The sequence below is a fragment of the Neovison vison genome, chromosome 2 (genome assembly GCF_020171115.1).
Source record: "Neovison vison isolate M4711 chromosome 2, ASM_NN_V1, whole genome shotgun sequence".
In the NCBI taxonomy this organism is placed as follows: domain Eukaryota; kingdom Metazoa; phylum Chordata; class Mammalia; order Carnivora; family Mustelidae; genus Neogale; species Neogale vison.
In genome coordinates, this window is record NC_058092.1 from 177,634,565 (window position 1) to 177,706,653 (window position 72,089).

A 72,089-nucleotide genomic window follows, 5' to 3' on the forward strand; every position below is an offset into this window, starting at 1 on the left:
AGGCCACAGGCAAAGGAGCATCAAAAGCTTAAAGCAGAAGAACTATGAAAATCATAAAATCATTTGACAGAAATAAGGAGATTTGTCTATAAAAAATTGGCTATAATTTTGGGATTTTATTCCTATAAACCAATATATAATATATCTTGTGCCCAAATCATATGGAGAGATGAAAATGCTGTGAACACACAAAAAAATATATCCAGATACAGATAGATATTATAAATTGGAAAATTTGGTTCTATTAAATGGTTTATCATAAATTATCTTTATATAGAAATGATTGTGCTTAAATATCTAAAATATCAACTGATATACACACATTTTCCCCCAGAAACAAAGTTGTAGCGCACAGCTGCATGCTTATTATGTAAGAAAATCTTGCAAAAGAAAAACATGCATTGTTCTTAATACCCAGGATTCCCAGAGTTAAACTATCTTTTCTGATGGTTGGTGACTGCCTTCTCTGACGTCATTTCAAGGTTGCTTTAAAAATGCCCCTCACTTACTCCTTCTTGCATGAGGACAATATCCTAAAAGGACTCTACATAAATACTTTCTACTTTGGAAAGGGGGAAAAGCACACTGCAAATTTTTGTCCCGAGTTTATCATGCCTACAGAGCCTTAGCAAGACTTAGCATCGGAAGGGCTTAGGACAGCACTCCTAAGTAGATGGGGCAAACCACATTATTTATAACTTTATAACATAGTTTCCCATGTACTTCTAAAACTGATGATATCAGATATTTCAATTTCAAATCTAATTTTTAGACCAAAATCTTTTGAAACCAATTGAGATTGTCAAAGGGGCCTAGAATCATGCAGTCTAGGAAGGGACAGGTTCCCAAGGAAGCTAGTTGAGGCTCAATCTGTTCAGTGACACCTTCAAATCCAAATGACTCAGGTCTGAACAAATTAAATCAAAAGCTGAGTGGAAACTTAGACCTAATCCTAGATATTAAAATGGTAACAATCAAGTGCTGTTTTCTAGACCAAGTAAAAGAACAGGCAGTGACTGCAGTCAGGATGCTCTGGGAGACAGAAAGCACCACCAATGGTTTTTAAACAATCATAACAAAACTTTTCAACCTAGAAAGGGTTCTAGGTAGGTAGTTCAGACTAGTGTACATTTATCGTAAGGATGCTGTTATTCCTTAAAACATGGAGAACTCTTTCACCATTTCCTTCAGAGCCTCCAGCAAGTTCTTTAGAATACCCTCAGTAGAGGTGAACCTTTATCAAAAAGTTTCTTTTGTTTGTTGGTGGGCACAGTTTAAGGGAAATGATGAGGAGACTGAAATAGCCAACAATGTTTTGAAGGATAATCCAGCAAATAAGAGTAGTTACCAAATTTTGGTTAGTACTGCTTTACATTCACCTATTCACCGAAAAGAACAATTTTCAAAAGGGAAAATATAAAGCAGTTACTATTAAGAGGGTACTGAATGACCTGAAACCATAAAAATCCTAGAATAGAACATAGCCAGTGTTCTTTTTTATATTATCCGTAGAAACATCTTACTAGAGGCAAGGGGGAAAAAAGCAAAAATAAACTATTGGAACTATATCAAAATAAAAGGCTTCTGCACAGTGAAGGAAACATCAACAAAACTAAAAGGAAGCCGATAGAATGGGAGAAGATACTTTGAAATGGCACATCGAATAAAGGGTTAAGCTAAGAGGTCAGGACATGACTTTGGAATCAGGGTCACTTGGTTTTACACTTGGTGTGTAATCCTGGGCAAACGTGGAGTGTCAGTTTCACCATTTGTAAAATATAGTTGTAAAATATAGTAGTACCTATCTAGTAAGTTTGTTGTTAAGATTAAATGTATTAATAAAGCAGAATGCATGCTGTCTTTGAGGAATGGATTTGAGTATCTGATTTGAGTATCTGATTTGAGTCTGATTTGAGTATCACTATAACCTCAGTGCCCATAATAGCTACCCAGTAAGTGTTTCTTAAGGGAATTAATGGGTAATGTATGCTAAGCATTTAGCAATATATCTAGCATATATTGGTCTCTTAATAAATGATAAGGATGGTAGTGTTAAAAAAAAAAAAAACAGAAGAACAAAAGGCACCTGGATGGCTCAGTGGGTTAGGCCTATGCCTTTGGCTCAGGGCATGATTTTGGATTTCTGGAATCAAGCCCCGCATCAGGCTTTCTGCTCAGCAGGGAGCCTGCTTCCCCCCCCCTCTCTCTGTCTGCCTCTCTACCTACTTTTGATCTATCTTTCTGTTAAATAAATAAATAAATTTTTTTTAAAAAAAGAGTTTATTAAACTCACCACCAATAATAATAATAATAATAATAATAATCCAATTTAAAAATGGGCAGAAGGGATGCCTGGGTGGCTCAGTTGGTTAAGCAGCTGCCTTCGGCTCAGGTCATGATCCCAGTGTCCTGGGATCGAGTCCCACATCGGGCTCCTTGCTCGGCGGGGAACCTGCTTCTCCCTCTGCCTCTGCCTGCCATTCTGTCTGCCTATGCTTGCTCTCTCTCCCTCTCTCTCTGACAAATAAATAAAGTCTTAAAAAAAAAAAATGGGCAGAAGACATGAGTAGGAACTTTCCAAAGACGACAACCAGATGGCCAACAGACACAAAGAAATGCACATCACTGATCATCAGAGAAATACAAATCAAAACTACAATGAGATACTACCTCACCCCTGTCAGAATGGCTAAAGTCAACAACACAAGAAACAACAGGTGTTAGTGGGGATGTGGAGAAAAAGGAATCCTCTTGCACTTTTGGTGGAATGCAAACTGGTGCATCCACTGCAGAAAACAGTATAGAGTTTCCTCAAAAAGGAATTGACCAAGCAATCACACTACTAGGTATTTACCCAAAGAATACAAAAATACTGGGGCATCTGGGTGGTTCAGTCAGTTGGGCATCTGCCTTTGGCTTGGGCATGATCCTGGGTTCCTGGGATCAAGCCGTGTTAGGGGCCCTGCTCAGTGCAGAGCCTGCCTCTCCCTCTCCTCCCCACTGTGCTCTCTCTATCTCTGTCTCTCTCAAACAAATAAATGAATAAAACCTTTAAAAAAAGAATACTAATTCAAAGGGATACAAGCACACCAATGTTTATCGCAGCATTACTTACAGTAGCCAAATTATATAAACAGCCCAAGTGTCCACTGATAGATGAATGGATAAAGATGTGATATAAATAGATATATAGTGGAATATTACTCAGCCATCAAAAAGAATGAAATCTTGTCATTTGCAATGACATGAATGGAGCCAGAGAGTAATATGTTAAGCAAAATAAGTCAGAAAAAGACGAATAGTATACGATTTCACTCATATGTGGAATTTAAGAACAAAACAAATGAGCAAAGGGGAAAAAAAGAGAGAGAAAGGCAAACCAAGATACAGACCCTGAACTAGAGAGAACAAACTGATGGTTATCAGAGGGGAGGTGTATGGGGGGATGGGACACAGAGGTGATACAGATTAAAGAGTGTACTTGGAATGAGCACTGGGTGTTGTTTGTAAGTGTTGAATCACTATATTGTACACCTGAAATTAACACTACACTGTATGTCAACTAACTGGAATTTAAATAAAAACTTTGAAGATCTTTTTAAAAGCAAGTATTGAAAATTTAAGATACCTATTAAAAAATAACTATTAACTTAAGTGAGAAGAATTATAATCCATGTGTCCCCACATACATGCACATAAAATTAAAAGTAACAAACATTTCAAATGTAATCAGAGCACCATAGTCAGTGACATTTAAGAATTCAAGGAGAAAGACTGAGGATAGAACAAAGCCTCTGATTTCAAAGGGAAGGTACACAGTAAGAAAGGAAAAAGTAGAATCTAGAAACCACATATGTTTTAGAAGAATTTTAGAATAGGGTGTTAAAGAGATGACTCTAAATTATAAAATTCTAGAAATAATCAAGATTGTAGTTTTACAGATTTTTAAAAAGGAGGGTAAAAGACAAACTGACTTGCCTAAGGTCATAAAACTAAGCATAACAGGGAAATCTAGACAATAATTTGGGCTATGTCTTGACATGTCTTAGAACACTTAAAAAATAAAGGGATGCCTGGGAGGTTCAGTCAGTTAAGCATCTGCCTTCTGCTCAAGTCCTGATCCCAGGGTCCTGAGATCAAGTCCCACATTGGGCTCCTAGCTCAGCAGGGAGCTTGCTTCTCACTCTACCTTCCACTCCCCCTGCTTATTCCCTCTCTCTCTTTCTCTCTCTGACAAACATTTTTTTTTAAAGTTGTGTTTCTTTAAAAACAAACAAACAAAAAAGAGCACAAAAAATAAAGTAATGGGGGAGTCTCAGTGGCTCAGTGGGTAAGCCTCTGCGTTCAGCTCAGGTCATGATCTCAGAGTCCTGGGATTGAGCCCCGCATCAGGCTCTCTACTCAGCAGGGAGCCTGCTTCCTCCTCTCTCTCTCTCTCTCTCTCTCTCTCTGCCTGCCTCTCTGCCTACTTGTGATCTCTATCTGTCAAATAAATAAATAAAATCTTTAAAAAAAAATAAAGTAATGGTCACCAGGATGAAATTGGATTCAGAAACAGACCAACAGAATCCATAAAGTTGCAACAAATTCATCTTTAATAAACAATAAGACCAGGAAATATCATGGAGTTGATATATCTCCACTCCAGCAAAGCATTTTAACACTAATGGTAATAGCCTTGCACACAAGATGGGAAACTGTAGCAGGGTACTAGGAACAGCCCTGAGGCTATTGAAGCATTGGGTGGTTTAATAGTCAGAGCAAATTAATGTCTGGGTATCTATCACCTGTTGTATGCCTCCCATCAACACATCTGTATTAATGACTTGGGGTATAAATAACAAAAACATGTTTATCAAACCTATACTCCATAATGCTAAAAAGGGAAATTGAAAACACATGCATATACACATAATTTTTGATTTCAGAGATAGTACAAGAGGAAGCTGGCTTATGATGGTTCATATTAAAACACATTAAAAAATAAATAACAACAATAAGTAAGGCTCACTTGACAAATGTAATATAAGTCACCAGGGCAATATTGGTTTCTAAAAACAGGCAAATAAACTTCCTGTTTCTGGTACCACATGTAAGGAACTCAGAAGTCAATACTGCAACCTAACATCAGGTAAGAAGATGGACAGACTGAAAAATCAACAACTCTCCTTGGATCCATAAGTGGTGGGAGGACACAGGGTAAACCACTGCCCCAAGACTGGAGAGGGAGGGAAGAGGAAAAGAACCACTTAGAAATACTCTAGAAAGCACTCTATGCTTTTTTTGTTTTTAAGATTTTATTTATTTGTCAGAAAGAGATAGCATGCACAAGCAGAGAGAGGAGCAGGCAGAGGGAGAAGCAGATTCCCCACTAAGCAAGGAGCCCGATGCAGACTTGGTCCTGGAATCAAGGCCTGAGCCGAAGGCAGAAGCTTACCCAAGCGCCCCCCACTCTGTGTTTCTTGACAAGGTCGGCACTCAGGAGAAACCAGTTAACCAAAGCCTAACCTTATAGGTTATTATCAAAGTTTCATTGACCTGGGAGAAGTACTGGATTCTAGCATACTCTAGTCATCCCATCCTACCTAAGCGGGGAGGAAAAAACTGAGAAAAACTTGTGAAGTTCACAGTCTAGAAGCATGGGTTCACTGAAAGACTGAGACCTAATCACTGCACCTCTACACCTTACCACCGCATTACCAAAGCCTATTTACAGTAGTTTCTTTTATCTAGTTCATCATGTGCAGCTATCAAGAAAAAATTCCAGGGATGCCTGGATGGCTCAGTTGGTTAAGCATCTGCTTTCGGCTCAGGTCACAATGCCAGCGTCCTGGGACTGAGTCCCACGTCGGGCCCCTTGCTCAGTGGGGAGCTGCTCCTCCCTCTGCCTGCTGCTTCCCCTGCTGGTACTCACATGCTCACTCTCTCACTCTGACAAATTAAAAAAAAAAATCTTAAAAAAATTCCAAGGCATACTAAAAGGCAAAAAAAAAAAAAAAAAACCCCACAATTTGAAGAAATAAAGCAAGCATCAGAACGATAAGTACCAGACATGCAGGGATGCTGGAATTATCAGATCAGGAATTTTAAACAACCATGATGAATATGCTAAGGGCTATAATGGATAAAGTAGACAACATGCAAGAACAGATGGGCAATGTAAGCAGAAAGATGGAAATCCTAAGAACCAAAAAGAAATGCTTTAGAGCAAAAACACTGCAAACAGAAGTGAAGAATGCCTTTGATGGGCTTATTAGTGGACTGGTCTTGGCTGAGGAAAGAATCGTTAAGCTTGAGGATGGATAACTTAACAGAAACCACCACAACTAGGAGTTGGGGGCAGGGAGGGATGGAAGAACAGAATTACCAAGGACTGGGCGCCTGGGTGGCTCAGTGATTTAGCCTCTGCCTTCGGCTCAGGTCATGATCCCAGGGTTCTGGGATGGGGCCCCACATTGGGCTCTCTGCTCAGCAGGGAGCCTGCTTTCTCCTCTCTCTGCCTGACTCTCTGCCTGCTTGTGATCTCTATCTGTCAAATAAATAAATAAAATCTTAAAAAAAAAAAAAGAATTACCAAGGACTATGAGACAACTAAACGGGTGTAATAAATGTGTGATAGGAATACCAGAAAGAGAAGAAAGAAACAGAAGAAATATTTAAAACAATAATGACAGAACTGCCCCCAAACTAGTGTCATACACAAATCCACAGAAGCTCAAAGAATATGAAGCAGGATTAATTTCAAACAGGGAAAAAAAAAAAAGGAAAGGAAAAAGAAAAAGAAAAAATAGGCATATAATTTTAAAAATACAGAAAATCAAAGATAAAGAAAAAATTCTGAAAGAAGCCAGAGGGGAAAAGCACCTTACCTATAGAGGAAAAAAGATAAGAATTATACCCAACTTTTCAGAAACCATGCAAGCAATAAGAGAGTGGAGTGACATATTTAAAGTGTTGAGAGAACAATACAACCAACTTTGAATCTCATACCCTGTGAAATTATCTCTTAAGAGTGAAGGAAAAATAAAAACCTTCTTGGACAAACAAAAATGGAGGAAATTTGTTGCTGTAAGTCCTCCCTTGCAAGAAATATTAAATGAAATTCTTTAGAGAGAAGGAAAATATATAGGTCAGACACTCAGATCTGCATAAAGACAGGAAGAGCATCAGAAAAGAAATATGAAGGTAATATAAGAACTTTTATTTTTTAATTCTTCATTAGTCTAACAGATAAGTTTGTTCAAAATAATAATATATTAATAAGTATTATTATTAGCAACAATATACTCAATTATGTATACTTGTGTATGACCTCATGATATAAAGAATGAGAAGAGGGGCACCTGGGTGGCTCAGTCACTAAATGTCTGCCTTCAGATCAGGTCACAATCTCAGGGTCCTGAGATTAAGCCCTGCATTGGGCTCCTGAGCAGGCAGTCTGCTTCTCCCTCTCTCTCTGTCCCTCCCCCTAGCTCCACCCCAGGCACTCCTGGCTGGCTCACTCTCAAATAAATAAATGAATAAATAAAATCTTTTCTTTTTAAATCGAGAGTGAGAAATTGGAATTTTTTTCACTATTACAAGGTACTCACACTACCTGTGAAGTGGTATAGCAACATTTGAAAGTGGGGTTGGGGGCTGTATATGCATATTGTAATCTCTAGGGCAATTACCAAAAAAAAAAAAAAAAAAGATAAATGATATGCTAAGAAAGAACATAAAATGGAGTTCTAGAAAATGCTGAATTTTAACCACAAAAAGCAGAAAAAGAGTGGAAGACAAAAATAAGAACAAAGAATAAGGGAAACAAATAGCAAACAGTAACAAATATGGTAGATATTATTCCAATGACATTGATAATTAGTTTGAACATCAATGGCCTAAATGTACCAATTAAAAGAGAGACTGTCAGAGTGGCTTAAAAGCAAGATCCAACTATATGTTGTCTACAAGAGACCCACCTTAACTATAAAGATTGAAACTATATAGACTGAAAGTAAAGGGATAGAGAAAAATATACCATGCTAACACTAATCAAAAGAAAGCAGAAGTAGCTATGTTAATTTCAGACAGAGCAGACTTCAAAGCAAGTATGTCACATTACATACGACAAAGCGGTCAGCTCTCCCAGAAGACAACAATCTTTACGTATATGTGCCTAACAATGCATCATCAAACTACATGAAGAAAAAACTGACAGAACTCCAAAGAGAAACAGACGAACCCACTCTTGAAGTTAAAGACTTCAACATCCCTCTATGAGGAGAGGACAGATCCAGTGGACAGAAAATCAGTTAAGGACAGAGTCGAACTGAACAACACCATCAATCAATGTAATAGACATCTATAGACTACTTTACCCTACAACAGCAAAACACACATTTTTCTCAAGCTGACATGGTGCATTTACCAAGACAAACCACATCCTGTGCCATAAAAAGCAAAAAGTTCTCAACCTAAGGTGACCCTATCCAGAGGATTCTGCTCAGTTCCCAGCCCTGGGGTTCGTGAAGGACCTCCATAAACTAAATGAGTCTAGAACAGGATGACTAGAACAGTGAGAGCTGTAAACATGAAAAGAGTTGAACCATCTGACGTGAAAACTTAGAAGTTATAAAATGGTTGTCTTCAAATATTTGGAATGAATCATGAGAAAAGGAGAGAAGTCCTGTTGTATGTTAAAGGAAGAACTCTGGCTGAAGATTAGAGGAAGGCAATTTCATCTTGACATGAAGAACTTTCTTACCAAGAGCACTGTCCAGCCAAGGGATAGCTCTCTCACCCATGTTCAACAATGGGCACTCCCAGCCCACAAGGGCCAGATGGAAGTCGGGGGACCATCAGTCAGGCATCCCTGAAAGATGATCCTGCACCTGGAGTTGGAGGATAAACCAGACGTTTTCCAAGGATCCCTTCCATAATTAGAGCTGACTTTTGTTCCTAAGTGGTGTGACCAGGAAGTTTTGAGAATGATTTTCTCTCAGCTCATATACCATCTCTTTGAGTCATTTAAAATAAATGGCCTTATCTTCTCCCAAAGATTGTCGCCCATGATATTCCCATTTACACATGCAGAGCAGTATCTTTTCCCAATATCCACACAGCCTCATTCACCGATCCCCATGCCTCTTTCTAAGACAGCAAGAAATGGTTACTTGGTCAGAGTGCCAGCTTGAGGTACGGTTTCCCTGTATTTGTCTCCTTCCTCTAACGTCTCTCTGTGGCTCCTTAGATTCTGAATCTCCTTAATGAGCTGTTCGTTCTAAAACTGGCCCTTTGCCCAGTGTGGGGTTTCCCCAGCCTAGAGGTGTGAAAAGACACATCACACCCTGTGGCACCGGGGAAGTCCCAAGGCCCCTGGAGAGTTGAACTATTTTATTTTAAATATTAAATAGAAGAGAAGCTTGACTGGTGGGTGTGAAAGAGATGGGGATTTTCAGTTACGAAATAGTGACTAGGTACTATTTGCACAGTAAAAGATCATTTATCCTTATTGACTCATACACACACACCTCCTTGATCGATAGGTTCTCCTACCAACTGTCCGATATTCTGGCAGCACCAGCAGAAGAGTCAGGTCCAGGACTATTAGCATTACAACTATATTATATGGTAGCATCTGAACAGAGCAGAAAAACTTCGAGTGCCTTTCAAAATATTGAAGAAATCTTAGTTGCAGGCACTACTTAAATATCAAAAGTCTTGGGCAAACTTTTGAAGAGCTTTCATCCAGTAACATTTCACTTACAAAAAGGCCAAGTGATTTTTGGAATAAATTTGCTCACTTTCCACGGATTTCAATCTGACACGTCTCAGATCATCAGGTCCTTTAAAACTTTTTTCAACAAACAAACCAGAGGAGAAGAAAAATCCAGGGCAGAATCTACATGTACTCAAGACCCTATCTACTTAGAGTCCAAGTGCATGGTGTAATGAAACAGTGCAGCCTATATGCGTCTAGTCATCTCAACTATTAACCCAGATGGGACAAAGAACCAGAAGTCAGTCACTTTGTCTAAGAACTAACAAAGGAAAGTTCCTGGCTAAAGAAACTGGCATGAGAAGATGGAGAAGATAGGAGGTGAGAAATGTTAACTCCAAACATCTAGACCCATACTTCAGTGCTGAAGTTTAAAATCCAGCCAAGAAGAAATGAATGGATCCATACACTGAGTAAGAAGGGATGGAGTAGTTCTCGAAGGATGACCCACTGAGATGATCAAAAAAGAACACCACCAGGAAAAGAGGGTCTAAAGGATAGGAGGTATGAATTATTAATAAAAAACTACCTTCATGATACACTACAAAAGTCTACCCCAAAGTTTAAACAAGCTACCAAGCTTGTTCCAGCTTTAGAACCTCTGCCAGGAATACTTTCTCCAGATCTTAGGATGGCTGGCTCCTCCTTGTCCTTCAGGTCCCTCTCAAAGGCTACACTCACCAAGAAAGTTTTTCTCAGTTTCCAGACTCAGGCAGTCATCCAGTCACAGTCACTATGTTAGCTTTAACCCAGCACTCAGGGTGCTTTGAAATTATCTTGTTCCTTTGTTTCATCTACTTTCCCCTTCTAGAATATAAGTTCTGTGCAAACAGGAATCTTGCCTGTCCTGCCACATCCTGTCACCCATAGAAGGGTTCCTAACACATGGAGTGGGCGTGAACACACATTTGCTGAATGAATGAATGAATGAATGACCAAATCCACGGTTGATCTCCTTGTTTTCAATGAATTTTCTAACAAATGTTCTTGTGAGGAGAATTTCATTCCTCAGGAATACCTGGCAAACGAAGCATGTAAATGGGAAAGCCTGTTGTCATTGAGATTATCTAAATAATTTAAAGAACAAAATTTCTAAGTACATGCTATTATTAGAGGACAGTACTACCAGACTATGAATCACGACTGTAAAACAAAATTATGACTTACTTTCCTGACCAATACATCATTACCTCACCTTTCTTCTGACGCCTGGGGAGCTGCTGTACCCAAGGACCACCTTCTTATTTCAAAGCAACTTGGTACAAGTAAAATGAGTCACTTTTAAAAGTCTACCAAGGGCTTTACTTTGCACTCTGTGCATCTTCTTCACCACCTACCTTGTATACAATGATTTCTGTTTTATCCCACCCATCCCCCCTTCTCCACACCTTCTGAGAAATCTAAGCAGATTCCCAAATCCTACATCTGGAGGCACTAGAAGTCAGATGCCATATAAATCCATTATCCACCCCCTAACAGCATTTCTTGTATACCAATGTGATTCTAACATGCTAAAACAGTCACCTGCTAAGCTGAAAATTCCACAACCAGTAAGAAATCTCAAGATCTGTCTTTGCAGACAAAATAAACACTGCGGTATGAAGTGTACTTTGTAAATTAAATAATTAGGAGCCAGATGCCAAAGGCCCAAAGTAAAAATACTTGCATCCACCAGGCTTCCTACATTCTTCATGGGGCACTAAGATGTACAGTGAGACTAAGGCTAAATGGAAAATTCATTTTTGCTAATTCTGCTCATTTAGGCAGAAAATTCTCTTTGTTTTAGCTTTAGAGCAGGAAAACAGCACCATTACTGAAAGTCCATTTTGTACACTTAAAAACAAAACGTGAGAAATAGGGCTTTGCTGCCTGTCCCTGGCTGTCAGCTACAGTGCATAGCTGTGGGCTTACCCGAACAAGAGAACAAAAGCCTATGTGGGAGAGAACACACACTGCTGACTGTATTGGGGGAGAAGCCAGGAAAGAGGAGATGCTCTTGTGGGACAGTTCGGGCAGGATTACCAGAATGTTGGAGAGAATTCCATTAAGCCAGTCAGACTTGATGCCTCAGTGGGATACACCATGTTCACAAGACCACACAGGAAAATGTGTGACTCTTCCACAGTCAAATGGGAGAACACGGGCTGAGCATCTGCATCAAGTTTTCTGGAGTCCTCTGCTCTCTCCTTTCCGTCAAGTTGGTCCCCATTCTTTTGTGGAGATCTGGGTCAAGCTGCACATCCTCAGAAAAGCTTTTTCTAATGTATCTTGCCTGGGGTTGACTTGGATGTATCTTGTGAGCCCCTACCTGTCTTTACTAACATGTCACAGATGCTATACAAATCCCCATAACCTGCTGCTGCTCTCATTGTAGCTCCTGCATGTCCTGGCTTAAGGTAGAGTATAATCTCCCCTCCAGGATGGACTTATGTATCCTATTTCTCCACAGAGTTGAGTACAGTACTCTCTTCCACAAATTAGTTATTTGATAAAAGCTGGCAGAATGACCTAGCAAATTATATCCTCACAGGATTCATTCCTGAAAACCAGGGGGCCCCTGCATAAGAAATGGAGTTTGGGGAACACTGAAACATGACCGAAGGAAGACTAAGGATTAAACACTTGAGGCTAAGGAAGAAGAGGTAAGGAAGACTGACATTCCCCAGGAGAGAGCAAGGAAGGCCCTCCGAACCAAACAGCACCATTTAAGGGCCAGGGAGAGGACAGGAAGCACCAAGGGGATCCAGGAGGAATAAAGACTCAAGGTCAGGACAGAATGGTGGCACCAAAACCAAAATGAGAAGCGGGTTTCTAGAAGAATGTGCCACATGTTGAGCTAAGAGGGAGCGACAGCGAGCATTTCTGGGTGTGTGGGTGAGTGGGTGTGGGGTTACTGAGGCAGGAGGAAGGTGAATGGGAGAACAGACCACTGGTGCAATACAACAGAGTTCACCCGCAGGACACGGAAGGAGAACTGTTAAGCTAAGGTGTACCCCAAGCTGCCTTCCAGTCCCAAATGCATGCTAGGGTGCTCTCTCCCAAACCACACTCAGCTCTGATGAGGTGCAGGAACTGAAACCTGAGTTTCCAAGGTCTCCACCATGATTAACGTTATCAATGTGCTCATTTCCACAGTGAGACTTTCTGGCACTTCCCCTCTCTTACTAATTAGATAAAGTCTCTTGGAAAATCCAAGTTGTCACGCCTGGGCTCAGTTCTCCCAGAGTCCACTGCTGGCCATTTGAGCAGCCTTCCTAGACCACAGGGTGAATCAGTACAAGGACCCAGGAGAGTGCCCGGTTTCCCTATGGGACCCAAAGGACTAGCTGAAGATGTGAGGCAGAGGCAGTCTCCTCCTGGGACCCTTTCTCCAGCTTCCGGTAAAGCTGTTCCCTGGCAGCAATACACATGGAGTGAGAGTGCTCTCGTCTTGGTCAGTGTCCGTGTCTGCAGCCAGGGTCAGACATGCTGCCCAAGGTGCGCCCCACACCAGAGAAGGAAGAGGACAATAAGTGACAGTACCATCATTAATCAGAGGTTCTCAGATTGGCCTATTTCTTTGACAGTCCGTCTTGGCACTTCATACCTCATGTTCCCAAACTGAAAATAAAACTGTTTATCCCCATCCCCCTTTTCTAATAGAAAGAGTAAAGAGGAAAACAATTCAGAATCCATTCCTCTATCACTTGGCAAAGAACACATTAAAGCAGCACCTCTGCCCTCACTTCCCCAGAAAATTCCCAATGACCATTCCTTCTGGGAGTGTATTCCAGAATATGCTTTGCTTGAAAGAGTGCAAAAAGAACAAGTCCCACGGTCACTAAGGTGTGTTAAGATAGTCATGGTATCATTCTGATTTCTGCTAAGAATATGTTAATTAGATGTAGTCTCAAGAAATGTACAATCTGATACCTAAATTTCCCCTCCTATCCCTGCCCCCCCCCCCACAGTGAGGAAATGGTCCGGGTAGCACCATTTTGGAGTCCCACCCTCTGGCTGACCTCTGGAGCTTCTACCACTCAACCTCTTATGGGTTTGGTGACCATATTCATCAACCCCAGTAAGATACATAGCCTGAGGCAGAAGTTTTTCAAGGAACTAGATTGTGTAGGTTCAAAATCTTCAAAATATATTTCAGCCTAATTGTCTTATGAAATGTTTATAGGAAGTTTCTTTGGTCAACAGCTTATTAAAGTACCTTCATAATTTAGGGAATTGCTGCAAAATCTATAGAGTGTCAAGAAAGTTACAGACCACTTGTTCTGGTCTATGGTGTTTCATGATTGTTTGCTGACATCACCAGATCATTTCTGTGGCATGTTTCTCTAAACTGTGTGTGTTTAGAGAAATATAATCTAAGGAGAATTGTATGACATGGTAAAGATGGGTTTACTTAGTTTGGGTCAAAAGTTTTCACATTCAGGGGTACCTGGGTGGCTCAGTGGGTTAAGCCTCTGCCTTCGGCTTGAGTCATGGTCTCAGGGTCCTGAGATCGAGCCCACATCGCGCTCTCTGCCCTGCAGGGAGCCTGCTTCCCCCTCTCCCTCTCCTGCCTCTGCCTACTTGTGACCTCTCTCTGTGTGTCAAATAAATAACTAAAATCTTTTAAAAAAAAAAAAAAGTTTTCCTATTCAGTCCCTGGATTTCTATTCACCTTTGTCTGTTGGTAGTAGTTTATAAATGTCTGTCTGAATAAATAGAGCCAGGATAGCTCACAATAAAGAATAAGTAGTAATTTAAGATAACATAAATTCAGAGTCAGTAAGGACTTTTTCCTAGATTTCCTAAAATCCAGTAAGAATTTTATTCCTTCAAAACAATTCAAACTTTTACTCTGTGTTTCATCTTGTCTGTAATTACCACTCTATGAAATCACGCGTATCTATTAGAGTTGGAAACACCATAGTTAAAGTCTGTTAGCTATAAAAAATAAGCAAACCAAACCTTAAGGGGAACAAGGAAACTCAGTATTTGAAAGCAATACTGAGATCATTTTCATAGATCCTTATATTTTAAGAATAAATAGCCTAAAGCAAATTATTCAAAGGTGAACAATCATATGGCCATCAGTACTGAGGTATTTGTTACTATTACCAGTAATAAAACACTATCTCTATGTGAGACCTTGTCAGAAAACCTGAGCTGAGTGAAGAAAGGTAAAAACATAATACGAGATTGGAAAAACTGTCAAAAGGGACAAGTGTGAAACTTGTCAGGTATAATATTAAGACAACTGCTTAATAAATAAATGTGTCAGTCAAAACTTAAAAAGAGGAACCATTTAGTCCAATTTAAGATAAGGAATCTTTAAAAATGGTGAGGTCCATGCAGAATATTAAGCGATACAGCCTAAAAGTAAAAACTTGTGAAACAAACAAGAATATTTTATATTACTTTTATGTTTAGTTGGACTTTTGAAAACATGTTGGATTCACCACTAGAAAGTAGAAGATGAGAAGCCAGCCAAGGAATCCATAATCTTACCTCGTACGCAGCAAAGTATTTACATAAATAAATCAGGCTCCGTGCAAGTTCCTGCCAAGGAGATGCATGTTGTCCAAATCCAGCTGTGATCTGTGATGTATTTTAGCCTCCTCACTTTAGAAAGAGATCAGGAAATGAAGAGGCAAGTGACACTGGATGGGAAAAACCAAAATAAACAGAACCTATACTTAAAAGTTTGGTCATGGTCCAACCGCCATGGCACAGTAATTCCGTAAGAAAAGCCCGTCAGCCAAACATTCTCCACAAATAACTGAAATCCTACAGCTACATGGAAGCTCAGTGTAAGGAGCTACCAAGGCAGGTCGGAAAATATCCTGGAATCAGGCTCAGTGCGCTCGCCTTCAGACGGAGTCCACGTCTTTCCCATGATTTAGAAACTCCTTTTAGTAGAGCATTATTTTAATCACCAGAAAGTGGGTTTAAGTTGAGCATCAGCCTGAACATCTACTTACGAGAGGTTGTAAAGTGTACCCACTGGCCATCCTTTAAGGTGCCCTCTGACTGGTGCTGGAAGGACCAGGCAGCCACCTTCCAGGCCTGAAACTACCAGTCACTGGTGTGTTAGACAGCAATGGAGGAAAAGCAGGCTTGACAGGGTTCAGACCTCCTCCATCAGCAGGAGGGTATGTTTAGAGATCAGGTAATCTAGCCAATCCTCTCTAAAATTTTAGATTTCATCTACCTATAACTTTTCAAAATTACCTTGGGATACCCAACACTAAGTGGCAAAGAAAGTACATTCTTCTAGTCTTGGCTGCTTTAAAAAAGGTGGGAGGAAGGAAAGGGGCTGGGGCGCCTTGGTGACTCAGTTGGTTAAGTATCTGTCTTTGGCTCAGGCCAGGATCCCAGGGTCCTTGCTCAGCAGGGAGTCTGCTTCTCTCTCTCCCTTTGCCTACTATTCACTTCCCCATCCCCCGCTTGTGGCTGTGCTCGCGCTCTCGCTCTCTCTCTCTCTGTCAAATAAATAAATAAATAAATAAATAAATAAATCTTAAAAAAAAAAAAAGGCTGGGAGAGGGGGATTTAAAGATACAGGCAGTAGCAGAAAAAGCAAACACTCATACATGGCAAGACTAACTCAGGCTGACCCATTAAAAATGAGGTCTAAAGATATTTCTAGGATACTTCCCACATCCCTACCATCCTTCTTTTTCCCAGACGTGGTGCTTGACTCCCATTCACCCACCAGATCTCAATTCTCAAGAATATATTCTTCAGTGTCCTCTTCCAGAAGGAACTTTTCATAAGGAAAAAGGGCAGGTAGATACATGTTAATACATGGTATTTTTAGCTAAAAAAAAAACCCAATGTTTCAGTTTTAATGCAAAAGACAATCCTCCTGGGAATATTTACATTTTTAACAGAAGGAACAAATAGGAGTGTGAAGTTCCGATACTAAAGCAGACCATTTGGAAAAGTCAAGTGCAATATGGGAGCAGGAGCCTTCTTTTAGTGCCCCTCAAAGTCATTCCAAATTGGACGTCAGCAAGGCTCTCATTCATTTTCTATTAAGACTTCAGTTACTAAAGATGATCTAGAAATCCAAATTCAACACACTTCATTTTGTTGAAGCTGACATGCTTTTAGAGGAAGAAATTGCCATGGTCTTATTCTATATTACTGATTACCAACTGGGAGTGGTTTTGGCCCCCAGCCTGGGGACTTTTGTCAACATCTGGAGATGTTAATGGTTATCTCAGGGTAGAGTGGGGGACAGTTGATGCTACTGTCATCCTGTGGGTAGAGGCCAGGGATGTTGCGAAGCATCCTACAATGCACAAGACAGCCCCACAACAAAGAATTAGCCAATCCAAAATGTCAATAGTGCTAAAGTTGAGAAAACTTGCTTTCTAAAAGCTGACTGCTATGCAGTGGCTATCTGGAGAATGTAAACACTAATGCCAGTGAAATTACTGTGCCCATGGTACGAATACAAATGACCATAATTTGGAAAGATTCACACTATTTTCTTAACATTTCTGGAACATCATAATTCTGGCTCTGAATTATTTAAATTACTTTTTCAAAACAGCCGATTGAATAAAACGAAGAGGCTTTATATAGTTCATGTAAGTTTTTCTATTTTGGAAATAAGAGTTTTGATTAAAATTGGCATTTCTGAGACTCTAATTGCTAGTTATTGCTGGAGAAAGAAAGGAAAAAAATTATTTCCAAGACCAGCCAGATGGGAAGTCTCAAGATAAGAAATTATAAGCCAATGTTCATATTCCAATCACAAGAAGATTTCTGTTTACACGTTTTTAATTCTGCTTAAAAGTAAGCAATATATTTCTTCAAATAGTTAGTAAGCTGCTATTAACTGGCTAAGTAATTTTTGAACATTAGGTTAAATTTTCCAAATCTTGTTAGATTATTAGTAAGTAGAATAGCAATTTTTATAAGAACACTCTGTATATTAAGGATTCCATAAATTCTAATAGAATCAAAAAAAATTCTAATAGAATCAAAATCTGATACGGCAAAGGATATGTCTTTGTAGACATATAATCTCCCTGTAAAATTTTTAGTGTTCATATTTCAGAACCCATTTCTAACTGAAATACAAAGAATGCTTCCGTTTATGGGCCCAGAACCAGAGCATCCCAAATGTCTTCCTGACACTTACACTTTAGTACCATTCATTCTTAGGACCGGCACACTTTGGTAACTTCTACTCTTCCGTAGCTGAAGGCTCTCTCTCTTAACTTTCTCACTCCCCTCTTCTTCTTTTCTCTCTGCCATTTCCCTCAAGAAATGTCAGATGGATGAAGAAGACTTGCAGTAGAAGGATGTAAGGAAAAACCATAATGGTTCCTTCTGTCATCCATGAGACTGAAAACTGTCCCCAAACAGGAAAAGATGGCCAGGTGAACACTGTCACTTACTAAAATACACCTTAAGCACTTGCAAGAGCTTCCAAATGTGAGAATCTTCAAGCCACCAAAAAAAAAAAAAAAAAAAAAAAAAAAGCTTTTTTCTTTTTGAGGGTCTTGTCTTAGGTAGATTTACGGAACTGTTTCCTTTCCTTTTACTCATGTCTACTAAAGGCCACAGAGAAAGAACTCAAGATTGAAGTACATCTCTTACCAGTTGCTTGGATTTGACAAATAAAGCAATCATCAAAGTCAAGGAGTATGCACGCTTTTAAAAACCCTATTCGTTTGACATAATATAGCAGTAGGATGGCTAGGTAAATAAATGGCATTACTTAACATAATCACTTAATGTTGTGCAACCAACAGTCAGGTCTCATTGCTTTATCGCTTGCAATGAGTCGGATTATAATAAAGTTGATTGCTAGAGTGAAGATATAAATTGTTCGGCAGTTAGAGTTGTTAATGAAAGTAAAGGAAAACAAAGGAGGAAAAATAGGTTTTAGCAGCTCAAATTCATTGTTAATTGCCTGTGCATTCATTATAGGCTGACCAGGGCTAATTATCTAATTAAACTAAAGTTCTGCTGCCTTAGAGGAATTTCTCCTGCTATGATGTTGGTTGTCAATTACCTCAGCAGGTCTGGATGAAATGTGTAGTTAACTCAAGTCATGTTTTGCTTTTCCCAATAGCAATACGTGGTGGCACTCTTGGTGCATGATAATTTATGTTTAGAATTTTTTAAAAAGTTTTCTTTAAAATGTACTGTGGAAACTTAATAATTATGGTAAACATTATTTTAAACAAAAGTCTTGCTCACTTTATTCAATGATTTGTATTCAAGAAATGTCAATATAATCTGCTTTAGGTAGAGACAGCACAGATACAAAAGAGAAATCAAATATCATTGTATGCATGTTACTGAGTGTTCTTTTCACATGTTGCTTTAAAAAATACATTTAAAAGTGTCTTTTGTGATGCTCTGCAGTATTTCACAGTTGGAAATTATATTACTTATTGTCATGTAATTACAATTTTTAAAATTCATAGATTTTTCTAAAAAGCTACAAGTGGTAAACCATCTGAACTAAATTCTTCACTTTTATATTATATTCTTACTTCACATTGCCAATAAGGGAACAGAAGTTCCAAGAAGTGAAATGACTTACCCAAAGTCACACAATGGGTTGTCAGAACCAGAATTGGTATCAGAATTGGTATCCTCCCGGGCGCCTGGGTGGCTCAGTGGGTTAAGCCTCTACCTTCGGCTCAGGTCATGATCTCAGTGGTCCTGGGATCGAGTCCCACATCGGGCTCTCTGCTCAGCAGGGAGCCTGCTTTCCCCCTCTCTCTCTGCCTACTGTGATCTCTGTCTATCAAATAAATAAATAAAATCTTGAAAAAAAAAAAAAAAGAATTGGTATCCTCTCAGCTCTTCTTTCGTCCTGATGCCTGCTGATCCACTTTCAGACTAGACTGTCATCTTTCATGCTTTCTCTAAAATGTTACAATAGAGCATCTACTTGGACAAGGATTTTGGTATTTGATGATTGGTTTTTCAAAAGAAGGCTTTATAGTCTTTCACTCTCCCAAGGAAACATGAACTACTGTCAAGTCAGTCAAATACGCCCCATGAATGTATTTTGTTCTTAGGGAACTTGATCCCCAATTTCTGGGATCATAAACCATCCAGCAATATTGACTAAGTATCCTTTGAGGAAGACATCTCCCAAGAAAATACAATCTTGGAGCACCTGGGTGGCTCAGTCAGTTAAGCAACTGACTCTTGATTTCAGCTGAGGTCATGATCTCAGGGTCATGAAATCAAGCCCCACAGCAGTCTCCATGCTGGGTATGGATCTTGCTTAAGATTCTCTCTCCTGCCCCTGGGTGGCTCAGTCAGTTAAGTGTCTGCCTTCCGCTCCGGTCATGACCTCAGGGTCCTACAATCAAGCTCCAAGTCAGGTTCCCTACTCAGCAGGGAATCTGCTTCTCCCTCTCCCTCTGCTGCTCCCCCTGCTTGTGCACTGTCTCTCTCTCTCTCTTTCTGTCAAATAAATAAATAAAATCTTAAAAAAAAAAAGATTCTCTCTCTTTCTGCCCCTGCCCCCCATGATCCCACCCCATTCGCATGTGCCCACTCTTGCTATTTCTCTAAAAATATGAAAAAAGAAAGTACAATCTCAGTCTAAAGAGCTTTTCCCATCTTCACCTCCCTTGATCCTGAGATGTGGCTTCTGCTCCCTGCAAGGACACAGGACTCTGGAACCTTCCCCTTTCGCAGTCATTTTTCAGGCAGGCAGCAGCAATGAACATACAGGTCTTTTCTGCCAAGTTAGAGAAGATGATTTTCCTTTTTACTGCCTCTTGAAGATGAACATCAACTGTTTCTCCACTTGTGATTCAAATCCATTAATTAAAATAAATATAAAGTAAAAATCTCTCTTTCAGCCAAGAGGAAAAGGACAGATGGGGAAGCGGAGGAGGTGGAGACAGCTGATGTCTTCTTAGAGGGGGAAAAAAGGGAAAGAAAAACAAGAAGCATGAAATTGGGGGGAAAAGTTAATTAAGAGAGGTAAAAGGTGTTCAGATTTAATTTACAGTTCAGAACTATTTTGGTTCTCATAATAATTGTACTACTTAAAAGAGGAGGAGGAAAACCTCTCTAACATGAAAGTGGTAGGGGTGTATTAGCTTAACCCACCTCCAAAAATAGTCATACCTGGACTTTGGCAGTGCTTCAGACTGAGCATGGCAAAAGCTTCTCTTCATTCATTCTCCTTCATTGCAAAAGCCACACATCCCCCCCCAAAACTCCCTCTGTATGCATCTAATTTTTTATTTCTTTCTCCCTTACCTCCCATCACCTAAAACAAGACACTGGCAAGGAAGAGAAAAAAATGAACCAGTTCTAAGTCATTTTCCATCTCAATGCCACGTGCACTGGTCTACAGAAATCACACAGCTCAAAAACAATGTGCTACCGATTACATCACACACCACAACCTCACAGTGTGTTGGTGCAGTGTGCACACCTGAAGTCTAACCTGAACACTAAAAATTCCTGAGCATAGCATATTTAACTGAACAGCCCATATACCCAAGTGATTCTATTTCAGATAAACACACAAATCTAAATCAGAGTAGAGTGGAACAGAGTTACTTTTAAGATGGCAATGGAGGGTGCCTGGGTGGCTCAGTCAGTCAAGCATCTGCCTTTGGCTCAAGTCATGATCTCAGGGTCCTGGGATCAAGTCCCATATTGGGCTCCTTGTCCCACATTGGGCCCCTTGTTCAGCAAGGAATCTGCTTCTCCCTCTGCCCTTCCCCTCTCCAGCTTGCGTGCTCACTTTCTATTTCTCACAAAAATAAGTACAATCTTAATATTTTTTTAAAAATGGTATTGGAGATGTAAGATGGACGGAGCTAAGAGATGGGAGAACTAAAAATAATTTAGATAAGTGAGATGAAAGAAAATACATGGTTTTGTCTGAATTGTCCTCCTAACTGTCTCTATCATCCACATGGAGCTAAAGAGATGCTGGAAGTAATCTCAGAGATCATCTATCCCTGAACCACTAAGAAACTAGGATCTAGTGAAGTCAAATGATTTGCTCAAGAGCACACAGCGGGTTAGAGTGAAAGCCACGCCTAGAATCAGCTCTTCTGCCTTCTAAAGTATTTCTTACGACTTGACATTTACTCATGATAACAAATGAGAAATATGCTAACATTTTCTAAGAGCTGAAAGGAAAGCCACAATATAAACCCAAAATATTTCAAACATAACTAAGTATAATTAAGTTACAAAGTAGGAAAAATCCCTTACCAATTTAGTTACGATGTTCTATAGTAACATAAAAGGCAGATATAGGAGTAAGGTGGCAAGAGCTGCTGGGAAAAAAGAAAGCTTCCTGCCCACCTCCAAAACAAACAACCACAAGAGTATTTGAGAATGTTAACCTTTTTGTACTCTTTTGACAGGGGGCCCCAGTGTGATCAGAAGAGATGGACAAAATGAATTCTGAAGGATTTGAGGAAAAACTCAGAAGGTAATCCATCTCATGAATTAAGAAAAATAAGTCCTCATAAAGAGGAGGGCCAAGGGAAAAAGGAAAAAGACAAAATGTAAGCCTATTCCCCAAGAATGAAGAAATCAGAGAACTGAGATGAAGTTAAGGGGGTCTGGGGGTGTGGAGGGGTGTGTGTCTGTCTGTCTGTCTGTATCTGTGTTTGGGAGCTCTCCCAGTTCTTCTTAGTTCCTGGTTAATTAAGCAACTAAAAAAAAAATTCAACTTTACTCATGTTTCTGTGTGCTAAGCCCATTCCCAAATTTAATAATTAGATATGGGCAAGAGGTGCAATTCAAGTTTTGTAGTCACCTATCACTACATTGCTGTCAACTCATAAAAAAGAAAATGTGGAGAGAACACATTTTAAGTAATAAATTGTCAAAGCAATAGTTCATCAGCAGGTCCTGTCAAATCCACCTACAAAATAGATTCCTAATCTTTACACTAGTTCCCCATCTTTCTCCTGGAGTACTGCCTCTAATCAGGGATTCTTTGCTGTTACACTCCTCCCACCAATCTCCCACCAACGTGAAAGAAATAGGTCATCCTCCTTTCCAAAGCTCTCCAAAAGCTTCTCACTGTACTTGTAATAAAATCCACCTCCCCACCTTGGCCCTCAGCACCCCATAATCCCCTATAAAAATGGTACATAAAGCCTATAAAATATGGTCCTTGCCTACCTCCCCAAATTCATCTCCCTCCAGGAACTCTGAAAGTCACTATGTGACCTGTGTAACCCCACAGGCCTTCATTCTTGTCTCCAGTGATACCAAGCTCCACCCCACTGCATCAAAGTCACGGTATATGATATCCTGTTTAACAACCTTAAGGTTTGGCATGCTCTGATCCCAGATCTTTCTGTAATTGACTCTTGAATATTCAGGAGCAGTTCTAATGTTATCTTCTGGTCACCTCTACTATCCAATTTAAACTAACACACCATATGCACACACAAATATCACACCATCCTATCATCCTGTTTTGCCTTTATAAACATATGTCTATCTGAAATTAAGTTGCTCACTGATTTATACCATCTAACAACCTCCATCAAAATACACACACACAAACACACACACATACGCACACATGCAGGTAAATTTCTTGGGAGAGCAGACATTCCTTGATGAATTCGCCAAAACCTAGAATGATGCCTGGTGCTCAGCAAATACTATTTATAGAATGATAGATTCCAAATGGTTAATTCCATCTATCCCAAACTTTTCCCAAATTTTGTGTCTGCCTCGTATTTCTAGCATGTGTTTACTATTTCTTCTTTGTTCCCTTTTCTGAATTTCTTTTGATCTTCATTCTGCTTACTGCAACACAAAACAAAACAGACTAAGGAGCATCAAAAGGACATTAATGGTGATAGAAACCTACTCAGCTAATGCTATTGGCAGTGGTACAGAAGGGCAAGTCAGGTGCTCCTGAAGGGCAAAAGCCCCCAGGATTGATTTCATCCCTTAGTGCAGCTCTAAGGACAGCATCAAAAGGAATTATGGAGGCAGCCTATCTGTGGCCTAAAAAAAAGTGCCACAAGCCCCATGGACACTCAATAGTTCTTAAAACCTTTAATGTGCAGAAGATTCCGATTCCGTAGGTGTAGACATGATCTAGGAATCCGCACTTTGAACAAATGCCCCCAGGTGATTCAGATTCAAACAGTCTTTGAAAACTTTCAGTTCTTTGACCAAACAATAATAGCAAGGACCTAAAGGACTGTATCACCAGATAGAAGGTTTAACGAATAAAAATGATCTTTTTTTTATCTCTACCTTGAAGCTCATTCTCAAGTCAAATTCTATTTCAGTATTTGCTGAGCATTATTTAAATTCATTGGTGTTTACTAATTTCTAAATGGCTTTTAGCTATTTAAAAACTATAATAATAGCTATTATTATTGGACATCTATTATGTTCCATATGCTATTAACAGTTTTTTTACACATGTATCTTATTATCCCATTTCCGTTAAATAAGTACAGGTAACTATTAAGAAGTGACAGATTAAAAAATGAAACATATCTATATGTTACTTAAGTCTGTGTTCTACACAGTCTACATGTCCCACTAATTATACCTTAATAGAAGAAATAGAAGAAAACCAATAATAATAGAAGAAAACCAATAAATAAAACCAATAAATAAAAACCCAGATTTGTAAATAAAGACAGGGGATTCTTCCTCTTAATTTAACTAGTCCTCACTTTAGAAAAATATTGCATGGTGAAATATTGCATTACATAGTGAACTCTGACAGTATAAACACCTTAACAATGGCATGGCAACTCTGAAGAACAAATAAATAATTAAGAGTCCCTTCTAAAACAAATAATCACCGTCTTAATCAAAATCACCAAATATTAAGAACGGGTTCACTATTTACAGATCCAGCAGTGATTCTCAAACTGGGCTGATAATTAAGAATCACTTGGGTAGCACCTTGGGAAAAAAAATCCTAGGCTTCACACTGGTTCTTCTGAATCAGAATCTCTGGGTTATGACCTCCAAATCTTTATTTTTGTGAAGTTTCCCAGGGGCTTCTGATGAATAACTTGGGTTCAGAAGGACTGTTACCCTAACCCCAGCATTTTACAAGTGAATAAACTGAGGACCTAAAAGGGTAAGATCTGCCTAAAAACATACAACCTGTAAGTAGCACAGTAGGCTGGAAAGACAATATCCTGACTCTACAGTTAGTGCTTTTAACACCAACTCAAACTGCTGTTTTTTGGTGTTTTTCTTTTTTAACTGTATTTTTTTTTTCTTCACTGCTTAGGCTCTGCTCATTCCTTACTATCCTTGTGCAACTTATTCCCTCACCTGTAATCTGAAAATAATAGTGCCCACCTCTTAAAAGAATTGCTATGAGGATCAAATAGTATAATATTCATTAGGTATAGAATGCCTTGCATATACAAAGTGCCCATTAGATACATTACACGACCCATTAAAAAGCCATGCCTTTTTCAGCTGGAGAGGATTTACAGAACCACTCCAATTACAAAATGAACAAGAAGCCCATGTTCCACTTTGGAAGTCCAAAGATACTTTAAACTCAGGGTTAGGTGAAGGTCAAGGGCTTGCCCGTTTCTCGCACACCACTGTTTCTCATACGTTGCCTCAGAATCACCTAGTCAATCAATTTCCAGACCATAATCTGTATTTTCTTTAAAAGTCCCTCCCTACCTCCCCTCCTAACGTGGTGCTTCTTGGGCAAACCAAGGTTTGATAACCCTTAGTATACACAGTCCTTGGCCACTGCAAATGGCCTCTAGAATCCCAGCAAAACTATCGTGCTCTGTAACCGGAAGAGCAGCGTCATCACACCCTGATGCAAACAACAGCTGGGGACGGCTGTGCTGAGGAATCGTGATCACGAGGGATGGCCTCGACCCTCTCATCTCCCAAGAAACTTGGAAAATTACGAAAGTGCCGTCCAGCAATCTACGTGGCAGATAGTGCTGCCTAGGTGGTCAAGAAGACATAAAGTTAACTCAACAGCCTCCTTCCCAAGGGTAGGGCCGGAGAAAAGCGACCCTGCTGGGCGGAACAGGACCGAGCGGCGCCAGAAGGTTAACAACCCTTTTGCCCTGTTCCATGCAGTGGCCAAGACCCCACCACGCCACAGGCCAGCTGCCGGAAGTGCGTCACTCCAGTCTACTGGGGCTGCCGGGAGTTGTAGTCAATCGGCTATTTCTCTTGTGCCCCAATTCACCTTTTTCTAACAAGCAAACAACTTGGAACCGCGAATAAGGGCGCTTCATAAGAAACAAATTCAATCCTTCTTTTTCCAGCTGACAAAGGAAACTCAGAGCTCCTCCGTAATATCGGACTACAAGTCCCAGCATGCTCTGTAAGACGGCCAGAGCGCCGGGCCACCGTCGTAGGTGTGGGCCACTTGAATGGAACGTTGGGCGTAATGCAAAGCCTTCCACGGTCCGCGCGGCTGGTACCTGCTCCTTGGGCGTGAGTGCAGCGTGTGGGTCGTGCGCGTGCGCGCTCTCCAGAGGCGCGGGGCGGGTGCACTGGACCGTTGCGGGCGTGAGGCTGCTGAGGGGTACCGTGCGCCCGAAAGACCGGTAGTTGCGGGGCCTCTAGCTTCGCCCCGGGCTGCGGGCAGCCCTGGCGGCCGCCGGAGACCGCAAAGGGCGGAGGAAAGCAGGGGGCGGCGGGGGCCGGCCTCGGAACGCGGAGGAACAGCCGAGCATGCCCCGAGACAACATGGCCTCCTTGATCCAACGGATCGCCCGCCAGGCGTGCCTCACCTTCCGGGGCAGCGGGGGCGGCCGCAGCGCTTCCGACCTCGGCGCTGCACCGGGCCCCGAGGCCCCGATGCCGCAGGGCTTTCCGGAGAACCTGAGCAAGCTGAAGAACCTGCTGACCCAAGTCCGCGCCGAGGACCTGAATATCGCCCCGCGTAAGGCCACGCTGCAGCCATTACCTCCCAACCTGCCGCCGGTCACCTACATGCACATCTACGAAACCGACGGCTTCAGCCTCGGCGTGTTCCTGCTCAAGAGCGGCACGTCCATCCCATTGCACGACCACCCGGGCATGCATGGCATGCTCAAGGTGCTCTATGGCACCGTTCGCATCAGCTGCATGGACAAACTGGAGGCGGGCGGCGGGCAACAGCCGCGGGCCCCGCCGCCGGAGCAGCAGTTCGAGCCGCCGCTGCAGGCCCGGGAGCGGGACGCCGTGCGGCCGGGCGTGCTGCGCTCGCGGGCCGAGTACACTGAGGCCAGCGGCCCCTGTGTCCTCACTCCGCACCAGGACAACCTGCACCAGATCGACGCTGTGGACGGACCCGCCGCCTTCCTGGACATTCTGGCCCCGCCCTATGACCCCGACGATGGCCGGGACTGCCATTATTACCGGGTGCTGGAGCCCGTCAGGGACAAGGAGGCCTCCGGCTCGGCCTGTGACCTGCCCCGAGAGGTGTGGCTCCTGGAGACCCCGCAAGCCGATGACTTCTGGTGCGAGGGGGAGCCCTATCCAGGTCCCAAAGTCTTCCCTTGAAGCCGCTCGCGCCTGGCTCTGTGGGCCGAAGACGTGCCCTGTTCACATCTGGGCCTCGCTGCCCGCGACCCACCATAAGGGCTTTGACCGTACCCCCAGGCCTGGGCGTTGGATCTGCTGGAATGGGCTGTAGCCGCTTCCTCCGGAGCCGTGGGAAGCGCTGACGTCTGGAGTGCAGCCACGGGGCCGGGTTAGGGGGTGGGGAAGGCGGGTAGACTAGGTTGTTTCCTGGCTCTGTCACTGCCACCGGGGTTTTGATTTGGGGGAAAGGGGGGTAGGGGACTATCTGAAGCGCTTCCGTCCTAAAGCCATAATGAAAATATTCTCTTCTCTGTTCCCTATCCTATACAAAATACACTAAATGCCCCCACCCCCTTTACCCGGGTAAATAGGGATTGTTTTCCACTTATGTCCTATGCCCTTTTACTTATTGTTATAGTTTTAACTTATTGACTGCATGACCCAGTGGTTTGAATTGTTTCTAGTTCAAGTCATTGGTAAAAACTAGGCTTAAAAAGATGAGCTACTACTTAAAATGAGCTATCCTGCCTAATTCATTTGTTGTGGAATAGATCTTTTTTCCAGAGTTGGGGCATCACCCCAATAACATAACTATGCATGTAGAGGACAAGATTCAATTTCTTTCCTCCTCTTGCCCAGTAGCCACATCTGGTTTACTCTGGCAGCATCTACTAAGAAATTCAGCACCTGCATATCTCAGTGACAAATTGTCACTTAGAGCTTCTCTTCCCCATGAGTCTCCAGATCTGTGAGTTGAACAGATTGCTTGTTGCAGATTGACCTTTAATGCAAAAACTATATTATCCTCAAATGACTTTTTTTTTTTTTTTTTTTTTTGGTCTTCGTGTGCTTTATGAAGTGATAGGGTAATTCCAGTTTTTCTAAGGAGAAGATTCAGAGGAGCTAAATCAGCATGCTTCCAAACAACCGAATGTAAAACACTCCTAGCCAGCTGTTGAAGTCCATGCCCCTATTTACTTCCAGTATTTTCCTGCAAAAATAGAGAAAGATGTTGATGACTGTTTGAGATTCTCTCAGGAGCTCTAGTGTTCCAGAAGGCTGGTGGTTCCAGCTGTACTGTTTTGGTGGCAGTGTTCTCAAAACCCCTCAGAACAGTAGAGAGCCAGTTGTTGCTTCTTCCAGTGTAGTTTTCTATAGAAAGAGAGAAGGCACAGATGATCAAGGCTACAGGATAGAGAATTACCTATACTGCTGGCCATTTTAGAGCACCAAAACTTGGGACAAAGTACTTCCTAACCTCTTAAACAATTGTGCTATCTGTAACTAGTTTTATTTTTGTCCTTTTAGGAAGCTCAGCAACTTTACCTTGTTTACAAATGTATTTACACCTTTGCTTCATGCTATGGAGCACTATTGTTTCCCTCTTTTTACTATTTATAGGATTCCTTTTTCACAACACTTTTAATAAAAACAAACTGTAGAAATAAACACGTTAAAATCTGCCCAGCTGTTGTCTAAGCCCTCTTGATTGACTTGCCCAAATGGCAATCCAGTTCTAAGGTCTGTAATAAAGGGAGATTTGCTATTGGTGGAAAGTGTTGTCCCTGTAAAAAACAGTATGTGCCCTTGCCTCTTTGTGCACACTGGGTTACTAATGGCCCAGAGTGAAGGAATATTTGTTCCCAGTTTTTTAGCTAGAAAAACAAATTCTTGATTTTTTTTTTTTTAACAAAAAAGATGCTTATTCAATGCAAAATGCCACTCTGTTGTAAAACCTGAGACAGGCATAATGCCAAGCATTTCTTCCAGGATTGCTAACATTGTTGGTAGCTTCACATTCTGGTGTAGTTTAATCTGCCTTGGAGGCAGTTTAAAGCACTTTTTAATGCCTTTCAGTTTAAAAATAATCCTAGATATGCAAATGATGATCTTCTTAAAAAAATGTTCACAAAATGGGTTTTTAATAGCACAGTAATGAAAGTGTATGGTTACCAATCACATAACCTCCTGGTCCTGAATTATAGCCAAAATTTGATTAACTTATAAAGATTGTTGATAGTGATATATATGCTATATAATACAACCTGGTGTATATTAAACCAACAAGAACTCATTCTTCCAGTAGGACAGTAATAAAGGAGGAATTGTTTTTCCAAACTTTAAAGTTCTCAAATACAAGTTGAATTAAAAAAAAAATAAAAAGAAAAAAAAAACTAAGGTGCTTTTCAAAAGAATAACTGAAATTCTTCAGGCCAGAATAGCAATATGATATCTAATTTATTTCGCTAACAGTGAAACTTTTAGTTCATTAATAAATTCTGAGGAAATTAGTGGTGAAAACTGAACCTGTTTCAGTGAGCCACTAAGGAAAGAATATTCTTAATACAAAGAGAAAATGTGGTGCAGCAAAGCTGGTACCTCTGCATAAAAACTGTTGGTCATGACTGACTTGATGTGCTGCTGTTGTATTTCCATATATTCCTGCAATATATAGACTCTATTTTAGTAACAGCTGTGAGAAAAATTTGTCTTCCTCTACACAGACTAATGAGCACAATGATACTAATCACTTTTCTGTTGAATAACAAATGCAATAATTGCCTCTCATGAATGAGATGTCTGTCTCAATAATTCTAAAGCTTTTGTATTCTCTGGTTATATCAAAAGCCAGTTACATTAATGGAGACTATTGTGTACCTACCTATTTTACGAGAATTGATTTTTTACAAAGTTTGATTTGATTTGCATGGGTTGAGTTTACACTAACTGCTGTTTATTAATGAAAATCAGGGGCCCGTTTTAAAGAAATACTTGTCAACAGGAGTGGGTTCTCTGAACTTTTAAGACTAATAGTCTTAAATTCTTCCAAAATCCACACCTTTTATTCCCCCTTTTGCATTGTCCCCTCGTAGGTGCCTCAGCCTTGGCATCTGAAGAAGGCTGTTACTGCTCCTCTAATCCCAATGACTGTATCTTGTGCCCTAGCTGCACTGCTCAGCAAAAAAGCAGTATGTCTGTAATTCAGGATTCAGACCACTACCATTCAATTCTAAACTGAGGGCAGTGCCACTTCTGTAACCCTCCTAGTCTGAATTCTGAACTCCAAGTTAGAAACAAGTCAACCACTGAACACTTCAGTATAATGAAGCACTTACTGTCAAGGAAATCGTTTGTTAAGCCCTATATACAACATACTGAATTTTCAGATCCAGAGATGTTTATATTTCTGGATTAAAATCAGTGTACTTATGGAAAATAAAGGCATGTTTGAAATTGTTTAGATTATTTGATTATTGCAAAATGGAGAAGAAAAATATTATGATGTCTACATTTTAATTGTTAAAGATTTAGTCTATACAGTAGGATTATATTATACTGAAAACAGGTGGCTTTCTGCAGATTCTAAAACCCAAGTAATAATATAAACTTAGTCTATTTCCTTGAGAGTGAGCTTTGAAACAATCTGATTGAAAACGTATCTGAAGCTGTCTAATCATGTTATTTTGCTACGACAGAAAATAGTTCCTTTTATATTTAAGCTAAAGGAAATAAACTAGTGCCAGAAAACAAAAATACTTTTATCCATGAAGGAAAGAATCTTTGGACTTAAATTTATTTCTTACCTTTACTTATTCTGTGAAGTTAACTGCCGTTTGGATTGGCAGCATCTTAAGTAATTGATGCTGACCATTCATTCCCACCATATATATATATACATAGACGTGTGTGTGTGTGTGTGTGTGTGTGTGCGCGCGTAGAACAGTTAAAATATCACTACAGCCACTTTTAATATGTATCAAGCAGTTTGGCTTAATTTCATTAGTGGTTGGTACTTAAATACACTGATTTATGAATAACTGAAGACCTGATTTAGGTTTAATAGACCTATTTTTGATATGCAGTGAACCAGAGCAAATGCATTATGATCTTTAAGCATTTATTCTCCAGAAGTTTGTTTGTGTGTTTTTTTTAAGATTTTATTAATTTGAGAGAGAGCATGAGCAGGTAAGAAGCAGCCACCCAGGCACCCCAAGAAGTTTATTTTTAATAAGGATGCCCAGTAACAGCTGTACTATCAGAAATATTCAATAAAGCATATTGAATGTAAGAAGGAGCAGGCTGAGCTCTATATGCTTTATTTCTTGAGCAAAGTAAAAAATGAGACACCTGTATGACAATACCCTCAATGTTAACAACATTGTTTTTAGATTAAAAATTGATCTGACATGTTAAAATCAAGTAAAAGTGACCAAGTTGTCTGAAAAAACATCAAAATGTGTTCTTATGGTATGTTATACCACTTCAAGCCCACATCAAGGTGAAAATGATTAACGAATTTGACAATCTTACTCTTTTAAAAATGACTTCTGGGACACCTGGGTGGCTCAGTCAGTTAAGTGTCTGCCTTCAGCTCAGGTCATGATCCCTGGGCTAGGTTCTGGGTCCCGGAATTGAGCCCTGCATCAGGCTCCCTGCTCATTGGGAAGCCTGCTTCTCCCTCTCCCTCTGCCTGACACTCTGCCTACATGTGATCTCTTCTCTCTCAAAAATAAATAGATAAAATTTAAAAAACAAACCAAAAAAAACCTTTTTTTGTCCTGCTTTGTAAAAAGTTGAAGTTTTGGTAGTTACCAAAACTACCAAAGTATTCATTAAAAATATAATTATCAAAATGTGGCATTGTTTTATACATATTTTAACAAAATTAGCCAAACAAGGATGATAATATGCTGATAAACTAGGAAATATAAATCTAATGGAGTAACACAAGCTACCAGAATAATCTGGCACTGCAGTTTAGAAATTTCTATTTCATAGTTACAGAAAGAGGTACTCTGCATCTTGGAAATACAGAAGGAGAGGAAATAAAAGGATTAATTACTTCCACGAGTTAGATCTCAAAATTCCAGTGTTCTGTAGGGCAAAAAGTAGGTGTCACTGTCTGTTCTAAAATAAAGGCCTTCAATTATCAACCACGTATGAAGGGGGCTGACAGGGGCAAAGAACAAACAGATGGCAGTTTTCAGATGATCTAGCTGAACAGTGGGTATTCCAACAGGTTACACGTGTGAGGATCCAGAAGCTGCGGGTGAACTTAAATGATATTGAGGCCCAATTTTAGAGTAGATAACTTCACAGAGACCCAACCCACTTACTTCATATGACTTTTAGATTTTAAAATCACTGCTAAAGGCTTGCAATAAAATGAACCCTATAGTGTATTCTTTTGCAAACCATTAGCCAGTACCCATGGAGGCCCATAAATGCCTATTTAATTTTAAATATACCTATTTAAAAAAGTGTCTTTCTTTGAGATTTTCTTAGGCTGCTGTACACCTATCTTATCTAATGAGCTGGGTATTTTGATAGTCTCTAGACCCGCCAAACCTATAGCAGATTAGTGATCCTTCCAAATAGGGGTAATCAGGGAGAGAAGACTAGAGAGAAATGAGTCCTGGGGTAATTCCTTTGGCAACCCATTAATGCTGCCTTCAGCAGTATCTGGGTGCATTTCTGATCTGAAGAGGCGATAGCATTTTTCAAAAAGTTTTCTGTGGTCATGAGACTAATCCTGGAACCTAAAAAAGTCATTTCCAGCTTGACCACGCCACCACACTTTCCACAAAGCCACATCTCGTCGGAGTTCCTGGCCTTGGTCAGGGTTCTGAAAGGAGCCACAAATGTGTAGTCTCCGAGTGGACACTTGTTTGTAAGTATTTATTTTCCGGAGCCCACTCAGGAGCCAAGAGAAGCTATAGGCTGTTACAGAGGACGGAACAATGAGTCAAAACAACGCCTCCCCACTTTTACACTAATGCATGGGGGAAATCCCCGGAACACTAGTGTTTGATTATGAATAGAGATTGCTTTGGGGGTGAGCGGGCTGGTGTTGAAAGGCCAGAAAAGAAAATTTGGAGATCCTGGCTTGGTCAAAGTACTAAAACCCACTGGATAACCATGGAATTCCTGCCCAGGAAATCTTTCATAAATGATTTCTGCAGCAAAGATATTGTTGAAAAGTATTTATTTACACTATAGTCATAAACCATCCATTATCTGAACTTCAGTTAGTGGTTTTTGCATTAGAATAAATCATTTATAGTTCCACAACTATTAAGAGCTAATAACCAAACAAGTCAGCTCCAGTAATATTATTTACATTCTTATATGCAATTCGACTACAAAGGTAACACTTTTAAGTCACAAAACAGAGCATACAAAAATATACTTTCTAAAAAAAAAATCCAAATATTAATAGGCAGAAATATACAGCCATACTAAACCCAGGGAGTGATTTTTTTTTCATAGTAAGGCAACCCATTTACATGCAGACCCTGTAACATTGTCCACATCACACAAGGCACCGAGGACACTTCCAACACGACTGCATGCATCCTAGTTTCAAAGAATATATGTACATCCCCCTTTAAATAAGTTAACCTCTGACTCATTGCAAGAGATCATAAATGCTTTACTTTTCTTCCCAAAGGTTCAGAACTTGGAGAACAGTGCACATCAAAAATACACAAAATCTGAGTGGATATACACTGAAAAAATAGTCTCTCTGTTTCTCAACTCAAAAAGGAGCAGATACTGCTATGTCCCTCCCATCACATTGCACTTCCGTTCTCTGAGTTTATAATACATACTGCTTAAAGGGGTGGAACAACTAGATAAGCTTTGATTCACTGTTCTAGGGCCACAGAATGCAGCATAAAGGCCATGCTTCATTCACTGTACAGAATCCCCAAATCAGTCCCAAGCCATAAAGTGCACATCAGCTTTCCTTCTTTCTGCTGCCCCCACCTGAAGGGAGCAGCATCTCCCAACCTACTGTAGAAAAGTCTCCAATTGGGACGTCCAGAGTAAAAAAATCTGTAATGGGACAAAATATGAGAGAGCAGGGGAAGCAAAACCTAGTCAAACAACCCTTTAAAGCAGGGTCAGGCCTCAGCCCTCTAGGCCAGGGGCCCCCACCTGACCCCCTTCGGAGCCTCCCCACTCATTAACTTGAGGTGAGAGTCAACTCACCTAAGAGAGACTAAAGTGGACTAAGTTTCAGGAAGGACCTGCTTCTAGGTGGAAAGGGGGCAGTGCTGGGCTCCACCAAGGCCCTTGGCCCAGGGAGGGGACAGAGGGGCAGGACAGGGTTGGTAGTGTTTGTTGTGCAGCTCGAGTGGACCAGGGGACGAAGGGCCTCCGGGGCCTCAGGGAGCTGGTGTGTCAGCCTGAGTCTCATCTCAAGGTGTTCGGGTCCGAGAGGAGCAAGGGGCCAGAGATCCTCCACCCAGCGTGCCGCTGGTGCTGCCGCACAGGGGCCCCCCAGCCTGTGCACTCCCGGGGCACGAGGCCGTGGACGCAGCTGGCACGGCTGAGGAGGGGGCACTGCTTTTGCGCTCCTTCTGTCTCAGGTGGATCTTGGTGTGACGCTTCCTCTCGTCACTCCGGGCAAACTTGCGGCCGCAGTAGTCACAGGCGAAAGGCTTCTCGCCCGTGTGGGTGCGGATGTGGGTAGTGAGGTGGTCGCTGCGGCTGAAGTTGCGCATGCAAATCCGACACTGGAAGGGCTTGTGTCCCGTGTGGATTCGGATGTGTCGGGTCAGCTCGTCAGAGCGGGAGAAGCGGCGGTCACAGCCTTCTGCTGGGCACGGGTAGGGCCTCTCGTGCACTGGGGTCTTGCTAGGCCTGTTGGGGTACTTGCGAGGCCTCAGAATGGGCCGCAGCGGCAGGTGGTGCGGGTTATAAGCGGCGGCCGCAGCGGCGGCTGAGCTGCTGCCAGGCAGCCGGGGTCCCTCACTGCCTCCACTGGCCCCTGGCCCTGTGGCCCCAGAACTGGGGCCCCCCAGGGTAAAGTTGCGAATGGTGGAGAGTGGAGTGAGTGGAGGAGGGACTCGCAAGGAGTCCAGAGGGCAGGGAAAGGGTTTGCGGTCTGGGCCAGCTGTACCATGTAGGTCTCTTGGACACTGTGGTTGGAAGAATCCAGGATAGTCTGGGATCATGGGAAAGAGACCGGGGTCCGTGGCTGGCTTAGGGGAGGGGTAGGAAGGAGGTGGTGGGTAGGCCAGAGAGGAGGAGCTGGAGGTGGTGGCTGCTGACAGGAATGCCGAGGGGTCCTGGTAGATGTCTCCTGCACAGCCAGAATAAGGAGGAGGTGGCGGTGGAGAGTACAGTTGGTCCAGGTCAGGCTGGGTCTGAGACATGGTGCACACACCCAGGGGTCCTGTGGCCAGTGGGTTGGGGGAAGCAGACGTGACGCTGGACGAGGCTGTGGTCGAAGCAGGGGAGGTAACCCCTTGCAGGATGCCTGCACTCACAATATTGATGATGCCTTCTGGGTAGCAGCTGGCACCAGGGTACTGGGGGTCAATGGAGAACTTGCCCATGTACGTGAAGGTCTGGTTTCTAGGTGCAGAGACGGGAGCAAAGCTGCTGGGATATGGGAGATCCAAGGACCTCTTCTCTCCGGTCATGTCAATGTTGATCATGCCATCTGGGGAGGGAATAGAAACAATGGAGGTGGAGCAATGGCAATGCAGCCAAGAATCCCTTGTTATCCCCTCTAATTAGAGGCCCGTAGGACCTCTAATAGGTCCATTCCCAAATCCCAAGATCCTGGCACAGTAGATTTGGGGCAGAGTCCAACAGGTGGGAAAACCGCAGACCAAAGACAGTAAGAAGAGGGTAGCCCAGGATCCCACGGGCAGCCAGTGACAGTCTGGGGCTCAAACTACCTCCAGGAAAGCCAGGATGAGCTACTCCCAACCCCCACACACAGCCATCTGTGGCTCTCATCCCCAATAAAAACACGCAATAATAGCAACAACAATATCAAAAATCCCCATCTGCCTGGAAATTCTCTCCCTCTTCTTTGTCTGGGGGTCCCACGGCTGCGGCTCCAGAGCAGACACTAACCAGGAGACTGATCCCAGCCAGTGCCGCTGGAGAGAGGGGAGCCTGAGAAAGAGATCAGTGATTTCTGGCTGCTACCCCTCCGCGGTGCTTACCCTCCCTCCCTCTCCCGCTGCGCTACAGCTGACGGCTGCTGGAGGGTATGGGGCGCTGCAGTGGAAGGAATCGATAGGTTTCCTTCCTTTCCCAACCTTCTCAGCCTTGTCCAACACCCGCACGCCCCAGCCCAAAGCCAGTAGCGGAGCTTCGAGGAAGGAGCGGGGACAGCGGCGGACCACTTTCCACTGCATCGCCAAGGAAACCAGCGGCGCCGGTGCCCCCGCGGGCCTCCTTCGGCAGCCAGGGGGCCGCTTCCCGCCGTTGCCCGCCCTCCTCCTCCTCCTTCTTCCCGCCTCGCCAACCCCCTCAACTTCGCGGGCGGCGCGCAGGTGGGGGCGCTCCTTCTGGCCGCTCCCGGAACGCGCTCGGAGATTTTTCCCGGGGTCGGTTCTGCCCGGGAGGGAGCGGCGGAAGCTTTCTTCTGGCGCTTCTCCGCCGCTCGGCTTTCCAGCTCTCCGGAGCTCCGAACTTTCTCGTCACTTTGTCCCTTCCCCGGGAGAGGGGAGGCCTGGGTACCGGCGGCCCACGAGCCGGCACAAGCCCGACGACTGGTCGGGCACCTCTTCTACTCTCATCCCCGCGCCCGCCGGGGGCTGGGCGCGCCGCGGCGCACGCACGCCCGCTCCCTGACGACTGGGTGCTTTTGCCCGCGCGCCAGCTCCAACGATCCGGTCCTTGCTCCCGCGGGCTTCTCCTGCACCCGGCTGGGTCAACACCATCCACCTCGCGCCCCAACCCTCTCCTCCAAGTCCTGCACACGCACCGCACCCCACCCACCACCTTCGAGCCGCGTGGGTCCCAGCCCGCGAAGGAGGCATGCGGCTTACCTCCGGCTACTCCGTTCATCTGGTCAAAGGGGCCTCCCAGTTCGGCATTGGGGAAGATGGTCACCGACGTGGCGGCGAGGTCCTCCACCGGGTAGATGTTGTCAGACAGCTGGTGCACAAAACCACTGAGAGTTACTGGGATTTTGTCTACGGCCTTGGCGGTCATCATTTGCTCCTCGCACAACCTGGAGACCCAACTCCCTCTCTACCTGGAGCGTCAGAGAAGCCGTTTTGGAGAGGGATTGGACTGAGTCTAAGTTGGTATCTCCTTTTGCCCTCCACGCTTAAAAGCAACCACAAAAAAAAAAAAAATCCAACAAATAAAACTAGCAAACAAGTTGCTATTTTTTCTAAGAAAGAAGAAAATGACTATTTGCCACTGACTCTCTCCTGTGTTCCGGCTGGGAAGCCAGGAGTTGCTGGTGTAGTGTTATTATAACAGTCAGTGTGTCCCCTCGCCGAGCTATTAATCAATTGCTGCTCTCTCGGTTAGACGGAAAGTGTTGCTGTAAGTATTTATGGGCAGGTCCTCAATGCCCGTGACGTCGCTGCCCATATATGGACTGAGGAACAGGGCTGGGCCAGGCGGCTTCTTGCCGTCACATGGCCGATTTGCATACGGGCTCGGCAGCGCGGGCTCCGCCGGGCTCGCGACTCCCGGCTCTCAGCGGGGAATCGCTGGGGTCTAGGGCGCGCAGCCCGAGGCCCAGTCCCCATCCTGGGCGCAGGGCCCTGCTGGGAGCGAGCGCGCCGCGAGTCTGGCTCAGGCCACCCGGGAAGAGCTTGCGGGTCCTAGCTGCGGCGAGGTCTCCCCGGGCGGGGAGGAATTCCGGTTCTCCGGGACTTTCCAAAAAAGGCGAAGATCCGGTGCCGGCGGCTCCGCCTCCCCAGCCCTTGTTTGGGAGCCATTCCGGAAAATTAAACTTCGGAAAGAAACCGAGCGGAGCCGAGACACTACAGTCAAACCCCTACTCACTTTCTTGGCAGCTCAAAACCGCAAGCAAAAGGAGGCACCGAAGAAAAAAAAAAAAAAAGCTGCATGCATTCACGGAAGCTGACTGTTTTTTTCTGAATTACTTGGTGGAAAGAAGTGGCTGGTGATAAGAGTGAATGCGGTATTGCTTTTTTGGAAAGTCTGTTCTATTTATACAGGAGCGAAAACGGAACAGGTTTGGGGTTGTTTGTTTGTTTAAGTATTTCGGGCATCTTGGGGCTGGGGGGGGTAGACCCTAGGAGGAGCAGAATAACTGCGGCGAGCTTCGAGAGAAATCCTCAGCCGGAGACACCCCCCCCTCCTCTGCCCGCGCGCTCCCCGCCCCCCTTCAGCTGCTGCGCGGAGCGGGCGCCCTTCCCGGCGCGTCTGGGCGGTCGGCTGTGTGGGGGCGTCCAGATGGAGGCTTGGACACTCACCCTGCCCCGCCGCGCACACGCACACACACTCTTACACTCACACACGCTCCACTTCCGCTACACACTCCCGCCCCCGCTGCCTTCTTCACACACCCACTCGCACACCTTACGCTACACACCTCCCTGTTGACAGCGCGCCGGGGCGCCTGCCTCGCCAACAGAGCGCCCGGCCCGCCCAGCGCGCGCCGGGGGTTGCTACACTGGGTGCCTTGCCAAGACGCCCCTCCTCACCTTTCGCCGAACCGGCAGCCCCCGACCCCCGAATGGCTACACTCGGCGGGTACGCCCTGCCCACCCCGGAGCCCTACAGGCACATTTGGCAGAATCTTGTTGCTTTGCCTCGCCAAGAGCCACCTCGGTGAGCCCAGCGAGGTCCCGAGTGACAGCCAACTGCGTCGCTAAGGCCAATTTCGAGCCGCCATCACCCCCACACGCGTTTCCCTTTTCGAGTAAAAAATAACGACAACAACAACAAAACTGTCCCGGATGGAAACCTTCCTGTTTAGTTCCCAAAGCAATTTTTAAAAAAACTTTCTAGAGGTCCATAAAGCGGTGGGTTCTGGCTCGCTGCACGCACCACTCCCGCCTCGCGTCCCACCGCCGCAGCGCTCCCGGCTTGACCCGGGCCCCGCGGGAGGCTGCTCCCAGGTGCCCAAGCCGGCTCGCCGCCGCCTGCCTGGTTTCGTTGCGCCCCAAAGCCGCCAAGACCTGGGATGAAGCGCGGGGGATAGCCTCTAGGGCCTGGCCGAGCCAGGCCCTTTCCCGCCCCCGGCCCGGGACGGCCCCAGCCTCGTGGGGACCCGGGCGGGCGAGAACCACGACGCCACGCCGTGGAGGAAGCTAGGCGCTGCAGGCGGCTCTCCCGCCGCTCACCTGCCGCGGCCGCCGCCGCAGCCAGCCCGCTCCCACCCGGGCGGGCGCGCGGCGGTGAAGGCCCCGGGGGAGGCCGGCAGCGCCTTCTACTCCTCCACCCAAGCGTCGCGTCTCCCCCTGCCCGCCGCGGAATCGTCTTCTTGAGCGGCCGGCCACTTTCCTGACCAAACGCCCAGGAAAAAATTGGGAAAGTTTACCGCTCGCACTGCGCGCTCTTTTTCCAATTGGAGATAAAAATAAAAGGGAAAGGAAGGAAATCATAGCGACGTTAGTGCCCTTGTAGATACCCCACCCTCGGTGTAAACGTGCAAAGTCCCATTTCTTATTAAAAAGAAAAAGAAGAAGAAATAAAGAGAGAAAGAAAGAAAAGAAAGCTGCGCTCTTACCACGTGCGCCAGCCCACTCCGCCTGCGCTCCGGCCGGTCCCGCGGCCCCCGCGCTGACCACCGGCAAGACGACGCCTCGGAGGGGAGCCCGACTCGCATCTCCAGCCTTGAGTCCGAAAGAAGGCGGGGGGGGGGGAGCCAAATTATGCAAATGTGGGTCGTGGCAGCGGGACTCGGGTTACGGCCCCCGCCGGCCTCGTAGGTGAGGCACCCACACGCACCCAGCAGGCGCTGGCGCGGCGACTGCTAGAGCTTCGCTCCTCTCCACGCACATGGGCGGGCGAGTCGCCGGGGCCGCCCCGCGGCGGTGCTGCTGACAACCCCGTCGGTGGCCACCCCGCGCGGCCCGGAGGGGGAGCTCCTGGACGCCCGAGTGCCGGCTGAGAAGGGCGCAAAGGGCCGGACGCAGGCTGGGGGCGGCACTGGCATAGGAGAGACTTGCGGTCCTCGCCTGTTACCCTTCCCGAAGGAGGAGGCTGAGTTTGGGGGTGAGGCCGGCAAGGGGGCCCCACCGAGGAGAGGCGGGCTTGTCTGGCCCGTCTGACAAGCGCATTAGAGTGCGCAAGTGGGAGTGACTGACCCTCTGGAATTATCCGGAGCTTTCCAACAACTCAAACCTCTCTCAAGAGCTACACCCTGTCAAGCCCGCGGTGTGCCTGGGGTGGACTGGGGTAGGGGCGACCAAGAGCAGTCGAGAGGCTCCGCCGGCTCCCGGGAAGGCACCTGGGACCAGTCCTGGGAGGCCCTTCCTTGAACCTCTGCTGGAAACGGGTCAGTAGATACTTCCTGTAACCACCTTCTTCTTTGTCTTCTTTTTTAAAGAATGCTAATGGAACGAAGTCTAGGCACACTCATTTCCAGCGAGCCACTGCGTGGTAAGCAATAGGAAAGTTAAAGTGACTTGCCTAAAATCACGCAGCTGATAAGTGATGGTATTCAAACTTGCAGTCTGCTCTTCGGACTCCAAGTACAGTGTTCTGGTCGCTACATCCTTCTCTGGGGTGGGGTGGGGTGGAGTGGGGTGGGTTGGAGGTGGGGGGGACCCAGCTCCGGAAAGGGAACAGCTATTTGAGTATTGAGAGACTAGCTCGGCCCACTAGAGAAGAAACAGGTCACCTGCGCCAACTTCATCTCTTTTCTTTGGCATTTCTGAGGAGAGGAAAGCCGAGGTCAGGGCTTTCAAATGGCAAGGGCCAGAGGACCGTCATGGACGCACACCGCTCCCCAGGGTGAAGGCAGAATTTGAATTCTTGGGCTCTCTAGACCTATGTTGTGGATGGAGTAAGCAGGCTGGCACAAAGCCAGCATGCTAATAGGCCCTGTAATAGGAGAACTCAAGCGCACAGTATCCTTCCTGGAGGGTGTAAGTGAAGGAAGAAAGAAGTAGAGACAGAAGAAACTCCGCAGGTGTTTACAGAGCCCATACAGTGCTGGGAGGAGAGAAGCAAGGAAGGAGGTGTGTGGCAGTTGGGATGGAGATGTATCCTCTACTTTTAGGCACTTGAACTTACTCTGATCAAAAAACTGAAAGAACCAACTATTACAAATAAATTGATTCCTAAAATCACCCCTCCCCCAAAAAAACTTAAAAAAAAAAAAAACCTAAACAAATAAATACCTTTCTTTAAAATAGAGTTGTCAAAATGCCCAAGTAGATGGGGCACTCCAAGATGTGGCAGGGTTATTAATGCCAGATTCAGATGTGCTTTGTCCTGAATTCCAGACCCAAAAAGTAAAAAGGCAAGAAAAGTAGCAGTTTGTGGGCTTGCCCCTGCAAGTGGGGGATGGGCTGGGAGGGAGGAGCAAGGTTGGCAGCCTGAGGTTTCAGGCTAGCCCTCAGGGTCCCCTCTGTAAGTGGCTTCCAGGTTCCCTTGCCCCGCCCCCCTCCCACCATGTGGACTGAGAATCACAATCAGCCATGAGGCATATCACAAATAATGTGTTAATGTTTGCATTTTGATTTATTAAGAAATATTTTTAACATCATTAGAGGCCAATCCTATTGCAATGTTCTTTTCACTCACTCCCATTCTAATTCAGCTACCGGAGTGGAAATCAAAGGGGTGTCAGAATTGCTCTTAACTGCAGACACACATGAGATTATGGCTCTGAACTCGAATGGCATAGGACATGTGCATCTCAGTGAAAATCAAGCTGATTGCCAACTCTGCCATCCAGCCAAGCCTTTCTTAAAGGTGCCCCTGTGTACTGAGAAAACGGATAAATCATTCCCCACATTCAGCATCTCACTAGGCATCTGGTAATCCCAGAGACTGTTAACCAAGCACAGATTATGCCAATCAGTGTTGCTGGGAAGCCTGAGAGAAGCATTGCAACAGAAATTGTTTTGTTGGCACAAATTGTCTGGTGAGGAAGCAGTAAGAGCCCTGTGATCTCATTTTGTAACAGCAGCAACACTGGCTTAAGCAGGGGGTACTCAGCTCACCCTCAAGGGTGACCCATCAATAAGTCAACAGATATTTCTTAGTGTATGTGCTGCCAAAGCACATGTCAACAGATATTTCTTGAGCACCTGCTATGTCTCAAGAGCTAGGACAAACCCTGGGCATACAGTGGTGCCTAAAACCAGGCCTGGCTCCTGTCCCCATGGAGCTGGCAGTCAATCACACAGATACACAACCACAAAAAACGACAGTGTTTGACCCCAGTGAAGGAAAAGGATGGAGGACCCAACCGAGCCTAGAATGTTAAGGAAGGCTTCTCTAACCCAAGATCTGAAGGATGAGCAAGGTATTAAGGAAAGTTCAGTGGAGAAAGCATTCCCAGGAGAAAAAAAACAGGTGTGAAAAGGCCCCAGTGTGGGAGGAAGCAGAGTGTATTTATTCGCAGAATGAAGAGGGTGGGAACCTTTAGTCCACCTTTCATACCTAGTGCACTGGGGCTGAGGATGACCTTCCCAAGCCATACGCCAGCCCCCTGACCCCACCCCCAAGAGATTTTAAGCTCTACAAGAGCTGTCCTTTTTCTCTGCTATTATCTTTTCTGGCTAATGACAATGGCATTATAATTTTAAATTTTGTGATTTTTTTTTTTTTTACCAGTCAGCTTCTGCAAATGAATGAGAACATGCCAACAAGATTTCAGCAAGAAGAGGGAACATAGACAAATGCTTATTGACATCAGTATTGTGTTTCAGTGACAGTCTTAGTGAAATAACATTCCTTATTTGTCTATTTCTCAATCAGGAAATGACAGGCCAAGTGAATTTTGTCCCATTGAAAATGAATAAACTGGAGAAGGGCAGCCTCTCTAGTAGAAACACATCATGTCAAACCTACTGATCACTTTACCACTGCTGGCAAAAAAAATAAAAAGCAGATCAGTGCCCCATTTATCACAATTGTTGAAGACGAGGTACCTACCAGTCTGTGGTCCAGGTTAATAAGTGGTAGTCTGTCCGTTTGGTCACAAAGGCTCAAAGTAAAACCTCCATTCCAAATCCCCACCGCCTTTTTTATGTCTTTAAATGTTTAATCTTTCAGTTTATACGTTTAAATGTATGAAAAATGAAGTTCACTGTAACTAGGGAATTTCTGGATTTTTTTTTTCCATACACATGTCCGTAGCCTGCTTACATTACCAGGTTATGGAAAGCAATTTTCCTTTTTCCAAATAATGTCAAACTTCCTACAGAAGCTTTCTTTTTATGTTGAGAATGGGACAGGGCCAGTCACTGCATCCAGTTGTCAAAATAGTTGCTTTGCAGCATTTAAACAAAACAAAACAAAAAAAATTGAACACTTTATATTTCAATTTAATAATCTTGACAAGAATGGCCACCATTTCTTGTGGTTAAGATTATGAGCTTTGGAGGCCCAGATGGCCTAGATTTGAATCCTAGGCCCTAGATTTAAATCCTAATTCTGACAGTACCTGGCTGTGTGTTCTTAAGCAATTTATGTAACTTCTCTGTGCCTCAGTTTACTCATCTATAAAAAGGGAAAAGGTAATAATACATATCTCATAGGGTATATTGGGGATTAAATATAGTGATATATGAAAAGCACATGGCATACCATTTGGGACATAATAAGTATTCACTAATTGTTAGCTTTTAAATTATTATTCTTACTGCACATCTACTTTGTAGATAGACATTACACTCTATTTTTCTAGGTTTGTTGCTTTATTCTTCACAACCATCTTGCAGAATTGGGCCGTTTCGTCCCATTTCACAGATGAGGGACATAAGGCTCAGGAAGATAGAGTTTACCCAAATTCACACAACTGGGAAGTTGCTGAGCCAGAATATGAACCCCATTCTCTCAATGGCCAAGGCCCACAGCTCTCAGGTACATCACGTGACAGAGCACAACCAGCAGCAGATAAAAGCAGGAAGAGTAGCTCTACATCCAATACTGACGCATGAAGCATTTGTGATATTTTTTTCCCCAAATTCAGATTTCCAGCTTCCAAGAATAACGATGGTAGTATTACTGAGGAGTTTCAGGTTTCGGCTGTAAGGAGAAAAGGTAACCCAGAGAGCAGCAATTACTGGCACGCAATTTATAACAAGCTGTGCCCTTGTGGAAAGAGTCATCTGAACTTCAAAAGCCAAGTTCCACATTAATAATGACCTAATTGACATGACATCTTTTATCCCCCCAGAAGATCAAAATGCATAATGATAATACTGGTGTTTTTCCAAGAGGTTTAGAAGTACAGGATAGAAATTTAAAATTTAGGGAGAGTGGGCTAGCAAGGGACCTGTGAAATCTGCAGGCAGGGCTCCATGAGAAACATTCCTAGTCTTCGTGTAACCTGGGGACGGGACTTGCCTCCTGCTTTGTCTCATGTACTCTCTATGCTGTTCCTTTTTCAACTCCATCCAGAAGAATGAGGCCTGGACCATCTGAGATTTGCATATGCTATCTAAGCAGAGAGCTCCTGATTAACTAATTCTCCCCAGCCTACAACGTGACATTTCTAATGATTTCTCTAGGAGAAGCTGGGCTTCCAGTAAGGACGAGGACCCCAGAAAACAGCCTCTGAAGGGCTTCTTTTCAGATAGGCCCTTCGCGGAAAGTTTAAATCAGAAAGTTCCAAGCTGCCACCATCTGTTCTCAGCACAATGCATACCACTGACCCAGCGGCAGCCGCGAGTGAAGACCACTGTGGGGACATCAACCCAGAGGCCCTTTGTAGGCCAGCCTCCATCTTTCCTGACTCTTCCCTCCACTGGTCACAGATGCAGGGCAATGCATGTAGCAGGGGAGTGGAAGGGACTCAGGGTAAGGAGCCCCAAGACCCTCCTTCCCAGTTCCACCTCTGCCGCAGACTGGTGGCATTATCTTGGGTTGGTGAAATTCCTGGGAATTTAATTCCAAGGAATTCCAAGGAAGCTGGGAGGAAGCAACAGGGCCTCCTCTTCTTGCCTCACTCAAGCCTTGGGTGGCAGCTTTGTGAGGAAGATAGGCTATTCTTTGCCCCTATCTGATGATACTTCTCAGCCATATGCCACAAAGATGTAGAGACATCACATCCCCTCAGGCCTGCCCAAGCTTTTAAATAGCAACCAGAAAGGCCACAGTGTTTGGAAAGAGAGTTTGAGTTTCCACTGTCTTGAGTAAGGAAGGTGGTGAGGGCAGAGGGAAAGGATTGGAGGGCGGGAGAGTGGCAGAACCATTGCCTGGTGCATCACTGCAGCAAAAGAGCACTGGGAGGATTGGGAATCGGGCTCCATGATATCTCTCAGTAGTAATAGTATCCTTAATGATAATAATGGCTAATAATCGACCAAGCACGGAAGTGTACTAAGCACTCTGCTGTCTATGTTGCCTTATCTCTTAGCCTACCAACCACACCATGAAGCAGATATCAGTAGTTTTCTCACATTACAGATGAAGAAACTGAGTCACAAAAACCCAAGCCACAGAGCTACTTAAGCGGAAGGGCGAAGATGGGAACCCAAGCAGGGTGATGCCATCGCCTGTCAGCAGGTGCTCCCAGGACCTCCCCTAGCTTGTGTAACTAGACAAGCTACTTAATGTCTCTCTCCCAGCCTTGGGCTCTTCATCTTTACAGTGGGCCTGGGCATACCTGCCTCAGCCGCCCTCAGCCAGAGCACCGTGCTGAGTCAAAGGGAGAGAATCAAGAACGTGTTCTGAAAGGCAGGGCAGGCACTGCAAAGCCAATTGTCGTCTCCCAGAGCAACTGCACAGGTTGCCGGACCTTTAATAACCGAGCTGAATGTAGATTGGGATGGGGTCGCAGGAGGCGGTGTCTATGATTTCAGGACAGGGACGAGGCATCAACTGTTGAACTGACCAAACCTGAGGCCCTCCAGAGCCGTCTGTTGCCTCCCTCCTGCCCACAGGAAGGTGGCCCAGATCTGTGTTGTCCTTTTCATCGGAAGATGGGATTGGGGAACGTGTGCCTCAGAGGTTTGGGGCCTTTGGAATGCGTCCTTGGCAAGTCTACTTTCCTGATGCTAAATAGAGGCCTTGACACGTGGTCTCCCAACTTCTTTTATCCTAATAATTAACTAGAATGTATGTTTCTGCTCAAGGGCTATTGTGCCTGAGAGAATATTGTGGTTACAGTGTGATCACCAGTGGGTAACGGAACAATTCAGTCAATGGCCCTTGTAAGCACATAATCAGAGCCTCCCCAGAAACCTGGCAACTCCTAGCCTCTTAGAATTAGAACGTTTGCTCTTTAAAAATACGATTAGTTAGGGTGCCTAGGCAGCTCCGATGGTTAAGCGGCTGCCTTTGACTCAGATCATGATCCTGGAGCCATTGGGATCAAGTCCTGGGATCAAGCCCTTTCAGCCTAAGTTGTAGGTGGAGCTCCCTGCTCAGCAGGCAGTCTGCTTCTCCCGCTCCCTTTGCCCTTCCCCCGCCCATGCTCTCACTCTCAAATAAATAACATCTTTTTTAAAAAATGATCATGTAAGCAACAGCCCATGGAAATTTCAAAAAGAGAAAAACCGGAACAATTTAGATCCTTTCTTCCCTCTGTTCGGATTTTATGAAACAAGAAACACCGAAGACATGACCAAAATGACCATTGTAGCCCCTTCATCTGTTACTCAGAAATCCTCAGGTGAAGGTACCTCAAGAGAAGACTTATTTTCCTTGCCTTTCCCATGCTTCAGGCTTCTCATCTTGACTCTCTGTCATGTAATGGCAGCTCCAAATCAAATCAATGGAAAATGATGTCCGGAAGCCCAGTATATACTTCAGGTAAAAGTTTGGTAGTGCAAGTTGAAAAGGAATGGGCTCCCTCCACTCTGTGCAAATTCCTGGGTGTCTGAAAGCCGCTGCAACTTAGGAAGCTGGCCCATGACATGTGGACATGCCAGGGTTCCTTAGGTAGGGGAAGCAGAGAGCAGGTGACTACATAGGATGGGCCGTCTTGCTTTCAAATGCTGGCACAAGCCACAGGTTTTTGTTCCTCCATTCAGTGAAGATTTATTAAGTGCCTACTATTCACCAGGTACAGTGCTATGTGCTTGGAACGTGTCCATGAGCAAAACTCCCTGTCTTCATGTAGCCTACAGCCTGGGGATTCCTGTGAACTTAATTCCAAGAACAAAAGAAAGAGAGAGAGAGAGAGAGAGAGAGAGAGAAAGGAAGGGAGGGAGGAAGGAACGAAGAAAGAGGAAAAGCTCTATTTGTAGTGTAGTATCTTCCCTTATCTTCAGCCAGAATCACATTTAAGCCACCCACACTCAGGTACAAATCTCCTGTAAGGCCATTAGAGAAAAAATTACCAAACTTGCTTTCAGTAACACATTCTGGTATTTAACATGCTTGCAAGACATTCATTCTTCAAGGATAGAAAATGCTCCTTCTTCTTTTTTTAATTATGCATTTTATTTTGTTTTCTCTTCAGGAGACATGAAAGAAGTTAGTCATGATGTTCTGAATAAGAACCAGTCCTGGGCTGGATATGGCCCTCGACCTCTCCCATTTAACATGGACAATCTCGGTTCCTACAGCCTGTCCCCTGGAGTTTTTCTTTTGATCCTTTCAGCTTCCATATCAACTCTTTGATGAACTTCCTGATTTCCCACACTTCCCAGAGCTTGTAAAGCCTCATCAGACATTTTATGTGGCTCTCTATCCTTCCCAAATCCCTTTCACACACATTACTTCCTTTGGGACTCTGAACACAGCCCTGCGATCTTGGCAAGGCCATGTTCACCTTTCCCACTGCCCGTAGAAGCCAGGTGAGACCCAGAGAGGCCAAGGCACTTATCTAAGCCCACACAGCTCTTGAGGAGGTGGAGCTGGTATTCCCAGTCAGGTCTCATGGGGCTGATGTTGAGAGCTCTGTCTAACCTGAGCCCCAGCCACCAGATGGGAAGGCCCAGGCCCTTGAATGTTTGTGAACTCTCTATGACATTTTGATGGCTGGTGGCCAGTTAACATTTAGGTCATGTGTTTCCTTCCCCAGGTGTATGCTTGACCCTGTTTTGTACCCCTATGTCATTTTGCCCCCAGTGGGAGAGAAAGACAACATAAAGCTAAATAACAATAGCCGACAACCAGCCTGCTCCTAGTCTCCAAGGTCACTGAAGGCAATTTGGGGGCCACCAGCCCCAGATCCTTCCCATGTGGTCCTCGTTTGTCCCATTTCGGTGAGGTTGGCACTGACTCACTGCTTGCCACCCTCCGGGTTATCAGCCTGTGGTGCAATCAGAAGAGATTCTCATCTGTGTAGTGTGATGTAAGTGTGGTTGGGTCTACCCTAGTGGGGTGACCAGCCTGACCAGGGGGAGGGGTCAAATTCATCAACTTCATGGATGGAGGGCCTTGATGGTTTCTTTTTTTTTCCAAGCTGAGCTAGCCTATGCCACGGTCTGCTCAAAGATGATCACATAGTATTTTTAGGTGAAATGTGTTGTGTGTGTGGCTAAAATTTGTCAATTTTACCTTATCTAATGGGTAACACTGCCCCCCAATTTCATGTTTGCCCAGAGAGTGGCAAGAGATTCATTAGTACAGTGTAAGGAGCTGCCTTGTAGTCCAGGAACTGGCCAGTACTTGTGTTGGTCCAGTTTCACTTCTGACTCATCAGAAGCCTGGTCCCAACAATCTATACTAAAACAATAAAAACAACAAAGAAAATGCCCTCTTAAAAAGTTAAATTTGGGGGCGCCTGGGTGGCTCAGTGGGTTGGGCCGCTGCCTTCGGCTCGGGTCATGATCTCAGGGTCCTGGGATCGAGTCCCGCATCGGGCTCTCTGCTCAGCAGGAAGCCTGCTTCGTCCTCTCTCTCTCTGCCTGCCTTTCTGCCTACTTGTGATCTCTCTCTGTCAAATAAATAAATAAAATCTTTAAAAAAAAAAAAGTTAAATTTGGGGCGCCTGGGTGGCTCAGTGGGTTAAGCCGCTGCGTTTGGCTCAGGTCATGATCTCAGGGTCCTGGGATTGAGTCCCGCATTGGGCTCTCTGCTCAGCAGGAAGCCTGCTTCCTCCTCTCTCTCTCTGCCTGCCTTTCTGCCTACTTGTGATCTCTCTCTGTCAAATAAATAAATAAAATCTTTTAAAAAAAATGTTAAATTTGGGGCGCCTGGGTGGCTCAGTGGGTTAAGCTGCTGCGTTTGGCTCAGGTCATGATCTCAGGGTCCTGGGATCGAGTCCCGCATCGGGCTCTCTGCTCAGCAGGGAGCCTGCTTCCTCCTCTCTCTCTCTCTCTCTCTCTCTCTGCCTACTTGTGATCTCTCTCTGTCAAATAAATAAATAAAATCTTTAAAATTGATGATGAGCTGACAGCCTATTGCAATTTTTTAAAAAAAATCCATACTCCTTTCCATGACCTATAAATCTTTACACGTCCTGGCTGTGTCCTATGCCTCCAACCATAACTCTTTCCTCCTGCCCCATGCTCACCATGTTGGGCCACCTCTTAAAAATCCCAAGCTCCTTTCCATTTTAGAGCCTGTGTTCTCACCACTCCCTTCATCTGGAATAGTTACTGTCCCATCCCTTTGATCATCCCACATCTAGTCCTGTAGACCAAATGTCATGTGCCCCTAAAATTTGTATGTTGAAATCTGTTCCCCAGTATGATGGTATTTAAAGGTGGGGCTTTTGGGGGTGATTAGGTCATGAGGGTGGGGATCTCATGAATGAGATTAGTGACCTTATCAAAAAGGTCCTGGAGAGCTCCCAGGTCCCTTCCATCTTGTGAAGACACAATGAAAAGATAGCCACCTGTGAACCAGAAAGTGAGCTCTTGCCAGACACAAAATCTGCTGGTGCCTTGATCGTAGACTTTCCAGTCTCAAAGACTGTGATAAATAAATTACTATTGTCTCTCAGCTACCCAGGATTCTGTTTCAGCAGCAGAATGGACAGCTCCTTCAGATCTCAGCATAAGCCTTTCTTCCCCAGACCCTCCCACTCTTCCCTGGTCACTCATCCCTGTCCATCACCGTGCAGTGTCCTTAGTGCTGGGCATACAAACAGAAGGAACCAAAGCTGTCACAACCACCACTCGATGCCCAACACTGAGAGTATTGTGTTAGCACAGAGAGTACAGTAAGCATTTGTTGAATGAAATGAAACGAAAGAGCAGTGATCAGCTAGGTTTGGGATCTACTACCCTAGTATGGTCCCTTTTCCTCCGTGGGTCCCAGCTGCCTTATCTGTAAAACAGAAGTATTTGTGCAGCACCCAAGGCACTGTGAGGCTTTGGCAGTCTGTTCTTAAGTGACCCTGAGGACCCGGGGGAGCCCACGCCCTACAGGCTCAACATCACCCCAAACTAGACTCTGCTTTCCTCTCAAGTCATGATAAAGCAAATCAGCTTAGGTCTGGAGAAGAGGCTTCCCTCCTCTAAAGAAAAAAATAGGCTCTGGTTCCTCCTATGAAGAGATCAGATAATTCTAGAAATTGTTCTTCATGAAATCATTTTGATTGAATCCCACTGCCTTGCGTGTGCCGAGGCACGTGCAAGTGGATGGAGCAAATCAGTTTTCAGATGTACTTACGGGTTGAGCTTAGAAGGTAGACAGACTGCGTCTGTAACTACTGGCATCTCTTTTCACTTTTATAAGTCAAGGTGATTTATTCTTTTTCAAACTTCAGGTAAGACCCTGGGATTCCATTAATTCTTTCAAATGGATGTTCCACTTAATATGATATAGGTATAATGGAAAGGAGATAGGAGGAAGAAAAGGAATGATTTTTCTATCTAATTAGAGTACAGAAATTTAAAGTAACTTATATTCTTTGGTCTAAGGCTGTGAGGGCTGCATGTTATTTTTTTAATGAATACTGTTAAATTTCAGTTAGTAAATACCATTATTATCAACACTTGGTCTTAAATACCCTAATGGCACTCCTGCGGGCTTACTTTAATTTCAGTGATGTATTTTAATTTGGGCTCTTGAAACAAAACTATAGTTTATATAATTTTTAAAAATCAAAAATAAGTTGATCAAGATTGGCTGACTTCACTGGGACCTGGTTATATAAAACACACATACACACAAATCATCAATAAATTATGTTAAGAGAAAATAGACGTGCAAAGAAAGATGTCAGATCTTTCATTGTCGTGTTCCAAAAGAATCAAGAATGTCAGGTAAATTATCCTTGACAGTTAAACAAACATCATCTGTCAAAATTGAGGAAGGAGGGCATTGCTGATGAAATGATCCGTTAAGTATTTTGAGACCTAGTGCGTGTTAGGTCCTGTGCCAGAGGTTACAGAGAATGCAAGAGGAATTAGAGTCCCTGCCTCTTGGAACCATAGTCCAGGAAAGAGTTAAGGGGAGTGCACAAATCAATAGAACGCATGAAGGACATGGTCAGTATTATCAGACATGTTGAAAATTTTGGTACAGGGTCCCAAGAAGCGGGAGGACAATCACGAGCGTGGTAATGGCCATAGATGAAGCAAAGCACAGGAAGGTCACTCATTTCTCCAGACTTAGGTGGGACTATGTCCTTCCTAGCTCAGTACACATCTCTGTCCTACATCTAACAGAGCAGCATGGCTGTGAGAGATGACCAACAAACACTGGCAGATTGATTCATTGCTTGATTCTTAATAAGAGACAAAGAAATCTCTCTTATGGTTTGCTTCCTTCTCTCTTTTTTTTTCCTTTCCTCTATGTTCATCTGTTTTGTTTCTTAAATTCCACATATGTGAGAAATCATATGGTATTTGTCTTTCTCTGACTGACTTCACTTAGCATAATACTCTCTAGCTCCAACCACATCATTGCAAGGGGCAAGATTTCATTCATTTTGATGGCTAAGTAATATTCCATATATATATATATATACACACACACATACATATATATATGTATACACACACACACCATATATATATATATATATATATATATATGTATACATATGTACACACACACACACACACACACACACATACCATCTTCTTGATCCATTCATCTGTCAGTGGATGTCTGGGTTCTTTTCATAATTTGGCTATTGTTGATAATGTTGTTATAAACATCAGGGTGCAGGTACCCCTTCAAATCTGTACTTTTTATCCTTTGGGTAAACACCTACTAGTACAATTTTTAACTTTTTGAGGAAGCTCCAGACTGTTCCCAGAGTGGTTGCACCAGTTTGCATTCCCATCAACAGTGTAAAAGGGTTCCCCTTTCTCCCCATCCTCACTAACACCCGTTGTTTCCTGTATTGTTAATTTTAGCCATTCTGATAGGTGTGAGGTGGTATCTCATTGTAGTGTTGATTTGCATTTCCCTGATGATGAGTGATGTTGAGCATTTTGTCATGTATCTGTTGACCATCTGGATGTCTTCTTTAGAAAAAATGTTATGCTGAGTGAAATAAGTCAAGCAGAGAGAGTCAATTATCATATGGTTTCACTTATTTGTGGAGCATAACAAATAGCATGGAGGACAAGGGGTGTTAGAGAGGAGAAGGGAGTTGGGGTAAATTGGAAGGGGAGGTGAATCATAAGAGACTATGGACTCTGAAAAACAATCTGAGGGGTTTGAAGTGGCAGGGGGATGGGAGGTTGGGGTACCAGGTGGTGGGTATTATAGAGGGCACGGATTGCATGGAGCACTGGGTGTGGTGAAAAAATAATGAATACTGTTTTTCTGAAAAGAAATAAATTTAAAAAATTTTAAAAAAAAGAAAAAATGTCTATCCATGTCTTCTGCCCATTTCTTAACTGGATCATTTGTTTTCTGGGTGTTGAGTTTTCTAAGTTCTTTATCAACTTTGAATACTAACCCTTTATCAGATATGTCATTTGCAAACCATAAGAGAGACTCTTAACTACAGAGAACGAGCTGAGGGTTGCTGGAGAGGAGGTGAGTGGAGTGGGGGGAGGGCTAGATGGATGATGGGGATTAAAGAGGGTGCCTGTTGTGATGAGTACTCGGTGTTAGAAGTGATGAATCACGAAATTCTGCTCTTGAAACTCATAGTACACTATGTGTTAACTCACTTAAATTTAAATAAAAACTTGGAACATTAAAAATAGGAATAATAAATAAATAAACAATAAAAGACAAAACATATTCCAAACATAAGGTATAGCAGCCAATTGGTAAAATTAATGGTTCCTGGGGCCTTAACCTGAAGATTGATAAAAAGTTTGGCTACTGTATTTGCAGACCCATAAACATAAGCTAGGTGTGTATGGATCATCTTTAGTTTTCCAGACAAAGATTATTGAACCCTGTCAAGAAAGGAGAAATATGCTTTCATGCAGCCCACTCAAAAATGAAGGCAGTTGCATTTAGCACCAGTTAAACATTCTTTTTCCATCAGAATGCTCTGAGAATTACTACACAGACACCTCACCAAAAAGTGGCTATGAGGCTCTTTGTGAGGAGAAGGTGGGCCCCAAATTATACAGGCTTGGTTTTACAATAGAATGATAGATAGAGGGCAAAAAAAAAAAGCAAACAAAAAAACACCTTAGCCTTGCGCACAGCACTAACAATCTCAAAGATCCCCCAAGATGTGGCAGTCCCCTAAAGACAGTTTCCCCACTCTCTTCCAGGCCCTGGTCCCTGGACTGTCCATAGTTGCAACCCCCATTGACTGATCAGCTCTGGTCTGCACCCACTGTGCAGACAGCTCCCCTGGGATTTACAACCCCTGCTAGAAATGAACCATGAGGAACACAAGGATGCCTTTTAGCATCAGCCTCTGCTTGCTCTTCAGCAGGGCTCCTGGACGGAATAGGAACTGAGAACTTGCTTGAGCTGCGGGGGGAAGTCCACTCCTTCCAGCAGGGACGGGAACCCTTCACATTGGGCAGAAGGGCCAGAAGTCTGTCTCTGTCTTTTATTCTTTTTTTTTTTTTTTTTTTTTTTTTTATTCGACTTTGCCTCATTGAGAGGCAGGGGGAGCTTGGTTACAGGCAGTTGACAGGAAGGATAGACACCTCTCTCTGGCCCTGGTTCTCAAAGTTTCCATTTGGAGTAAATTTTCAAAATGGAAAGTTGATTGCTTAAATTTCTATGAATTAAAAAAAAGAAGAAGAATGGCCTTTTGTTGGTTCTGTCTCAGGGGTTTTAATTAACTCTCAAAAGTCTGTGGCAATAACTGTTGCCTGTGATGCTATTATAGATAAAATGTGATGGGATAGATAAAATTAAATGTTAATTGGCATAATGACCCAGTTAATATTTTAAGATTTGTTATCTACATTTCTTTGCATTTACCTTATTGTACATGGCAGCTCGATACAAAGATTTAAAAAAAGAACTTTCTCTGCATCCCCAATGAGTTATTTTTTCACTTTGACTTTGCTAGTTATTAGTCAGAGATGATAATAATAATTTTTCTTAAAGTGAGGGCTGCAGCTGAGAATTTCCAAATTGCAGTGAGTCACCTCTGGAGCAGTCAAGTCATTTATCCCCAAACCTCAGACTCAGACGTTGTGCCAGGAAGGGGATCCAGGATTCCCCATCCTTAACACCAAGCATCGGTAACATCCTGTCCCCCCCAGTACCACGTGGGATGCCTGTCCTCACCTCGTGTGAGCTGCTGAGTGGTCTGCAAGGGGACCTCAGAGAAGGTCTTTAATTTTCGTGTCCCTCCAACCAGTTGCTTCCAAGTTCTGCACCTTGACATCACTGGACACATCATACCCCAAACCCATGTCCTGCTGCCAGTGACAGACAACCATTAGCCACACAGAAAAATCTATATACGTTACTCTGCCAAAAATTAGAAATAAATAAAAATAAATTTTAAAAAATCCCAGTATAAGGACCTGTACTATTAGAAGATCCAACTTCCAGCTTCTAGTCCCTGTATCTCAGTGTGGGCAGGGCAGGATCTCTCAAACCCCAGCCACTTTTATTGCACTATTATCCACTTTGTACTTTTACTTAAAGTGAAGTATTTTCATAAATAAATATATCTTAAAAGAGAACTTTTATATTACTGCTGTAAAACAGAAACTTGTGTCATTTTGCATAAATAAAAATAAATCGTAAGACTACCTATATTGGGCTTTCTGGCCAACACAGTGAAGTACCAGATAAAGTTCAGCTTCCGGGAATAAAAAGGATTAAATATGGGGAACGGGATCAGACTCAGAGCTTCAAACCAAAGGCCAAGACAATCTCTCACTACCATTTTGTATATTGTGCATTAAAAAAAGTTGTTGACTCACTGTCTGAGGTTATGGTGTAAAGAAATGTGTGAAGAGAGACCAGCCCTAAGACAAGGACTTTAACCAAGCCAGCAACTGACAAGTGGCAGGTGGTTTGGTGCAGTGACAGCGAGGGTGCTGAGAGTGAAGGGTGGGGGGCTTGAAGATGAAGTAAAAGAAAGTTGAAGCAGGACTGACCAGGTCTCTCACTTCATCCCAAAGGATCTAAGATTTAACCTATAGGCCAGTGCTCTTCAATCCTTTTTTTAATCAAACACTCCTATTAGTTAAACATTCGTAAGTCCATACTAACAAATAAATGTTATTTCTTTATGAATCATATAAATATATAATCATCATTACTAATATCCAAGGCACAACTATAGCCTTAGGATGGTATTCTTATTAAATTAAATGTAAATTTATATGTGGAATAGTCTTTGTCTAGGAATACAAGGGAATGAGGCTCAGCATGGAGACTTCTAGAGATTTTCTCTCTCCCTCTCCCCATGCCCTTCTCCCCACTCTCTCTCTCTCCCTCTCACTCTCTCAAAATAAACAAAAGAGATGAGCAATAAAATGTAATAGCAAACATTTATAAAGCATTTAATTTTACCAGACATCATTATAAGTAATCTACATATATTAGCTCACATAATCCCTCCCAACTATCCTACGAGTGATTAGTGCCCCCACCTCACCAAGAAGAAACTAAGGCATAGAGATACTAAGTATCCAATGTCCCAGAGCTTGTAAGAGGGGAGCCAGTATATGAACCCAGGCAGCCTGGCACCAGAGCCTGCCCTCCTACTACTGTATTACAAGAATGATCACCCAAGAACGATTTAAAATAGAATCTAAACATAAATGTCCACAAATTGTGGTAGATTTCCAATATGAAATATTGGTATGAAATATCTTACAAAAACTAAAAGTCATTATGAGCGCCCATTATTCATTCATTCATTCATTCATTCACCCAACCAATATTTATTGAGTACTTCTATGATCCAGGTACTTCTCAGCAATGGGCTACAACAGTGAACAGGCAAAGATCCTACTTACATTCTAGTGGAAAATAGACATCAAAGCTCTCATTACAATAAAGTTTAATGAGCACTAGGACAAGGGAAGTTCCAGAGTGCCTTAGAAACCAGTAGTCTAATTAATTCCTGGTATGACAAATCCCTTCTAAATCCCATTATGTTTACATGTTAGACTGGTCAGGGCACAGTTCAGATGATCAATGAACGCTCCATACATCCATCTCATGAAAGAAGCAATCTCTGCCACTTATTCGATGGCTGACATAACCAGCTACCTTGGCCACAGATTAGTCTAGGACCTGCCAAATGTAGCTACCTTATGCAATGGTTGTCCCCCCTGTAGTACCCTGAGTGAGAGCAAGAGAGAGAGAGAATGGGCTGAGAATTCACAGATACTCCAGAAAAAAAAAAAGGTAAATCCATGTCCTTAAAGGAAATCCACCAAAATGCTACTCCAGATAAGGTTTAGAGATAATTCATTATCTCCAGATAGGAGGTGGGTGAAGTTATTTTCTTCTTGTACTTTTTGTATTTTCCATATTTTTGACAGTGGGTAACGTGCTGCATTTGTATTCCCTAAATTCTCTATAGGTGATAATGTTCTGTATATGCAGGTTTTGAAACTCCAGACCACTTGTACAATGACAGTAACTTCAAGAAAAGACAAAATAGCCAGTTGAAGAGATTTAGCATCTCTCTGACTACAGGAACCTAAAATGCTACATCCTGCTGGATTTTTTAAATTGTGGTGAAATAAACAGATAATATAAATCAGCCTTCATAGCCATTTTCAAGCGTACAGTTTAGTGGCATGAAGTACACTGACACAGCTCTGCACCCATCACCAGCAGCCAATTCCAGACTCTTTCCTTCTTTCAACTTCTAGAAATTTGGAACCCATTAAACAATAACTCCCTGTTCCCCTCCTCCCAGCCCCTGGCAGCCACCATTCTACTTTCCGCCACCATGAATTCAACTACTGTCGGTACTTCACGTAAGTGGTACCTCACCCACTATTTGTCTTTTTGGGACTGGCTTATTTCACTTAGACCAATGTCTTCTAATGTCTTTATCCATGTTATAACATGTGTCAGCATTTCCTTCTTTTTAAAGGCTGAATAATATTCCATTGTCTGTATATACCACATTGTTTACCCATTTATAACCCAAGTGTTTGTTTCCACCCTTTGGCTATTGTGAATTATGTTGTTATGAAACCCCACACTCAATCCTTTGGGGTATATATTCAAAAGTAGAATTACTGGATCATATGGTAATTCTATGTTTAATTTTTTGAGGAACTTCCATACTATTTTCCTCAGTGCCTATATCATTTCACATTCCCATCAACAGTGAACAAGTCTTCCAATTTCTTCACATCTTTGCCACAATTTTTAGTTTTGCTTTCTTTCTTTTTTTTTTTTTAAGTTTTATTTATCCATCTGACAGAGACAGCAAGAGAAAGGGAACACAAGCAGGGGGAGTGGGAAGGGGGAAGCAGGCTTCCCTCTGAGCAAGGAGCCCAATGTGGGGCTTGATCCCGGGGGCTTGATCTCGGGGATCATGACCTGAGCCAAAGGCAGATACTTAATGACTGAGCCACTCAAGTACCCCTAGTTTGGGTTTCTTGATAATAGCCATCATGATGGGTATGAGGTGTTATCTCCTGTGGCTTTGATTTGCATCTCCCTGATGATTAATGATGGAGCATCTTTTCATATGCTTATCGGTCATTGGTCACATTTCTTCTTCAGAAAAATATCTATTTTAGTACTTTATCCATTTCTTTTTGTGTGTATTTGTTGAGTTGTAGGCATTCTTTGTATTTTCTAGATATTAATTCTTTGTCAGATACTTTATTTACAAAATGTTCTCCCACTTCATGGATTGTATTTTCACTCAGTTGATTATATTACACAGCATTTTAAATTGAATATTTTCATGAGGAGTGGGGCATGGGGGAACCGATTTTTTTTCTCAGCCCAGCAGTTTATTCTGGCCACTGAATAGAAATGGCCTCAGTGTGTGTGACCAAATATTTAGAGGGCTAGATCTGATGCTTACCATTTTTGGTATGAAGAATTATAGCGGAAGTAAGGAAAGTCTCAGAGATTTTGACACATCCCTTTCTCTCTTAACCCCATACCCAAACAACATGGCAAGCCCTCTCAAAACTTCCTCCCCCAGGAACCATCCTGTTTTACCCATTGTTCTGCTGCCACCCCCATTCAGACTTTTATGATTCTGCTCTAAGATTTCCAAAGAGCTTGCTGCTGTTCAGAATGCTACTGTGAAAAATGCAGGCTACAAACTGAACGTTCTGGGTTCAAATAATTTTGAGAGATCTTTAAATAAATTTTTATTGCAGGACTTCTCAGGACCTATATTATATTAAGGGTATTGCAGACCTTCAAGAAGAGATTTAATGGGCAAGTTTTTCAAGATTACTTAGATGCTGAACTTATTTAGGGAGGTGGATGGAGAAAACACTACTAACTTTGAATAGAGCATGGAAAAATGCTGATATATAGCAAGAGTTTCCTAAATGGTCTCTCAGCCTCCAGTCTCATCGCCCCTCAACCTCCTGACCTTATCAGAGCTGCATTAATCTACCTAAGGCACCACCCAGGGGTATTTCCCATTGTACCAAAGAAAACACATCAAAGGCTATTGGAGCTCTAACCCAACTTACCCTCCTAGACTTTCTGCTGACTGTGTCTCAAACAAACCCTACACTTCCAACACACCAGACTGAACACCCTACCCAGAGACGGTGCTATCTTTCTCGCCTTCTTACAAAAGCCCCTCAGTGCCATCCCCTGTCAAAATCCTGCCATCCACTGGGCTCCACCTCTTGGCTTTTTTTCCTTTCTCCAGGCAGAGGGAATCTCTCCTTCATGTGGATTTTTCAAAATCTTCCAAGGCATCATCCCTTCATAATCCATATGTTGCCTTATCCCTCCTACTGGATTTTATCTTGTTTTGAGAGAAGGCAATAACACCTTTCTCCACCTTTGAGTTCTTTGTCTTTCCTAATATCTGCTTGGGGTATATTTCCTCTGTCTTCTAGAAAATTTTTTTAAAGAATCACACAAGTAAGAAATGAACATATGCTTGCAAAGATCCAAACCTTCGCTCTCCAACTCCAATAGGAAATTTGCGTTAATAGTCTACTGTATATATTCCAAACTCTTATTTATATTTAAATATATATATACTTTCTGAATATACTTCAGTTTGTTAAAACATAAATGAGATTACAGTATACCTACTATGGATCTGATGTGCTTTTTACTTTACAATGTATCTTAAAGACCTTCTCGTGTTGTTAGATACAGATCTAACCCATTCGTTTTAACGGTTTCATGATATTCCACTTCTGCATGTTCTATATTTACCATTCCTCTTGAAAATTTAGTTTGCTTATTTTTTCAAAACTAAAATTAATGCTGTAGGGGCACCTGGGTGGCTCAGTGGGTTAAGCCTCTGCCTTTGGCTCAGGTCATGATCTCAGGGTCCTGGGATCGAGACCTGCATCAGGCTCTCTGCTCAGCTGGAGGCCTGCTTCCCCCTCTCTCTCTGCCTGCCTCTGCCTACTTGTGATCTCTCTCTGTCAAATAAATAAATAAAATCTTTTTAAAAAATTTTAAAATAAAATTAATGCTGTAATTAACATCCTTCTACAAATATCTTTAAATGCATTATGTGAGCAATCTGGTCTAGAAAATAAGGGTAGAACGTTGGACGAATGTTAAGAATGTATAAAATTTGGATGCTGACGAATTGTCCGCTAAAAAGCCAGTGCTAACAATAAGTAAGTGTTGAATAAATAAGTTTCAAATTATAATTTTTGAAAGGTCTTGTCTCTCTGGTCCTGTGCCCAGCACAAGACCACACACAAATAGTTAATGCACGTTCCTGTTCAGCAACAATGGTAACCAATTTTACAAATTCTTATCAGCTCAATATAGGATGGGTAGTAACTTAAAGTAAAATAATCTAAGGGTCTTAGCTGACTATGAGCTTAATCCAAGGTAAGGGGAAGCAGCATCTTTGAAAAACCAGATCTTTGTTTACATAAAGAGAAGGATAATTTCTAGATCACAGAATCGAATGATGAACTCAGTTCAGTAAGCATCTATCCCATAGGCTAGTACAAATCAGACTAGTTATTTTTCACTGGAGAGCACTGGTCATAAAACAGTCACTGACAACCTGGGGGTTACTCAGGCTGATGAAAGCTCTAATGCCATGTCACATGAAGCAGAGTAAAAAAAAAAAACTGATATATTTAACTTAGAGAAGAGAAAACCCAGGAGCACATGATACCCATCTTCAACAACTGGAAGGGCTGACATGAGGGAAGAGGAAGTAGACATGCTCTATGAACCAGCACTAATGGGTGGACTTGTCAAGCAGAGAGATTTCAACCGAGTGTGAGCTGACCACTTTCTAACCGCTTAGGTCATTCAACAATGAAATGAGCTGTCTCATGAGGTAATGAGGTTCCCATCACCAAGGAGGTTGCAGAAGAGGTGTGGACTTTTAAGGACTTTGCAAAGGGTATCCTAAAGAGTAAGGCATCTCGTGGTGTCCCATAAGCAGCTTCCTCGGGGCAAAGGAATGAGCTCCTGGTCTGTTTTCCCTGTATCCGAGCACCTCAATCAGTAGTACCCTGAACAATTCTCTCCCAACATTAGAACCCTGGAAGAGAGTGGTGGAGCACATGCCATCGAGTTGATAAGCTTGTGCTAAGATGCTAGTACTTGCAAATACCTAAGGAGGAATGAAATATTTTTATAACAGGTCTTTGGGAAGAGGGCAATGTTTAATCCAAAAAGGGGGCTTAATAATCATAGAGATTATAAGCACGGTGGCCCTTTAGCGGTGGCCACATCTGAGGGCAAAGAAGTAAGGCCTGGCACCCCTAAACCTTATCACAGAGGTGGCCTCCAGTTCCATTCCCTGTTGGGCAGGCTCTGGGGGGCCAAAGGGAGAAAGTGAACATCAACAGCTGCTGTATTGAGTGTTTGCAACTCCAGGCCCAGAAATCAAGGTGAATAGATTTTGCCTCGAGATGATCATGCTCATCTTCCCCTTCCATCTTCTCCTCCAAGACCCAAACCAAGGAACTGAGAGGACAAATGATCTCCCAAATTCTATTCACTTCCTTCTTCCTTTGGATTCGTGGCTGCCAGTCTCCTGAAACTGTGAGAACCCATGAGCCTCTCTCTTTCCAGGGTCCTTGCTACTCTTGGGCCAGACTCAGGCCCTCCATCCCTTCCCCAGGTAGCTCTGCCCACTCCCTGAGGCTCCCACCCACCTCTCAGAGGCCCGTTCCAAGTATTATGGTGATGTCAGTGGTTTCTGGCTCCCTGCCTACAGCCCACGCTTTCCTCCACAACAAAAATGCTTCAATTCTTCTGCCCCCATCGCCTTTCAAGTTGTCGGTCCCCAGCTGGCCACAAAGGACTCTGTTCTCCTCCTGGTGTCTGTCTTCTCAGCACAGATTCAAGACTGCCCCGGGGCAATGGCGCTAGTTGGGGTTGGTGGGAATGGGTGGGGAGACACTCAGGGCTTTGCACATATCCTTTTCACTGAATCTTAAGGAAACTGGGGCTCAGGGAGGAGAGGAGATTTGCTCAGGCTGATACAGGATATGTGGCGGAGGTGAGACGAGAGCCCCGATCATCCCCCATGGTGTCCAGTCTTTCCACTCCATGAGCCTCTAAGAGGCAAGAGGCAGCTCAGGAGAGGACTGCTTGACTTGGATTTTACTTTATATGCTGCAAAAACAAAGCTCTCTCTCCTTGTCCTCCTTCTCCTTCTCGTCCTCCTCCATCTTTGCCTCCCTCTTTCCTTCTTGTCCCATTTTCTGGCTCTTGTCCTCCTTGCTCTGTCAACTCATCTCCATCCCTCTTCCTGTTTTCCTCACCTCAGCTTCTCTTCCCACCCTTCCTGTCCCTTCTCTTCCCTTCTCTTCTCTTCTCCGTACCCCTTTCCTTCTTCCGTTCCACCTCCTCCTCTCCCTCTGATAAAGACTAAAGAAGAGCTGCTTTCTCACCCAAGTTTAGTGTCCTCCACAGGCTGGGGAGGGGACAGTAAGCAAGACCAGAGAAGGAGGTCTGACGTATCCACCCCCCTTGGTTAACTGGGTCACATTCCCCCAGGCTCCACTGTCTGACACTACAATCTGGGTAGTCCGTCTATTTTCCTTTAAAGGGGTGTGATTTTTTTCCTTGACTACATATAGGAGCAGTCATATCAAGTAAAGGAGGCATGCTTTGCTGTTGTTAATTGAAGTGTCCCCAGACTGAATTTTGGGGGACAGCAAAGAGAGCGACAACCAAGAGGGAGGGTGGAAGTCACCCAGAAAGGGAGCACTCACTGAAATGCCGATGGTATCTGATGAAGCAGGTCAGTGTGTTCTGCTTCAAACGTTGTTAACAATGAGAGAGGAGTAGGAGTGCAGGTTTTGCAACCAGATACCTGGATAATGTGTAATAAATAAGGAACACAGATGAGATGGCCTTTTATTATTTTTCTAATCTATGCTGTCAGGTTTCACTTGTGAAATGGAAGAGAGACAAAGCAGACATATTTCTCTATGGGGTCCGCAGCCTGTCCCCTCAGGTGGGCCTGTGACTACTCCTCCCCTTGATGATTTACAATTTAGACCAGGCTGGGCCACTGGGATGTTGACAGAATCTTCCTCGGACCCACAAGCTTGGGGCTCATGGAAAGAACACCTGAGCGGGAGTCAGGATATGGGAGAGGGGAGTTCCTTGTGCCATGTGGCCTCATCTTTCTGTAGAATCCTGAGTAAGCCATTTTATTTTCCAGTGCCTGCATTCTCTCCTGCCTGGGCTGAAGAAATTAAACTAGATAAGTGCTTTTCAAATAGAACTCCATGCATCCCCAAGGCTCACTACAAAGGAGTGAGGCTTCTCCACACAGGAAAATGGTATCTGCTAAACTGTGAGGGTTGAGACTTCCAGAGGCCAGCCCGTTGCTCTTATCTGTTTGATATATTCCCATTACGGGTAAGATTTAGTTTGGAAAAAGGAGTTCACCTGAAGTACGACAATTGCTAAAGTAAATTATTCTTGTCTTCATACAAGGGATGCAAAGAGGTGTCCAAGTCAGGTCAATTAAGATTATCCTCTAGGAGAGAAAAGATAAGTCAGCCTAAAATGATCAGGCAGTCATCTCAAAGACACTGGCTCACTTTCAGACCTGTAACACTTAACTCTGATCTGACTGAACATATCCACAGGAAGGATGGGTTAGTCAGTCAGAAAGACCCATGACGCATGGAAGCACTGAAAATGGATGTTGGCGGTTGCCAGCCAAGCACTGCACAGGGTTCCTGAGCCCCCAGTCCTAATATGTGCACATGTGTCTGTGTGCGTGTGTGTGTCTGCGTATCTGTGAATTCATAAGTCTATCTGTGATGGCTTTTCACTAGGGATGGTTCAGTAGAGCACACATGTCACTTACTCCTGAACCTGTGTCCATGGCAGACATTGCTAATCAACTGTCACTTTCCCACCAGGTCTAAAACTAGCCTTATACTTCTCAGCACTCCAGACAGCCCTTAACAATCAATAAGAGTTGCTGATGAAATGAAATCTATCTTTCATCCCTGTATTTAAACATTTGAATCATATAAGTAACTCCTTTTGTTTAGATCTCTGACTCACCAAGCAACCTTCCAATTATAACATAGTTTCCCATGGAGGCTACAGAAACCAAATGGACTTTTCAGAAGACAGGAGTGTCTAGTCTTCTTAATAGGTTGATTTTTCACGAGGTCTATACACAAGTTGCATTGATTCACTTACTGAAAAATTTTCCTCTAAAACAATTCATCTGTCTTTCAATATGATGATAAGTTAAGTATCTTGATACTTTAAGGACTGGAAACCAACCCTGGACTCTGGCAGATCCACCAAAGTAATGTGTCTCAGTGGAGACATTTGGACCACCAGCCTTCTCCAGATAACTTACTCCTCATCTCTGCTTAATGTAATAACCTTAGATCCTTTCAGATTACTGTGATGACTCCTAAAGTAACTCCAAACTGAGGATTTTATGACTTGGGAGATATTTGCCACTTGCAGAGTAAGTTGAGCTCAAAGAATAACAGAGTGTTTGCCTAGTATTCATGAGAATATGCCCAGCCAGCTTAATGAAAAAAGAATGGGGATGTGGAAGTCTCAGTACAGACCCATGCCCCTACCAAAGCCTTGTCTGTCAGACCATGCCCAAACTCTAAATCAGAATTCCTACACACCAATGACCACAGGGCATCTAAGCAGGAATGTCTTCTTTTCTTGCCTTGTTTCTGAAATCATGTCAGAATCATCATGAGAAAACAAGAACTAAATGCTTACCAAGTGAGACCCTTTCAGAATATACCATATACAGACCAGAGAATGTCCTTCAATCAGTTTTCCCATCCACGTGTTTGTTGAGTCTGTTAATTGGGGAACCCACTTGGGCCCTGGTTGGCTCAGTCTCTCATGGAGGTGAGTGCTATAGGCATGCTCTGCACCCAGAGGACTTGAATAAAATGTTACACAATGTCACTCCTCTTCTTGGAAACCTAACTCAGACCTGGGTCCTGTCTGTAGTGGGTTCCATATTTTTGCAAAGAAAGTCAGCTCCAAAGCATATATACTTCCCTTGCAGAAATGCCTATATGTCTCAATATATCAGTCTTAGACTTGAACGATGAGACCGTGCTACTTGATATGAGCTGAACTGTGTCTCTACCCCCACCACCACCCCAAAAATTCATATGTTGAAGTTCTTCCTCACCCTCAGTCCCTCAGAATGCTGCTGTATTTGGAGATGGAGATGATTAAGTTAAAAAGAGGCTATTAGAGTGGACGCCAATCTGATCTGACTGGTGTCCTTTTGAGAAGAAGACATTTGGACACAGAGAGATCAGTTTGCCAGGTGAGGACACAGGGAGAAGATAACAAAAGAAATGAAAACCACCAACCTTGATCTTGCACTTCTAACCTGCAGAACTTTGAGAAAGTGAATTTCTATTGTTTTAACCCCCTAATCTCTGGTACTTTGTTATGCCAGTCCTAGCAAACTAAAAGACCATCTGCTTCTCTCTCTTGTTAAGGTGTGTTATACCAACCCCATAGGAATTCTTAGCTGTCCACGTACCCAGCTACGTCTATTGAATGCTCCAGACACTATATATTACTCTCAGATTTGGCTTTGCTCTTTAGGTCTAAAGATAATGAATTAAGGAACTTAAATTTTCTATTTAGATACCACTATTTTCTGCCCTGTCCCCTATAGACAAACAGCCCTCTTGGAGAATGATGGTTTGGGAATCTCACACTTTATAGAAACCCAGCTCAATTTAGAATTAGAATTCATCTGCTTATCACACAGGGATCAGGAAGGTGGAACATTATTCTAAGCAAGGATTCTCAACAACAACAACAAAAAGTCACTGATTATTTTAAGAAAGGAAGTAAACATCTGGAGAACCTGGATGGCTCACTTGGTTAAGCTTCTAATTCATGACCTCAGCTCAGATCATGATCTCAGGGTCCTGGGGTCAAGCCCCAAGTCAGGCTCTGTGCTCAGCTCAGAGTCTGCTTGTCCCTCTCCCTCTGCTCCCCCTCCTCTCTCTCTCTCTAAGAAATAAATAAAACCTTTTAAAAAAAAAGTAAGCATCTGATATATATCAGAGACAGATAGCACCTTGAGATCATGGATCTAAATTTTGTCTTTGGGAACTAAAGGAGAGGACAGAGACCACATATTGTCCACTTTTGTATCCTTGACTTTCATACTTTCTGACTAGCATAGGATTTTGCAAAATATGGGAAATTTTTAGATTTCAATGTAATAGATGAAAAAGAACATGAACTCTAAGAGAGTTGGAGGAATGGCCTTGTCTATTACAAATGTGGATACAATGGTTATTTCAATCAAGCTCATAGCAGCACACCCACAGTGACATTCTGGAAGTAGAACCCAAATGCTTTTTTTGAAAATGGTATCTTGTGAATCTTCTTGGGGAATTTTTCTATTCTCAGATTTCACCTGACTGAATTTGCCATGCAGCCCAGGTTTGTCTGAACATTGTCCATTCACAACACTGAGATCAAAGTAATCCTTTTTGGGACCCTCTTACACTGTTGGTGGGAATGCAAACTGGTACAGTCACTCTGGAGAAGTTTGGAAGTTCCTCAAAAACTTATAAACAGAATTACCCTAGGGGGACCTAGGTGGCTCAGTAGTTAAGTGTCTGCCTTCGACTCAGGTCATGATCTCAGGGTCCTGAGATTGAGCCCCCCACCCATCCCCCATACCAGCATGGGGCTCCCAGCTCAGTGCAAAGTCTTGCTTCTCACTCTCCCTCTGCCCCTCCCCACTGCTCATGCTCTATCTCCCTCTCTCAAATAAATAAGTAAAACCTTAAAAAAAGAAACATAACTAACCTATGGTCCAGCAATTTTACTACTAGGTTATTTACCCAAAGAATAAAAAAATACAGATGTTTATAACAGCCTTATTATATATGGGCTATAACAATAGACAAACTATGGAGAAAGCCCAATCATCCATTGACTGATGAATGGATCAAGATGTGGCATATATATATATGTGCATATATATATGTGTGTATATACATGTATATATTCTATTATATATATAACGGAATATTATTCTACCACTAAAAAGAATGAGTCTTGCCATTTGCAATGATGTAGATGGAACTAGAGAGTATTATGCTAAGTGAAACAAGTCAGTCAGAGAAAGAACAATACAATATGATTTCACTCATATGTGGAATTTAAAAAAGAAAACAGATGAACAGATGGGAAGGGGGAAAAGAAATAAAGGAGAGAGGGAAATAAACCATAAGTGACTCTTAACTTACTTTTCTGACTGTCATGTTTTCACATAGAATGTAAACACCATGAAAGCAAAGATCTTTCTTTGCTTCACTGATATACCTCAAACACCTAGAACAGTACCTAACATAATAGTAAATGCTCAATAAAACCTTTTGATAGACTGAATTGTGATTTGTATAAACTAGTTACTTATATTTTCCAAGACTAGGTTAAAATAAAGTCATGTTTTCCCATCAGTGATCAAAATATGGTTTTGTTCTTATGCTGTATGGAAATCTAGATGTAATAACTGTCTAGTTCTAAATCCCTTGCTAAGATTCTAATATTCTCTGAGAAAACTTCATGGTAAACAGTCCCCTAGTGGACAGGCAACACAAATGCAACTCATTTTATGGCCAGCGGCCCCAATGCTATCAATGCCAAAACCACCAACCGGTTCAGTCACACTAGTGAAAAGTTTAATAAATAGGTTAGTATCATAAGGCCAAAAAAAAATAGTTGACTACATTTTCCACCTTCTGACAGAAGAAGGTCTGGAGATTCTGCCTTATCGATCAAGAAGATGAGGACCAGAATTTTTGAAGGTTTTTGAGATCTTTGAAGATTGTACAGGCCAAAAACGTGTTAACACTTAAGCTGAGACGCGCTGTTGACCACCAGGCTAGATGAGGACAGACTTCTAGGAGAGATAACAACCAGATTTTTTTGGCCGCACTACTCCCTGGTTAATCCCATGCCATCTAATTCCCAAACCAGATTGTTCTCCCCAGGCGAGTGTTATTATGCCTAGCATGAAATTTCAGACTCCTCATCCCAGAGAAAAAGCAATTCTGAATGCAGTGATTCTTTTATGCCTTTATTCTCTGGGGAAGTGTGGAAGTGGGTTCTCTCGGAACAGAAAATCGTCTCTTGTAGGTATCTGACAAAGTTAAACTCATTGCATTTTTTTCCCCAGAATCCTTACCTGTCCTAATAAACAACTTCAGACACCCAAAGGAGTCACCTATGGAGGAGCAAGAGAAAACAGACCATTCAGCACTCCTTTACACAGCTGGTTTCTTCTTACTTCACTATCAAGGTTGCTCATACGTTTTCCAAATTTTTCCATAAATTCTCTCCTTTCTCCTTCTTTTCCTCTGTCTCTTCCTCTTGTCTTCCTTTCTTAAGGAGTCTTCACTAAGAAGTTACTGTCAAGCAGAAGTACACATAAAGTTCCTCTGGCCCTCAGGAACTCCTCATAGATACAAATAACTCTCTACAAGGTGACAAATGTCAGGACAGAGATGGGTGCACAACACCTGAGAAGCACAGAGGAGAGAGGGGATGTGAATTAGCTCTACCTAAGGAAGAAATGTTGTCAGAAAATGCTTCCCAGAGAAGGTGCTATTTGAGCTATGCTTTAGAGTAATGAGGCAGTTTGCCAGCCAGAAAAGAAATGAGAGGCACTTGATTTAAATGGTCTTCACAAAAAGTGACTGTTGAAATTGAGTTTTCCATAGGTTGACTCCATATGGCATCAAAGCAGCTGGTTAATGACGGGAGGGAGAAGTTAGCCAAAACAATTATTTGAACTTGGGCAGATTTTTTTTTTTTTAAGCATTGAACTGATTGTTTTTTCACAATGTTGACAGTTGGAGTCAAGTAGAATGGAAACATGACCTGTACAGTCCAGCCAGACTCAGAAGGATTCTCTTGGCCCTCCCAACAGTACAATCAAATGGTGGAACATTCCACCACCTGACTTCTGTTTCCTATATGACACATCTCCAGAGAAAGTGCAGAAGGATGAGCTCCAGGAAAGTGTGGTCTCCAGATCTGAGAGCAGCTGTAGAGATCCAGGAGGGCTGGAGGTCCTTGGGACCTTCTTTCTTTCTCTGTGAAACAGATTCCAAGATCCAGAGCTGTGTTTGGAACCCAGGCAGGTTGGCTCCAGAGTCTGAAGTCCTAGACATAACATCCATATATCCTTGAGTGCACAAACTGTTTTGTCCAACAGGCAGGGAGCTCAAGATGGAAGATGCTTTGGTTTAGTCTCATTCTTAAGAGGCTCATAGAATCTGAGAAGTGGAAATGACCTCCAACGTCTTTCTAACTAGTGTTTTCATTTTACTCTGGGGAACCTGAGTCCCAGAGACTTGAAAAAGGTCACACCAACTTAGCGACAAGGTCAAGACTAGAACAAAGTTATTTTTATTTCTAAGGAATAGAAACTTCCCTCCACATTCTCATGGCTTTTCTCATACTCCACTCTCATGAAGAACAAGGAGCAAATGAGAGTGAGTAAAGGTGAAAGGCAATATGCAAAGATGATATTCCAGTGGTGTCAGGACATAAGGTAAAAACTCTACTGTGGTCCACTCAGCTCTTGAAAATATCTCAATTAGACACCCCGCTGGCGGCCGGCAGACTCCCTCTCAATGTGTCAGCGCGGCCAATTTTCCCATCTAGCATTGGAAAGATGTGCTACTTCTTTAGCTGAGCACAACCAAGATATTCGCTTACATCTTAGGGCTGTGCTGAATGAAAAACACACAGCCAGCTGGGTTAACTTCAGCTGTTGCAGGACTGGGAGCTGCAACCCCACTTCCCCTAACCACACAGGAACCACGTTGCCCTCCTACTTCTCTAGACAGTTCCACTTTCTGCCCTAGTCAAATTTCACCTTTGCAAGATTTCCTGCAGAACCTCCATAGAGTCAGCCTTTCCCCTTTCTGTGGTCCTCATTACTCATACTTTTAGATTCTGTTTCTAGTACTTCGTCAGAGTATTTGAAAATATTTCCGTATAATCTGAGCAGGTAGAAAGTCATGTGTATTTCCAAAGCAGCTTATGACAGGGGAGCATAAAGGAAAGAGCACTGGGTCAGAGTCAGAAGACCCAGTTTCAAATGTGTGTGGTCAGAGTCTGGATAAAAAACCCATGACATATTCATTGACTATTCAAGAGAAGGAAACTGTATAGCAAAGGGTTAAGAGGAGCCACCAATGTCTGATGAAGCACTCTGGCCGGCCACAGCTGGAAGGCTTATCAGGCCTGGGTCTAAAGGAATGAGAGGAGAAAATGGTTCCCAGAATTAGAGAGAAGGCAGCCAACAGGAGCTGTGGCCTTGGGTGTACGAATGGAATCCTGGCCAATGTGGCTGGTAGGGAGCTTGTTGAGGGAATAAACACTCCAGGCTTGCCCTCCTTCATCCTCCTATCTCTTACCCTTGCCTCCCACTCAGTGACTACAAGGGGAAGCCAGAAAGCAAGAGGGCTTGATCCATGTAGCTCACACAACAAGGTGAAAAAGGAGGGGCAGGGACTCTTGAGGAACACAAAAAGACGACCCACCAGAAGATTTGAATTCAGTCCCTTTGAAAGAGTCTCCTTACTCTCCCATCCTCAGAATCTCCATCAGTAACAATGAGTGGGCTGATTATTAGACCATCTCTGTGTTACCTCCCTGTACCACACTCAATGATGCTATGACTATAGATTAAAAAAAAAATACTCACATGTTGATATTTTAGATTTGCAGAGGCAGATATTCTCAATAGACTAGGATATAGCAACTGCTGTAAAATACATCTTTGAAAGAGTGTAGAATTAAAATCCATGTCTACGTAACATAATTCAGTGCTTAATAAATTTCTAAGAAAAACAAGCTGTTCCTATTCATCTTTCTTATTTTTAAAAAATGTTACTTTATGCAGCCCTGTTTATGTGTGTATACTGAAAATTATTTAGTTCTCTTTTATGGTGAGGCCTCTGCTTGGCCCTTGGTCTCTAAATGACCTCAGTTACCTTATCTGACCTTTGTGGGGCTGCTTTTAATCATTTGTAAAATGTGTGTGTGTCTATATATATCTGTCAAAGCTTTCTGTTTTGCTGTAGGAGTTAGGAAGCAACCCTTTCCAAAAAGTATTAGCACCCAGAGATGGTGGAACTCTTAAGAGAGCCCAAGAAAACTTAATGTCCCAGTCCAAGGGTCCTTGGTGGATGGCCTAGTTCCGGAGATGGGGACCAACCATCACCAGCTGTTGGGTTTATTTGTTTCTCTCAGTCAATCTATAGTGAGCATACCCCAGCCCTGTTCTTTGAACTGGGGAGCAGCTGTCAGCCAGACAAAGCCCCTGCTTCTAAAGGAAGAAGAATCATGGTGCTAAGACATGTACACACAAAACACATAGATGTGTAGAATACATTTATGTATCAAGTGCAATGAAGAGCATCATGCAGGATAATGAGATAGAATAATGGGAGAGGGTGACAGAGTGGAGGGGACACCAAGATATACAAGCTTCAGAAGAGGTTGGCTTTGGGGAGCCCAGGTGACTAGTCGTTAAGCATCTGACTTGGGCTCGGGTCATGATCCCAGGGACCTGGGATGAAGCCCTACGTCGGGCTCCCTGCTCTACTCAGCAGGAAGCCTGTTTCTCCCTCTCCCACTCCCCGTGCTTGTGTTCCCTCTTCTCGCTGTGTCTCTCTCTGTTAAATAAATAAATAAGAGGAGGTTCACTTTTGATATGAAACTTATTTCAAATATTTTGTTTCAGTTCTTTTGTTTTGTTTTGTTTTTTAGCATAAGTGTAAAACTATTCCCAAACTTCTTAGGAGAGATCTTAGGAGAGAGTTACTGAGAGAATCCAATCAGTGATGTCCATTTTAAAGGATGGGGAAATAGAAGACTGAGAACTACAAAAGGTGAAGCATCTCAAGCTGAATAATTTATTACAATAACTTGCAAATGTTCAGATAAAATGTCTCATAAGCATTTATTGTTGGGCCCACAGGCAGCCTGGGGTGAGGGGTTAGGGCAAAGAAGCCAAGGGGGAGACGTCTCTAAG

General features: G+C 43.3%; 2 protein-coding genes across 3 annotated transcripts; one reads left to right on the plus strand and one right to left on the minus strand.

Moving 5' to 3' along the window:
- The first annotated feature begins 25,937 nt into the window (after window positions 1-25,937).
- Window positions 25,938-30,495, plus strand: ADO (2-aminoethanethiol dioxygenase). Its single transcript, XM_044239606.1, has one exon. The coding sequence runs from the start codon at window positions 26,423-26,425 to the stop codon at window positions 27,233-27,235; it is 813 nt and encodes a 270-aa protein (XP_044095541.1). The 5' UTR covers window positions 25,938-26,422; the 3' UTR covers window positions 27,236-30,495.
- A 2,730-nt stretch (window positions 30,496-33,225) lies between these two features.
- Window positions 33,226-39,818, minus strand: EGR2 (early growth response 2). 2 transcript variants are annotated; one of them, XM_044239607.1, is made up of 3 exons: window positions 39,723-39,818; window positions 37,054-37,162; window positions 33,226-35,708 (listed from the first exon to the last, which is right to left on the minus strand). In XM_044239607.1, exons 2-3 carry the CDS (start codon window positions 37,070-37,072, stop codon window positions 34,459-34,461), a joined length of 1,269 nt encoding a protein of 422 aa, XP_044095542.1. In that variant the 5' UTR covers window positions 37,073-37,162; window positions 39,723-39,818; the 3' UTR covers window positions 33,226-34,458. The 2 variants fall into 2 exon arrangements, with proteins under 2 accessions (XP_044095542.1, XP_044095543.1); XM_044239608.1 differs by lacking the exon at window positions 39,723-39,818 and having other exon boundaries at window positions 37,054-37,599.
- Between the last annotated feature and the right edge of the window lie 32,271 nt (window positions 39,819-72,089).

What these genes read in the sequence shown, in the direction of transcription:
- ADO (XM_044239606.1), top strand. Translation starts at nt 26,423, where the DNA reads ATGCCCCGAGACAACATGGCCTCCTTGATCCAACGGATCGCCCGCCAG.
- EGR2 (XM_044239608.1), bottom strand. Translation starts at nt 37,222, where the DNA reads ATGATGACCGCCAAGGCCGTAGACAAAATCCCAGTAACTCTCAGTGGT. An exon ending in GATGAACGGAGTAGCCGGAG is followed by an intron (nt 35,709 to 37,053) that starts GTAAGCCGCATG and finishes TTCCCTCCCCAG; the next exon opens with ATGGCATGATCAACATTGAC.